A 53,259-nucleotide genomic window follows, 5' to 3' on the forward strand; every position below is an offset into this window, starting at 1 on the left:
GTCTTTCTAAGGGACCGCATAAAATAGTTATAGAGGGAAGGGGGAGCAACTTAACCGTTTTTAGGAGACACCCCGCCCGACACAGAAACACCCCGCTGCTTCAGCCCCACTTCCTGCACCCGCGCCCCCCCTCCTTCGAGGCGGGGAGTATCCCCCCTCGCGCGCGTCCTATAACTATTTCTATATTTTTGCAAAAGTTAATTCTTACCGAGGGTTGATCATACCTGCCTTCTATGGTAGCGTTTCGAAATTCAAATGCGCCGCGTTCATTGGCCTTTCTTCGTTTGTAGTTGTGGGTACGGCGGTTGTTTGTTCGAAATTTAAAATTCGCGTCGAGCGTTTTAATTTGGGTGATATTGGCTGGAATTTTTTTTTAGATGCGTTTTCAAAATGAAGTCTGTGTTTAAAAGAAAAATACTTTTTTATAGAATAGTTATCGAAATAATGTCTATGTGCTTAAAAGAAAAAATATTTTTTTTTAGAATAGTTCTCAAAATAATGTCTATGTTTTTAAACAAAAAAAAATTCTTAATAATCTTCTAAACATTATAGTTGTTCTTTTTGGCGGGAGCACGAGAAACATGGCTGTGTGAATCGTTTCATTTTGTTTATTTAGTGTCTCTTCGGATTTAAACGTGTAACAATGTTTAATTAACCATCTAGCATCTGTGAGAGTGCATGAGTGTGGGAAATTTACAAAGTCGCCGAATTTGACTTTTCGGATTCCACCAAAAAAAAACCACTGAAGTCTCAATCAATTCGCATCATTTTACTGAGACCGCATCTCATTTCGTTTGATTCCATTTCACTCAGTTTTAACCCGATGGATTACAATTTCAAATAAATCAATCATTGATCTCATTCCGCTCCGCTTTTCTCGACTCTAGCAACAATGGTATCGCAAGAAGCTAATTGCCATACTCAAAAAAGAAGAATGGAATTTATAAATATATTTACCAACTCTTTAGATATGTGTTCTCTTACTTGTTTTATTTTAAAGTAGGTACCAATTCCTACACCCACTTCAAATATATTTATGTATCCATTTTTTTTATTTTCAAATAACCTAAATGACTTTTAAAGTTATATTGAGCCTCAAATTTTTTACCGTTTTCTTGATAGCTGCTGAATATATTTTACAGTCAATAAAATCTCGACCATATTTAATAAATTCAAGCATAACGTAAGGAACTTAGATTTCGATCCAATCTCTGTTTTTATCGTTGTTACCCCAACTATGATTACCCAATTATGATATTAGGCAAAAGGCCATCGGCCATCGGCCAATAGTTTAAAAAACTAAAAAAATACGCTTTTATAGAAAATCACGCTTTTTTTTACAATAAAATATTTTTTCTTACACTTTTTTTTATTTATTTTTATTTTTTTATTGCTTAGATGAGTGGACGAGCTCACACCTGGTGTTAAGTGGTTACTGGAGCCCATAGACATCCACAACGCAAATGCGCCACTCACCCTGAGATATAAGTTCTAAGGTCTCAAGTTTAGTTACAATGGCTGCCCCACCCTTCAAACCGAAACGCATTACTGCTTCACGGCAGAAATAGGCAGGGTGGTGGTACCCATCCACACGGACTCACAAGAGGTCCTACCACCAGTAATTACGCCAATTATAATTTTGCGGGTTTCATTTTTATTACACGATGCTATTCCTTCACCGTGGAAGTCAATCGTGAACATTTGTTGAGTACGTATTTCATTAGAAAAATTAGTGCCCGCCTGAGATTCGAACACCGACCGGTGCATCGCTCAACACTAATGCACCGGACGTCTTATCCGTTAGGCCACGACGAATTCAAATTTATAATATTTTTTTTCTATTTTTTAGTTCGATTTTTTATAAAAGCGTATTTTTTTTTGTTTTCTTAAACTATTATTTATTTTTTAAATATTGGATATCCGTAACGCTACACCCAAAATTAAACCTCTCAAGCTCAATTAAGTCATTTCGATACCCCATCAAATGTTTCTTTGTAATTATCCGCTCAATACAATAGACGCTCAAGTTCTGTTAAAACAAAACACGCCCTATACGACGATATACGTTATAAACGGTAACAGCATAACTAATGTCTCCGTACATAAAGACGAGATATATATAAATAAGTGGTAGTGTTAGAACGCGCGCGGTATGGGTGAGGTAAAATTTAAGGGGGGACCGCGGTGTTGTCGGCTCCCCGTGGACAATGGGGTTAATGCAAATTCAAATTCAAATTCAAATTCAAATTCAAAATCATTTATTTCAACTTGGATGTCATCAAAAACACACTTGTTGAATGTCAAAATGTAAAAGAAAATGTTAACTCTACCACCGGTTCCAAAAAAGCCACAGTCCTGAGAAGAACCGGCGAAACAAACTCAGCGGGCTTTTTTTTTTTTTTTTTTTTTTTCTCAACTATTTTCTTCTTTTTTTTTTAATATGGTCTTCTTAAAAGGGTCCAACGTGGTATCCAATATCGATTTTCGTGTGTTCAGCTTTAGGGTCTACACGCGGACTTCAATATCCGAGTGTTTCTGTCACGCCTTAAAGTTCGAAGGAACAGCCTTGACCTGATACTTGGATTTCGTGTCTCTAGTCGGCAGTATTCATTCAGTAACATTAGCAGTATTCAACAAAAAATTAATACTAGCTCGTAAATGGCTGTCGGAGCCAAAAAGTCCTCGAGTGGTGGTAACAGTCTGTTAATACAGGAAGTGGAGAATCCTTGAAACTTTGGGGATAGGGTTTTGTCCTACGGAGGACGTCTATGCTATAGGCTTTCTAGAAGCCTTGTAATTTTTTGATTGTCTGCTCAGTTTAGAGCAGTAGGCAGCGGCTTGGAGCAGTAGGCAACGGCTTGGAGCAGTAGGCAGCGGCTTTTAGCAGTAGGCAGCGGCTTGGCTCTGCTCCTGGCATTGCTGAAGTCCATGGGCGACGGTAACCACTTACCATCAGGCAGGACGTACGCTCGTCTGCCAACACAGGCAAAAAAAAAAACTTTAAAACCTTGGCAACTGCTCCACAGACTAATTCTGTTTGTAATCTGTATTGTAATTATCACGGAGTATGTCTTATCCTGAGGAATTTTTCATGATGAGTCCGTCTTCTCCTTTCTTCCACAGCATCAGCCGTCACAAGGTCAGATCTCACTAACTACATAGACATATTGCGTCCCCTTCACAGTGTGTTTCTGAAAATCATATTTAAAATTCCCTCTTCTCCGTAGTTTTAAACGCTATCACATGTTTTTCAGCACATTGGGTCATACAAACGCTATCGTATTGATTTGGCTGTACCCTAATATTAGTGACATCCACGAATGACGATAAGCGCACATAAACTTGCAATTCCGTGGAATTATCTGCCTTAACTAGAACACAATAGAGATCACACAATAATATCGCTACACTAAACCATACTTTCAGTGAACAATTAAAATCGTTTAGAATAACAAAATCTTATTCGATTATTCTTAATTCAAAACAAAGATAGAATTATTACCGCCTTATTCGCTACGACGACTCGCGTCTTGATACAGCATATAAGTCGATCGCGGGGGTGGTTTTTACATTCGCCCCTCAAGTATACTCACACCACTACTAACTGCACCTGCGCAAGTCACAGCCCGCCGTATCTTCTAGCCCATAAAGTTCAAAATCATTCGCCTCTCAGTTCAGCCTCGGTCGTAATCTTAATATTAATATCGTCTTGGGTCTTCTTCCCTCGAACGAAGTTTTATGTCTCGTGTGTGTGTGCGTGTGTGCGGCGATGTGTGTGTGTCTAAGTCTTATCGTTACGTCGACGATAAATTCTGATGTGATTTCTGGTTTATTTGAATTCTTGTGCTCAAATTGGTTTAGCTTTGATTCGGAGTTTCCATTCGAGTAACACATAAGCTTTAATTACCAAATTCTGACTTGAAGCTTTAATTAGAGAAGCCGATTTCGTGCTTTCTTTACTCTGTTGTCGATTGATCGTGGAACAAAAGATGTGCTTTTAAAAGAAATTAAATTATCCATAAAAAATCATTCAACAGTATTAATTCAACTAGTAAGGGTAGTACTTCTGAAATTTGCGGCAGAATTAGTCAAGATTGTGGTGTTCAACCTTGTGGTCACAAAATACAGAACTAGATTGTAGACTGGTTTCCGCAAACTCAAAGACCATACGCTTTTTGTCTCTTGGTGGGAATTTCACTCTTACTACCCATGTTCCTCCAGAGAGTCGACTCGCCCTCTGATGCTGTCAGCGACCTCAGAGTGGCAAGCTATATTGTCCGGTATTCTGTAATTCCATCGCACTCTAGAACGTTCTGGGCTGCTGTCTCGCGTGTTGCCTTGTAGACTGTCCCAGAAGACTGTTAGTGAAGCTTGTAAGATATAAATTCTGTTGGAAAACCTTGATCGGTTAGGGAAATCGATCCGTTCTTGTAACATTACAGTACCAGTATGATTTAAATTATTATCGGATACTTTCATCGTCTTATTTTTGTGTTAGACTTATATTTATGATAACGATATAATTATCGTTCGATCGATCGTTACTGGTGGTAGGACCTCTTGCCTCCCTGCCTATTTCTGTCGTGAAGCAGTAATGCGTTTCGGTTTGAAGGGTGGGGCAGCCGTTATAACTATACTGAGACCCTAGAAATTATATCTCAAGGTGGGTGGCGCATTTACGTTGTAGATGTCTATGGGCTCCAGTAACCACTTAACACCAGGTGGGCTGTGAGCTCGTCCACACATCTAAGCAATAAAAAAAAATGTAATCTTTATAAATCACTAAAACATCAAAACAAAACCGAATAATAATATAATAATATAATAATATACGACTTTGTCTTCACTTTCCCGCTAAATACCAAGTTGCCAGAATAGAATATCTTTGCCAATCCAACAAACCCTAGTATTTAAGAAACAAACCGAAGAACATTTTCTGTCATAGTAATTGGCTGTCAAATTGAATAAAAACATCTTTTCATATGTATTTATGTATATTTATGTTTTAAATGTATGTTATCTTATTTATTATGGAACATTTTATTATATGCGTGTTATTGTTAACTTTCAATAAGTTGGGCTCGCCTTTCTGCAGGCTGTTTTAAAGCTATAATTATTTTTGTTTTCTTTCTCTACCAAAAAGTATATATCTTGTTTCTAATGTACGTCTTTCTTTTGATGGGAATAAAAAAAATACCTATGTAAAATTTCTTCTGTATAATTAAGATGAATATATCTATCTCGTTTTTGTTTAATACAGCTGTCTCTTTCCCTCGATAGATTTAAGACAATATCTATGAAGAATTCAGTCAGGGAAGTTATATGTACAATATAATGTGTATTTTGTTTGTCTATGCAATATCGAAGTATTTACTATCGGACTATCGGACTGGAAGTTAAAAAAACTGAGACAGCTTCGAAAATGCTGGGAGTCCTCAACGGTGTCTCAAGTTGAGTGGCGAATTTCAAGTTGTTGATATCTATGGGCTAATATTTTATTTTTTATTGGCCTTTTAGGCAGACGAGGATACCGCCCGCTTGATGGTTACCGTCGCCTACGGACATCAGCAATGTCAGAGCCAACCCGTCTGCTACCGATAAATATATAATTATATATCGCTCTAATATTCAGGATATTAACAGGGTAAACTATACTGACTATACTGAGACCTTAGAACTTATATTTCAAGCTGGGTGGCCCATTTACGTTGTACGTTAGTAACCACTTAACACCAGGTGGGCTGTGAGCTCGTCCACCCATCTCTCTTCTTAGTCGAATACTTCATTGCTGAAGGTCGTGTCCTTGAAAGCCCTTCGTGGCTCTTTGTACCCTCAGCTTCCATTTTCCACCCATCTATGCAATAAAAAAAAGAAGATAAAATCGATTCGTTAAAGAGTGTTATCTATATATTAATACGTGAAGCAAAAACTTTGTACCCCTTTTTACGAAAGTTACGCGGACGGAGGAGTATGAAATTTCCCACACTTATAAAGAATATAGAGAAGGAGTGCAGAAACTAACATTTTTTTTAAATTATGCATTACTAATATATTAAATCAATAAAAAAACATTACACAAATACACATACTACCATGTATTTGCAACACACATAATATACCTATATACTCTTTGTTTATTATCAAACTTTTGCTACTGCTTAAAATCTGTGGTCAATTTGAGAATAGGCTAATATTATTTATCTTTAATATCATTTGGCTATAGTGTAGTCTTGGCGAAATCTGTGACTAAAGAAATATATAGAACTATAATAATGTTCAAACTTATAATTTCAATTAATTATAATCGAATTTCGACTACTGCGGCACCACTAGTTTTATTTATTTTCAAACTGTTGGAGTGATCGTCTGGTTTTCTTATAATAAAGACGCAGATTTTTATGGATAGTATTTATTCTATCGGCGATACAATATTTTGTGTCCGTACTCATTGACGACGCAAGAACGAAAAGGGGCGCACACACAAACGACGTTGACATATATAACAAGAGTGACAGCTGTCAGTTGATATTGACATAAAGATGCGTTTAGGAACTTATACAATTCTAACACAAACTATATAAATGACATATATTCTTCTCTATAAATTGACTGAAGTTACATAACAAAAAACAAACTCAATTTCTAGCTCAGTGGATCACTGTAATTTCGGGTACAAGTAACAATAATAATTTGCTTTAAGGTACAATGTACATATAAATGTTTTCCGAATCGCGGAGCAAGTCCGACGATCGTTTGAACGGGACCGTACATAAATTTTATTGGTGTAATCTCAACCGCCACAAGACTCACTGGGTTCGAAATTTTAAGATATACGTTCATAGTGTAGCGACAGCAGAACAGTAATGGTTAAAGTTTTATGATATTTTTTTTTCTTTTTTCGCCGACAAACGAAAACTGGTATGAAGTTTGACAATTTCATTAGATCATATCGTGTTGTGCGTTCAAAGATTCCAGGAATCACGAGGTACAAATTAGACAATCAAATTTGAAGTCGTCGTGGCCTCGTCGTGGCCTAAAGGATAAGTGCTCTGAGGAATTGTTCGAGATGATACCATCATCTCGTTTTTACCATCGCACCGCCCACCACCGAAGTAAAGTTCACCCGTACTATCTGGAGCCACTGCGGTCATCCACAGTGCGTTTCCAGAGGTCTTTTTTGCCACGTACCATCCGGCTATGGAATAAGCTACCCTCCACGGTGTTTCCCGAGCTCTATGACATGTCCTTCTTCAAACGAGGCTTGTGGTATTAAGCGGTAGGCAGCGGCTTGGTTCTGCCCCTAGCATTGCTGAAGTTCACTCGCGTCGGTAACCACTCACCATCGTGTGGGCCGTATGCTCGTCTGCTTACAAGGGCAATAAAAAAAACGCCCGGTGCATTCGCATCCATCGATGCGACTGTGTCGGTGTTCGAATCAGGTACCGATTTCTTTAATGAAATACGTACTTAACAAATGTTGACTATTGACTACCACATACCGCAAAGAATAATGTCATATAAAAAAAAATCAAATCCGCAAAATTACTATTCGCCACCACCACCCTGCCTATTTCTGCCGTGAAGCAGTAATGCGTTTTGGTTTGAAGAGTCGGGCAGCCGTGGTGCTGTAAAAACTGACAGAACTCAAATCTCAGCAGTAACAGTATTGACATGGTTGATATCAATGGGCACCGGTGACCAATTAACTACGGATGTGCCGTGTGATATAAAAAATTAAAAAGTAATGCTTCGATCCACGTCTCTTGTGATGCTTATGGTCTCGTAAACAGAATAGACTTAATACCAAACGATCCGTGATCTCATTCACAAACCTAAATTTCTATAGTATAAGAAGATTATTACAGCAATGCAAGCTATAAGCAATTTAGGGTACTCTCAACATTCGTAACCTAATTTCAATTTGATAATATCGGACCCAAATGGAGTACCTATAACATTTTTCTAAAGTTATACACGCTGTTGACACGTGAAGTAAAAGTTTTAATTGTACGAGCTATTGTAGTAAGGTCGCGTTGTCAGGCGATCAGGCCAGATAACCAAGCCTATCCCATTACGTATGAATATACTGGCATCGATCGCGATGTGAATGCGCTTGGGACGCTACGCGGTTTTGCTGTTTTTACCACGAAGCACTCTTGAGTTCCGGCTTGAGGTCAGCCCTTATATAATATGCTTGAGGCTTCGACCTCATGTCTCAATCTGGGCAGTCGCATTCTGTTTATCAAGCTCATGAAGTCTCTCTAGGTCATGCGATGTGAATGCGCTCGGGACGTTACGCGGTTTTGCTGGTTTTGCCACGAAGCACTCTTGAGTTCCGGCTTGAGGTCAGCCCTTATATAATACACTTGAGACTTTGACCTCATGTCTCAATCTGGGCCGTTGCATTCTGTTTTTCAAGCTCGTGAAGTCTCTCTAGGTCATGCGATGTGAATGCGCTTGAGACGCTACGTGGTTTTCCTGTTTTTACCACGAAGCACTCTTGAGTTCCGGCTTGAGGTCAGCCCTTATATAATACACTTGAGACTTTGAGCTCATGTCTCAATCTGGGCAGTCGCATTCTGCTTATCAAGCTCGTGAAGACTCTGTAGGTCATGCGATGTGAATGCGCTTGAGACGCTACGCAGTTTTGCTGTTTTTACCACGAAGCACTCTTGAGTTCCGGCTTGAGGTTAGCTCTTATATAATACGCTTGAGGCTTCGACCTCATGTCTCAATCTGGGCAGTCGCATTCTGTTTATCAAGCTCATGAAGTCCCTCTAGGTCATGATTTCATCTGACAGTTTTGGTATATGCCTAAATACTTTTAAAAGTTTCCAGTAAAACTATTGACAATTAATACATATTAGTGGTCCCACATTAGTCGAAATTCGACTATAATTCATTGAAGTTATAAGTCTGAACATTATTATGATTGTATTGTCAAATACTATTCATTATACTTCGATAATTACAGATTTCGTCAAGACTTATGACTATAGACAAATAATATTAAAGAAAAACAATAATAACCTATTCTCAATTTGACCACAGACTTTTAGCAATAACAAAATTTGGACAATAAACAAAGAGTGTATATGTGTGTGTGTCAAATACATGGTAGTGTGTGTAATGTTTTTTTATTGATTTAATGTATTATTAATGCACAATTTAAAAAAAATATTAGTATTGTGCACTCCTCTGTATTCTCTATAAGTGTGGGAAATTTCATACTCCTCCACCGGCACAATTTTCGTAAAAAGGGGTACAAAATTTTTGCTTCACGAATTAATTTAAATACATATAAAATTCGTTGTTAATGATCTGCTGACCGTCCGTGTATCACTGGGTCAACTTCCAACAACGTCTTTGCGTTTAATCAAAGGAAATTTCCAATTAAATTGATTACGATCTGGACCCCCCTCTGGGTACCGCGAGCCCCCCGCGACCCCCGCCCTGCGCCCACCCATTATATTACTACAAGCTTATCTGTTATTAGAATGTTTGGTTACATATAAAATATATTAATAGATTTTTTTTCGTGTTTTTTTTAAAATGCAACTTAACTGGTGGTAGGACCGGTGGACTGGTGGAGTCCGCACGGGTAGGTACCACTGCCCTGCCTATTTCTGCCGTGAAGCACTAATGTGTTTCGGTTTGAAGGGTGGGGCAGCCGTTGTAACTATACTGAGACCTCACGTCTCGGGGTGGGTGGCGACATTTGCGTTTTAGATGTCTATGGGCTCCAGTAATCAAATCAAAATTTTTTTTTATTTGATTTGATTTGAGTAACCACTTAACACCAGGTGGGCTGTGAGTTCGTCCTCCTATCTAAGCAATAAAAAAAATATGCATTTAGTGGGGCTATTGTCTCTGGGACTAGAGCTATATGGACCAAAATTTTTTATAAACTTCATAAATACTGGCAGGTAGTACCATCACCTACACATTTCTGTCGTGTAGCAATAATGCGATTCGGCTTGAAGGGTGGCGCAGCCGTTGTAACTATACTTGAGACCTTAGAACTTATATTTCAAGGTGGGTGGCGCATTTACGTTGTAGATGACTATGGGCTCCAGTAACCACTTAACATCAGGTGGGCTGTGAGCTCGTCCACCCAACTAAGCAATAAAAAAAAAGAACTTTACCTAAAGAAAACAGGTTAATATGCCGATAAATCTATCGTTAAGAACTGCTTCGCGGCAGAAATAGACAAAGAATAACCAGGCGGATTCACGTTGCGCCCTCAATCAAAAATCTTAAATAACACACGACAAATTTTAAATTCAAAATGAGAACACGTCCCGGGCGTTTTGTAAATGTTAAAAATTCAATGTTGAACCCGCAATGTATGCAAATGAGGGATACGTTTCAAGGCTGGGGGTACAGTGAGACAGATTTTTCCGAGGAATTATAATGTTATACTTTTTTTGTCTAACTGAAATAAAGTATTGAAAATAATAATTGTAAAAAATAAAAATAAAAAATATTTGGAGTAGTGAAAGGCTCGAAGCGAAATTTCGCAAAATACGCGACATATTTCTTTGTAATTAAAAGTGCGATTACTTTGTTATTAGTTGTCATTACTTATTAGTAATTAGTAGTAATGTTGTTGTTAGTTATTACTAGTTTTAGGTTATTTTGTTAGTGTTTGTTATTAGTTTTTTTATTATTTAATTTGTTATCAGTATGTCAATAGTTCGACGGTTTTAATTGAAATTCAAATAAGTTTATTCCTTCGAATCATTGAAGAAGTTTTTTTTTCGTTATGATATGAATGGCTCGGCTCTCCTGTAAAGTTGCAAAAATGTTGCTTAAACCAAATAGCATTCACACCTCGATATAAAATATTTATGTCACACGATCTAAGTATGAAAAAACCACGTATTTAGAGCAATACAAATCATAGCTTTATAGGTGGCGGCTTTGCTCCGGCTCTAGCATTGGTGATGTCCAAGGGCGCAGTGACCACTCGGGCAATAAAACAAAAAAAATATTAAAATATCAGGTCATTAATTAGCGCACTCGTTGTGTCGCTAGCTCAATGTTTTTCCCGCGGGACGGGCCGGTCACGATCCGGGACCACGGACATCGCGAAGCTAAGCACCGCGTCAACCGTCGCTGTTTTAGGACGCACGTGATTTATTTACACCTTAAAAAAGAATACGCCCTTGGATAATCTTTGAGGCATGCGATGCGTGTGATAGCCGCCTAACATCAGATAGACGGGAAGGACATCTTAGATAATAAAATCTCTTCTAAAAATACCGGCGATTGATTAACAAACCATGTACTGGTAGCTGTGATTTCAAGTCGAGATTCTGTATAAATAACAGAGCAAAATACTCCTCTGGATAGCATTAAAACAATTTTAATTCCAATCTGAGAAGTTTTTTTTTTTATTGCTTAGATGGGTGGATGAGCCCCCAGGCTCACCTGGTGTTAAGTGGTTACTGGAGCCCATGGACATCTACAACGTAAATACGCCACCCACCTTGAGATATAAGTTCTAAGGTCTCAGTATAGTTACAAGGGCATAGTATAGTAGCATTGTGAGATGACATTTTTACAAGTGCTTATTTTCTATACACTATTCCATTACCGTATAAATAAGATATGAATAGAAAAGTTTTATAAATATATATATTCTTCAACAAAACTGCAACAGTCTGGGAATATCATCAATACAATTATAGTTAAGTAAACATGCATCATTAAGGGCAACTCCAAAAAAAATTATCACCAAAATCGATTAATCTAGTCTAAAAAAGTTCTAATGAAAATTTCTCCTTTATCTGAACCGAAAATCGATTTTTTTTAAATCCGAGAAATCACTAGTGCATTCTCGATCGAAATCTTCAAGTTTTTAAATCACCGCGTTCATTGGAAATCCCAAAGGAACCACAACTATTTAAATCAAAATATGTCATTAAAACGTCAAAAGATTTGACCGCCAAATTCTAACGCTGTCACTTCATTGCAACGCAAAACAAAACTCACCATTACCCCACTCGCGACACAGTGGCCCGTAATTTAGACCCTTCCCAGGACAAGTCACTTAAAAGGGCACTTGTTACTGAACCATATTTTTTTATCCGGTCGTTTTTCCTCCGGGTCCCAGCGACGGGAATACAAATGGCCGTTTAAGTGGCGCGAAAGCATTTTTCACCCGGACATCGGGGCCGGTTAACAGATTTTTTCCGGATATCCGGCGATTAACCCGCCCGGGGACGTGTTAACGTGTTTTTTTGCTTTTTTAAAGAGCGCGATGGGTGTAATTTGTCAGGCGATTCGCCGGCCCGTTTGAAGCTTGACTCCTGAAGGTTTTATTGGTTGTTTGCGGGTTTTTGTTGGAAGCGCTTTTTACATTGATGGCCTAACTTCTGACGGTTGTCGTTTTTGGCGTCGATTTAAAATAATTTCGTTGGGAAATTTTTATTCCAATTTTTTTTTACTTTTAGGGAATTTATTTTTATTTCCTGGTTATTTATGGTTCTGGATCGTAATGTGTGATCCGTTTTTTGTTGCAGAGTCTTTCGGAGTTGTAGTTAGTAGGTGGACTCTTGTCCTCCTTGCGTAATAAATCATTAATGCTGAGGGTTAAAATCTTTGTGGGATGTAAGAATCTTCCGGGTTATATCACGCCACGTCAATCTACCTGAGGGGGGGAATCTACGTGAACCGCCTCACATACGGTGGTGTTCAGTGCTGATTTGATCTGACCACCGCATGGAGGACCTGCCCTTCGGTCTTTTGCCCGACCTTCCAAGTCAACAACAATTTTTGAATGTTGTCGCCACTCTTGAAGTTGGATAGTCGCTGTGAATTATCGTTCTCACTTCGGCCGTGAAGTCGCACTTGTGGAAGTAGCATTTGGTGTATTAGTCTTATATAGAATAATACAGATAAGACAAGGCCCGCACGTGTTTGGAGCATACTATTTATCGATTAGTGAGCTTAGTGCGAGTTTTTTAACGTTCTCTATAGCGTAAAATTTAATTCAAATTTAAATATATAACTAGTCAGGTCATAAGTATTGTCACACAGTAAAAACTTTTCTTTTAGAATGCTGGCCACAAAAAAGTTTATTGAATTCGAAAATAAAAATGTATACTCTTAGAATTTTACTCATTTTTAAATATGGAGTGGACGCTTAAAGAAGACCGTGTTGCAGTTATTGCGTTGCATCGTTGCGGTTACGCGCCAATTCAAATTTTTAACATACTGAAAAATTTTAATATAACCAAAAGATTCGTTTATCGTACCATCAAACGATACAATGAAGACTCTAGTGTAGTTGACAGGTCAAGAAGTGGTCGCCCTCGGTCTGTTAGGACTCCAGCAGTGATAAAAGCTGTGAAGGCGCGAATTCAAAGAAATCCCAAACGTAAGCAGAAACTGTTGGCCCTTCAGATGGGGTTAAGCAGAACCACGGTGAAAAGGGTGTTAAATGAAGACTTAGGGCTTCGGGCATATCGAAGAAAAACAGGACATCGTTTGAATGCTCGTCTAATGGACCTGAGACTGAAGAGATGCCGCGCTTTGTTGAAGAGGTACGCGGGAAAAAAATATCGGGAAATTCTTTTTTCGGATGAAAAAATTTTTACCGTAGAAGAGAGCTACAACAAACAAAATGATAAGGTGTACGCACACAGTAGTGAAGAAGCGAGCAACCGTATTCCGCGTGTCCAACGAGGTCATTTTCCATCCTCGCTCATGGTATGGTTGGGGGGAGTTTCTTATTGGGGCTTAACAGAGGTACATTTTTGTGAGAAAGGTGTAAAAACGAATGCAGTTGTGTATCAAAATACAGTCCTGACGAACCTTGTGGAACCTGTTTCTCATACCATGTTCAATAACAGACACTGGGTATTCCAACAAGATTCGGCGCCAGCTCATAGAGCGAAGAGCACACAAGACTGGCTGGCGGCGAGTGAAATCGACTTCATCCGGCACGAAGACTGGCCCTCCTCCAGTCCAGATTTGAATCCGTTAGATTACATGATATGGCAACACTTGGAGGAAAAGGCGTGCTCAAAGCCTCATCCCAATTTGGAGTCACTCAAGACATCCTTGATTAAGGCAGCCGCCGATATTGACATGGACCTCGTTCGTGCTGCGATAGACGACTGGCCGCGCAGATTGAAGGCCTGTATTCAAAATCACGGAGGTCATTTTGAATAAACTTTAGTGTCATAAGAATCTATGTTTTGTTAAGTTCATTTTGGTATATGAATGGTTACATAATCAATAAACTTGTTTCAATTATTTTACATTAAACATGTGACAGAATTTATGACCTGACTAGGTAGATCATTAAGATTTATAAATATTAAAAAAAAAAACATTTTTCTTTTTATATAATGAATTATAAATACGTAAGCTATGTAATTCATTAATATATGAGCGGTAATTTTATATTCTATATTATTAGCTAAATTTAACAGTAAATCGGCTACGAGTTATATTTTGGAACAGACATTAGCATGCAACCGATATTTTACGTCTATCGCCATCTGTTGTCGAGTAGAAAAATAAAATAAAAAATATATTCTTTTAAGTACATAACTAGCAGATGTTTTTAAAACAAATTTATTATGCTCCATGCTAGATAAAAGCAAATTAATTTCAAAGGAAATGAAACATTTCGACAGATTAATTCTTAGTGAAATTGATATGCCAACTTTGGCAACTTAAGTCCTTGAAATTTCAACGCTTAGCTGCACAAGTATCATAAATTCTCGGATAACGACTTTAAATACTTAACTCTTAAATTTAAATACTCAGACACAACATTAAAAACAGAAATTTATTTCTAATAAAAAACCAAATGGTCGCAGATTACGCTTTTCCACAATAGATGGCGCACCAAAATGTAATCACACTCACTACTTGGCACCAGAGTTTTGGTTGAGAATCTTACCACTAGATGGCGTTTTCTACCTGACAAAAGATGGTGCTAGTGTCGAAGCCTATCTTCTTGGCACAAGATGGCGCTATTAATTTTGTACATTGTACATTGCTTTTGTACTTTTAGTCAATTCTAAGGTGTAGTGAAGGTGTTAGCGTTTATTGCAACACGCGTCTTACAGCTAATCCCGGAGCCTTTCTCTTGGAAAAACAAACAATGTGTTTTTGTTTTCTTTTTTACTTGTTGACAATAATTGATTATTTAAATATAATTTAACCAAATATTTTTAGTTCAAAATAGAACTAGGTTCAGTATCTATAAAGAATGTACCAAAAATTTTTTAAAGCCGTAATATTTTGTTATAAGGCATCTCAATATTATGCCTACAATACGCTGTACTATCTAAATTCGTTCGTAATCATTGACAACTCAAGATTTAGATTCAATTTATGTACATTTCCTTTTCTGCTTTGTCATTTTCGTTATGTCTTGAAGACGTCCAGAGACTTTTTACTGTTTGGTGATGAGTAATAATAATACTATGTAGCGGCTTAGATTCTATTACAGGTATACTTTTTCTGTTGAAACTTACAAATTTTAATGAAGTTATTTCCAAGAAGTAATAAAAATTTTAAGAAAGGGAGAGAGGGAGATATAGATAACTTTTTTATTTTTTATTGCTGAAATGGGAGGACGAGCTCACGGCCCACCTGGTGTTAAGTGGAGCCCATAGACATCTACAACGTAAATGCGCCACTCACCTGGAGATATAAGTTCTAAGGTCTCAGTATAGTTCCAACGGCTGCCCCGCCCTTTAAACCGAAACGCATTACTGCTTCACGGCAGAAATAGGCAGGGTGATGGTACCTACCCGGGCGGACTCACAAGATGTCCTACCATCAGTAAATAATCCAGGCCTAAGATTATAATCTTAAATCCACCATCTTGTGTTAAATATGATAATCCTATTTTCATTCTATTATTAAAGGAAAATATTACTAGCCGACACACTTTTTGGTTTGAAGGTTAAGATAGCCTTCATACAATACGATTGATGCTTGCAATTCGTGTAACACTATTATCACAAGGTAGCCTTTTTAATTACCCTTATAAGCAGACAAGCCTACGGCCCACCTGATGGTGAGTGGTTACCGTCGCCCATGGACTTCAGCGATACCAGGGCCAGAGCCAAGCCGCTGCCTACTAATATTAATCTATAACTTAACTCAAAAGATTCAAATATTTTGTTACAGACATTATTCGTTACGATTTTCGGTAACAAGATATTTTCTGTAACATTAATTTAATAAATTTTATTTGGAGTTTCAACAGGGCTGACTACGGGCACGTTGTTACACCGAGGGAGTTTTTCCATTACAACGTCAAATTCAGTTTGATCAATACAGATTGCTCGATTATATTAACTGTCACTTGGTTTTATGTAATAACTTTTAATACTTTGGTAGGCAGCGGCTTGGCTCTGCCCCTGGCATCGCTGAAGTACATGGGCGACGGTGACCACTCACCATCAGGTGGGCCGTATGTTTGTCTGCCTGCAAGGGCAATAAAAATAATAATAATAATAATATTTTTTACATTATTTATTAACATCATCTTATAAATTATGTTTTAGTTTTTTTACTAAACAAAAATAGATTGGTCCTGGCTCCATAGACTGACATAGCTTCTCTAAGTTCCGCATTAAAAATGATCAAAAATCAATGATAAAAATGAATTTTACTGGTGGTTTTTTGAATTTTTTACTGGTGGTAGGACCTCTTGTGAGTCCGCCCGGGTGGGTACCGCCACCCTGCCTATTTCTGCCGTTAAGCAGTAATGCGTTTCGGTTTGAAGAGTGGGGCAGCCGTTGTAACTATACTTGAGACCTTAGAACTTATATCTCAAGGTGGGTGGCGCATTTACGTTGTGGATGTCTATGGGCTCCAGTAACCACTTAACACCAGGTGGGCTGTGAGCTCGTCCACCCATCTAAGTAATAAAAAAAAAAGAATAATGAGGATAAAAAAATAGAGTCAGCGTGAAGAGATTGTGTAAGTTAGCGATTTCTTACCCTTAGTCAAACTGCGACTTATTTATTTTCCACAAAGATCCCGCTCCAGCTTATATGAAGTATCGGTGCAATTTTTGTAATTTATTTGGATTTGATTTTGAAGCTTTAACGCAAACGGAAACCGACTAAATCAAAATAATGACAGTATCTCGTCGAAGCCATTAAATTTGCATTATCTATACCTATATATTAATACGTGAAGCAAAAACTTTGTATCCCTTTTTACGAAAATTGCGCGGACGGAGGAGTATGAAATTTTCCACACTTATAGAGAATATAGAGAAGAAGTGCACAATGCTAATATTTTTTTGAATAATGCATAAAAGATACATTAAATCAATAAAGAAAACATTACACACACTACATACCATGTATTTGACGCACACACGCATTCATACTATTTATTGTCAAACTTTTGTTCTTGACGTCTGTGCTCAAACTAAGAATAGATTAAATTATAATAAAGAAATATAGTCGAAGAATTATAGTCGAATTTCGACTACTGCGGGACCACTAGTTTAAAATAATTAAATAATAACTGTTCAAATTTAGATCAATGGGAATACATGAGATGCAGCTTTGAACTTAAAAAATAAACAAGGTCCGAGGTAGTAAAAAAACAGTCGAATTAAAAACCTCCTACGTTTTTGAAGTAGGTTAAAAATAGTAAAAAAAGACTGGATGAAATCCATTCGCAAATTATTTGATTGAGCGAGTCTCTCACGAACCCCTGGTCTCACGTTTTGCCCGACCGCGGACAAGATAAAGACGTGACCCCAATATTGAGGCAAAAATCTTCGTCCGAAAACTTATTCTTATTCAAATTAATTGGTAACAGGGTGAGCTTAGAATAATGTTTAGCTTTCTTTAGACAATAGCCGTGGAGACGAAGGGTGAATTCAGGTACAAAAAAATACGTAATTTATTTTGGCGAGATAGCCATTTGATTGAGCCAACAGTCGGCATGGCAGTAGGACTATCGAATGTATTGTAACAAAAATCATAAAAAGATTTTTAGATACAGTTCGTTTGTAAGTTTATTTGTCACTGAACTATATACAGCTAAAGCTCTTGCCTGTGTCTCTGGCATCGGTGACGTCACTAGCGACGGTAACCACTTACCAGAAGCGTTTGCAACTCCAAAGGAAAGTACTGTAACAAATACAGGGAAAACATGCAGCTTAATCGATTTTGAGGTATTTTGTGTGTGTTTGAGATTGCTGACTTCCGGAAAGGGAGACAACAACTTAGAAAATATGCTCTTAATAGGAAAGGTCTGTGGAAGAAGTCTAATGCACTGATCCGACCAGAGATGCTCACCACCTCGGTCCACGACAAGAGGCATGTCAGCATGCAGCATGACAAGAGGATAAGCGCTTACCCCACATAATATGAGATGAGAGAATAAGTTTTTAAGAAGTATTTTAGAACATAAGAACCAATTTTAAAGTGAATAAAGACTGGTAAAAAACGTAAAATGTATAACCTAAGCCTTGTTATAACCCATACTAGATTCTCTCGGAACCAGGTCTGATGAAAGACGTGTCGTAGCCTTCACGAAAAACTTTATAGGGGAATTCATTTCACAGTCGTATGATAAGTACATACTAAATCCTAATCTCTGGAAACGCATCATGGATGAAGGAGGGCTTCCAATTACTGCTTCTGCATTTTGTTTATTTTTATTGCTCTTGTAGCCAGACGAGCATACCTTATGGTGCGTGGTTACCATCACCCATAGACTTCAGCAATGCCAGGGGCAGAGCCGAACCGCTGCCTACCGCTTAATACTCTCCACAAGCCTCGTTTGAAGAAGGACATGTCATAGCGCTCAGGAAACACCGTGGAGGGAAGCGTTCTTCGTTTTTTTTTTAAATCATGAATGTTCCAAAAAGTTTTGTAATGTCGTTTCCGGGGCGCGTGAAATATCGTCGTTGTTCGTATAGCAAAAGGGTGATACCAGAACAATTGGTGTTCGCAGGCCAGTCCGCGTTACCGTGCGGCGAAGACACATGTCTGGGCCGGGTGCGCCCGTGAGAACCGGTCAGGCCGGAATGCAAATCAGCGCCATTGTCCGTCAGGACGATACCGGCCTTTTAATTGTCGCTCTTTGACACCCCAGTCCGGCGGGATAGAGCTGGGAACACAGCTCTGTCGATAGTCTTAGCTGATAGTGTTGTCATTTACACTCATCGCCAATTTTAATAGGCTGTGTAGGCAATTGCTATGTTATCAATATGTTTTGTTTAATAACTAAATGTTGGCGTATTTTTAGTAATAGATAACGCTGTCAATAGTCTTAACTGATAGTGCTGTCATTTACACACGTCACCAACACTTATATTATAGGCTGTGTAGGCAATTTTTACTATGTAATAAATATGTTTTGCTTCTTAACTAAATGTTCAGATGGAGAGAGAGAGTATTTTTTATTGTACACCAAAAAAAACAATGCGACACATTAAATAAATACAATTATCGGTCTTATCGCTAAGAGCGATCTCTTCCAGACAACTATCAATTGAACAAGAATCATTTGGAAACGTTCGTGTTCACGTTGTAGTCTAGTCCTAGGGTAATCTGCTGGTACATAGAATCCTCACAAGTTGTCTCCACCTCACCCTGTCTTGTGCTTGCCCGGTCGACGGTTCGACGGTCGTTATCTCACTATCCACATTCGTCGCTAAGTGTGTACAGGGCGACCAGTGTGCTTAGAGCGAGTTTTTTAACGTTCAATGTTCACGTTCAAAACTGAGAAGAAAGTTTGTTTGACTACAATTGGCGCTAGGGGCGCTGTTCCAACATACAAATTCGAGTTAACTTTAACGCTGTCGAGAACGTTAAAAAACTCGCTCTAAGCACACTAAATTACTGGCTATAAAAAAACTTGTGTTTTTTTCTTCCAATTAAACGTAAAGATAAATTGTTGGAAAAAAATCACATAAACACACTTTTTTTCCCCAAAGATACATTCATTAAAAAACAAAAACTCATTCTCACTTGCTCAACACGTGTTTCAAATTTAAAGGAAATTCAATTATAAGCCTAACAACACTCAACAGAAAAATCAACAATAACTTGTTCTATCGACAGTGTCCCATCACTAGCAAATAACCGCCGAAAACCGGTCAGGCCAGTTTCGAATCACAATAGACGAACCATCGGATACTTAAATAGGTCCAAATATTATAATGGGTTATTATTAACTCTTTTTTTTTTTTTATAAATCATTTGTCCGGCTCCCTTCGTCCTTTTTAGCTTTCAAGGGGTAAGATAACCGGTAAGACAGCTTTTTGACCGACCTTTAAATGTTCAGTTGTTCTATTACAGTCGTTGTGTTCAGGTGAGCTTTTCTGAGCCTCTAAGTGCGAAAGTTTAGTTAAACAAGCTTACAGGTATGTAGAAAAATATTTAGAAATTTCAATAGTATTCTTAATCGGCAATCATATCAGAAAAAGTTACTCTCTATATAAAAAATAATGTTCCCGGTAAAATTAGTATTAGTGTCAATATAAAATAATTAAAACTAAACAGGAAACCGTTATAACAGTTCATTTCCAATATAAAACAGTGAAATAAGCTACATAAAAATGAAAAAAACTTTCACATAGATAAGTAACAAATAAAATAAAAAAATTCACTATTATATTATATTCGAATTTTAAAAACTTATTAATTCTCAAAATAAATAATCCCTTAGGCATTTATCCTAAATTTCAAAATAAGAATCATTTAAATTCTTCCAAAAAAAAACGAACTAAATCATTCTAACCGGCCTGTAGTAAGGCACCCGTATTTTTTCACCACCCTCGCGACCCTATTTTATCGATTATATTTTTATCCGTCACGGGAGACCGCTCATTGGTGGAAGCAGACATTTTTGTTCGAAATTCAAAAGCTTTTTCTGTTGTAGGCGTCTTGGGGCCGCTCCGTGGGTGGGGGAGGCGAAAATGGCGCCCGTCTTCTTAAAAATTATTGACGGATTACTTTTTAGGAGTTTTTATTGATGTTCCGAATTTGAATGTGTTTTTGTTGTTTTGTATTTTAAATTTAGATTATTAAGTTTAAATATTAACTTATAACGAGGGTTCATCGACCCGATAGAATTCGATTTAAGAGGTATTATTAATCGCAGAGCTAGTAGGTATATTGAATTAAGAAAAGTAAATTTTAATAAATAATTATCTAGAAAAAGTGACGGTTGTTTAAAAAATATTCTTTAGTTTACTTTAGTTAGTTTTCAACGTACAAGTAAATTCTAAAGTTTTCAAAACGTATTATAACAAATTAAACCTGAACTTAACCTAGCTTATTTCTACCGCGGAGCCGTTCTACTGTAGACACTGTAGACCTTTGTATTCACATGTCAAGGTCGACGACATTTTGTTGATGTCTATGGACTCCACAAGCCATTCAACACCGCATTTCAGCGTCCACTAAAGCAAGCGACAATAAAATAAAATCGAATTTCGTAAAATCTTTCTGAATACAAAACCGAAATAAAACGACCGTCTTTATTTGAGATACCTACTCCATTTTATTCCGGCGGTCCTCTCTCAAAACACTTGTTAAGATGGAGGGGCGCTAATCAAAAAATCGTGTCTTCTCACAAATAAAATCAATTCCGCCTCTACTTCTCCCCCAGTCGAGTTATCAGTTCGGTTTTTCTCTCTTTACATCAAAGTAATAATTATATTTGTGCGTTCGTCGGAAGTTTTGATGGACTTTCTTGAGAAATTACGAGCGAGCGATTTTTCGTTTCTTAATTTGAATTTAAAAATGGAAGGGAATAATCTAAAATATGTTTCAAATTAATTGGCATTGACTCTTGCGTATTCGCGCGACATAATATCGAAGTACTTTTTTTTAAACTAAAATCTGTATATACAAAAATGAATTGCTGTTCGTTAGTCTCGCTAAAACTCGAGAACGGCTGGACCGATTTGGCTAATTTAGGTCTTGAATTATTTGTGGAAGTCCAGATAAGGTTTAAAAGGTAGACAAATATGAAAATGCTCGGAATTAAATAAAAATAACAATTTTGTTTTTCCTGTGATGTGTCCCCCGTCGGACGGATACCTTTTGTTTGTTTTAAGTTATTTTATTTATCGATTGAGGCACTACGAAGTCTGCCGGGTCAGCTAGTTTATAATAATTACTTATTTCGTACTAAGTTATCGTTGTAGTGTAGTGTGAAGTGACTGCTGGTAGGACCTCTTGAGAGTCCGCACGGGTAGGTACCACCACCCTGCCTATTTCTGCGAAGCTGCAATGCGTTTCGCTTTGAAGGGTGGGGCGGCCGTTGTAACTATACTGAGACCTAAGAACTTATATCTCAAGGTGGGTGGCGCATTTACGCTGTAGATGTCTACGGGCTCCAGTAACCATTTAACACCAGGTGGACTGTGAGCTCGTCCACCCATCTAAGCTATTAAAAGAAAAAGTTAAGCGGCATCCATCGACGCGAAACACAAAGTCCTTAAATCCTATAAAATCTACGTAACGTAAAAGCGTAGCGGTGTTTAGTTTTGAGCAAGTTTCCAGAGGCAAATTTTTCAAGGTGTCAGAGCGATGGGCGCTCCGGCGAACTTTTCCAAAGCAATTTACTCTTTAACGACCCCCATTTGTTCAGTTAAAAACATAGCTCAATACAAGACACGTAAATAAGGACGATAATCGGATAAACGCTGTTGTTTTTCATTTTTTATATTCAATTATAAAGGCTAATCCTTCGGTGTGCAATTGAAATGTTAAGTGGTGGATAGCAGATGCGAATATTTTTTATATCGAAGTAGTGAAACTGTAAAAACATAAACAGTAAGATACCATTAATATGTGTAAAGATTACTACGAGTATTAGTTCATTCTGTGTGAAATGAAACGAAAAAATCGAGATATTTTTACTATTTTTACTTTATTTTTTTATTACTAGATAAATAGTAGCATATTTGGGGAGATATACGACGAAAGGAAGATCTTCCACCGAGCGGGTGATATTGCTCGGCAGACCGACGGTCCCAATGTTGTTTTCGGAACTTGTATATATGCGCTTTATCTTGAAAATGCTGTAAGCGAGATTCAGGCATCTATCAATTATCTTGCGTTGTATGATGGCTACCCGCCACACATATATAGCTCATGATTCAAGTGTCGACGCAAAACACGTTAGTAAAACGCTACCGTGTAAACTGCATAATAATAAAAACATCAAAAAGAACAAATAAATAAACAAATAAATACAAGGGAAATTAAATCGTAAAAACAGTTTTAATTTCAAATAATGTTCATAGTAAAGACGCAGTAGATAATACAAAAACACATTAGAAACAATTGAACATTGGAACTTCTTCGAAAGTTGAAATATTAACGAGAGAGTTCTAGAAGGTTCGATGAAGAAACGTTCGATAAAAATAAAAGGGCGGCAAACGGTAATTTAGTATTGCTGTGTTTAAAAAAAAAAAAAAAAAATTCACGCTTCACTGTCATACAGTCGTGCTGTAATAGTAAAGTGATAAATTATTACTTTATAATAGTTGTACTTCGTGGAAACCGATCTAAATAAAATAGTTCTCCAAATTGTAATCCAAATCTGTTTAAGTTAAAACAATGACATGAGTAAAAGTTCTTTGTTTTAAACATTCACATATTATTTTTATTTTAATTACGGCTCTATGTTGAGTACTCTACGTGTAGTAGCCATCTAAAAAACGTAACTACTATTTGTAATGTATGTACACTCAAATTTCCCTATAAATTGGAATACATCTTTTTAATTACTGGCAACACCTCCACCCTCCATCTCGAGATGTTAGCGTACTTTTTAGTTAGCGTTTTTTTTTTCTTTCGAAGAGGAAGCGTCGTTTTGCAATTTAAATTTTATCTCTCCGTAACGAGCGACAGAGTAGATTTTAGAAGATTTAAATGCGAAGCTTCGAAGCTTAAAACTCGCGAAGTTGTTTTGGATATTATCTCATTTTTAATTGGATTTTTGTTCAATAATATCTGTCTTGTGTAGGGTCGGGGCGTTGTGTTACTGAGATTTAGATTGTTTACGAAGTTATTATGATCCGTGGAGGTGATCGGAAGGACTTTTATGGTTTTTACGTAATTACGTTATTTCGATTAAGATTCGAATAAATAGTAGAGAAATATTCCAGTGGTATTCTTTTTTAATGCCAAATTATGATGTACTAGAGGTACCGCAGTAGTCGAAATTCAACTATAATTAATTGGAATTGTAATTTTATTATGATTGTATTTTATACTTCTATAATCACAAATTTCGCCAAGACTACGCTATAAAAAATATTAACAAAGATAAACAATATTTAATCTATTCTCAATTTGACAACAGACGTCAAAACAAACAAAAGTTTGACAATAAATATTATGCATGCGTGTGTGCGTCAAATACATGGTATGTAGTGTGTGTAATGTTTTCTTTATTGATTTAATGTATCTTTTATGCATTATTTTAAAAAAATATTAGCATTGTGCACTTCTTCTCTATATCCTCTATAAGTGTGGAAAATTTCATACTCCTCCGTCCGCGCAATTTTCGTAAAAAGGGATACAAAGTTTTTGCTTCACGTATTAATATAATAATATAGATAATAGAGTGGTGTCTGGTTTTGAAGGGTAGGCCAAAGCCAAAAGCGATGAGATTTTAACCTTATGTTTCAAGAAAGATTGGAAGACTTTTTTGATGTGTCTACCAATTCAGAATACGTATAAGCAACAGATATTCATTTATACAATTAAAAAGAAAAAGGAGAAACTAAAAAGTTACACGAGCGAAAGTGTTACCAACTTTTTAATTTACGTAGTGTCTGGGGAGAAATTTTTCAAGTCGAACTTTAAGTTGGCGCGATCCGTTAAAACAGTCCAAGTACGGTTTTAAGTTGTTTTTAAGTGAAAAAAAACTACGAAAAAGTTCACCGCGACCGTAATGGATGATGCGCTTTCAAAATTACTTAGAATTTTTTTTAAGCTTTCAATTTGTTTTCGTTTCTGTTTTGATTTAAATCATAATTCGTTTTTTTTTTTATTGCTTAGATGGGTGGACGAGCTCACAGCCCACCTGGTGTTAAGTGGTTACTGGAGCCCATAGACACCTACAACGTAAATGCGCCACCCACCTTGAGATATAAGTTCTAAGGTCTCAGTATAGTTACATCGGCTACCCCACCCTTCAAACCGAAACGCATTACTGCTTCACGGCAGAAATAGGCGGGGTGGTGGTACCTACCCGTGCGGACTCACAAGAGGTCCTACCACCAGTGATTACGCAAATTATAATTCGTCTGTTAGACTTACTTAGATTTTTCTATGTTCAGAAGACTCTAGATTGTTTTATAAGCTAACTAGATGTACCCGTCCGCTTCGCTGGGCATTTAAAATTAACATTATAATTTCTCACCCCTACAAAGATTCTCATCATCAACGGCCCCGCAACTGGTGAAGGGAGTCCAACACTCATATAAATATTAGCCTATCGATTAAGTACGTGTATTTTCTACATGGATAGCAAGTTTCAAGTCAATCGGATGCATGGTTCAGTAGTTATAACGGAACATCCGTAAAAACCACTGTAGATTTATGTATTAGTATAGATTATTCTCTGCAAGTATTAATTATGAGACTACAGTCAAAACCGTTTACTGCGACATCGTTTAGAACAACATGCCGGTTATAACAACCTAGAACAAAGGTCCCGGCTGAATGCTATACGACCGCTTTATTAAAAATATTGCTTTATCCGACATTGCTAATAACGACATACCTCATAAAACGACTACATTTAACTAATACATATTATTATATGGGTTTGGCGTTCGTATAAGTCGACACTACATGGATTTCAGTGTGCTCGTAGTGCAAATGATAATTCAAATATGTATGGCTGAAAAAAGAATTGAGACGAACCGCCTTGTAGAGTAGTTGCTGTAAAACAATATTAAACAGAAAAAGAAAAACTCAATCAATCAAATTCACCAAAAATTAAGTAACTTAATTTACAAATTATTCCGATAAGTTACATGAGATTATGTGATTGCGGATCGGTATATTATTATTTTCAATTTGCGCTATAAAGTTTTTTAAACTATTTCTCACAAAGATCATTTTAGATACACAAGATAAGATGGACAAGGGTTCTAAGGTTTCAGTTTTAGCAGTACAACGGCTGCCTTCAAGTTGAAACGTATTACTGCTTCACGGCAGAAATAGGCATCGCGGTGGTACCTAGCCGTGCAGATTCCCAGGACGTCCTAACACCAGTAATTACGCTAATTACAATTTTTCGTGTTTAATTTTTATTACACAACGTTATTCCTTGACCGTGGAAGTCAATCGTGAACATTTGGCGAGTACGTATTTCATTAGAAAAATTGGTACCCGGTTGCGGGATTTGAACACCGGCACAGTCGCATTGCTCGATACGAATGTACCGGGCGTCTTATCCTTTAGGCCAAGATGAGTTCTTTTTTTTTATCCTACCTATGCTGATAGCCTTGAGAGGCCATTTCAGCTTCACCCTAACATGTAAGTGAGCTCACGGGGCTCAAACCGGAGTGTTGCTAACACTGGGCCTAGCAAGAGCAGTGCTTCGCAGAATCTACCACCGGATCGGAAACGTGACCCACTGAGAAGATCCGGCGAGAAACTCAGTGGGCTGTGTCTATGGGTTAAAAGATGACTTCAATGAATGAGACGTTAATTAAGGGCTGAAAGATTAGTCACAGAGATTGATAGCAGCGCGTCCGATGTCTTTTATTGACGGTATGCAACTAAAATAATTTTCTGAAATCTGTTTAGTTCTCTGAACCTCACATAGCAGAGCATCCGGTCGCACGCATCCTGTCTTTGCAGGAACCCGTCCATTACGTCACTTCCGGGCGAGAGAACGCGCGGAAACTTTCTGATTGAACTAATTTTTCAGTTAACTACTACATATTATATATCCCGATACTTTGTGATTAGCTCCTAGGAGAACTGATGGACGTATATGGCCTTGATATAAAATGTACCAGCTTATAGTTTCATTGGGATTTTGACTGCACTAGGTGGATTAGCGTAGCGTAGAAATCAAGCCCGCAAAATTATGATTTACGTAATTACGGGTGGTAGGACCTCTTGTGAATCCGCATGGGTAGGTACCACTGCCTTACCTATTTCTGCCATGAAGCAGTAATGCGTTTCGGTTTGGGGCAGTCATTGTACTGTAAAACCGGATTTCAAACGAATGTCGCAAGATGACGGCATTTACGTTGTTGAGGCCCATGGGCTCCGGTTACCACTTAACATCGAGCGTGTTGTGAGTTCGTCCATCCAACTAAGTAATAAAAAGAAAACATAAAGTACTTAATGACAACATAAAGTAATATAGCACCTGACGTCAAACATTTCCCATTACAATGTCTTAAAACACGACTTAAAAATAAATTACTTTAAATTTTCCGAATTTCTTTCACTGTTGGTCTGTCAATAAAAACTCTTAATTACGAGATAGAGAAATTAGATTAAATCAACTACTAATTTAATGTAAATATTAAAACAAAAACCAAAATTGTGTGTTTTGTGATTGTAACGGACGATATGAGAGAGAGAGAGAGAGGAGTGAGTGTTGAGATGACGGCTGGTAGAAGAGAATGGAATAGAAAAATTCGCTGTGCCGACCCCACCTAATAGGATAAGGTGGAGAAAAAGATAATAATAATAATAATATTTATTCAAGCCTCTTAAAATGCAAACACGTACAAGAATTCTTAACACTAGTATAATAATAGACATGTTTTTTTTATGAGGTATACAATAAAGATGAGTGATTGTAAAGGTATATCATTTCAAACTTGCTATGGAAAAAAAAGCAGAAATTTTACCTAAACCACTATCACACTCACAACTAAACACAGCACATACTTAATAGCAAAACCATCATTTCCCTTGCCTTGAAAGGCAAACGTGACTAAGCGACAATGCGTGAACTTTACAGTAGACTAATTTAAAGTTGAAATACCTGAAAACAAAATTTATTTTAAGGAATCCAGCTGTAGTAGAATCTAGCTAGTAGCTGTAGGATTGAAATGATTTTAATAGACCTAGAAATATATTTTTTTTGCGCATCGAATATGGTTATTGCCTATCATTTATGTACAAATCAGTTATTGTCGCTTAGTCACTTTTTCCTTTCAAGCGTCGATATAAAGAAAACAAAAAAAAAATCCCTCATAAAAGAATTGCTTCCAAAAATTTATCATGGAACTGATTTCACTCAAGCGTTAACCGTATAAATTAGTCTATAAAACGAACTTTAACTTGAAATACATCGGGAGAAATTAACATTTTTCAATATGAAAACCGAACTCATTGCGAATACGACCTCATCGCCAATTGAAATAGTGTTGAATTTCCAAAACCGAGATAATCCCAACGAGGATACTTCTTAAGTTGGTCGGCAATTATTCTTGAAAATGGCGCCAGAAAAAGTAAGGGATTTCAAAGGATTGGGCCAATTTAGATTTATTTTTCTCCCTGTTCGAAAGGGGCGCGAAAACTTTGTTACCACCTCGGGAGGCGCGGGGGGTTGCCGGTATATAAAAAAGGAATATTTGAAGCATTATTTGGTTCCTCTATACATCTTTAGCTGGAATCTTTGAATGGAGTTTGAATTGAATTGAATCTTTGAATTGAAAATTTGTTTGTGTTTGAGATATAAACCGATCGGCAGTAATTACTAATATGTGCGTATTTATTAAAAGTTGTGGCGTTTAAGAATGCACCTTTTTATGATGCGTAAGCCGGAACGCACGAGAGGTGGGAAAAAGAATATAGTCTGTGCCACGAGACCTTTTTACCGCCAAATATTTAAAACGTAAAAATAATTTATAATGTGTTAAACAACTAATATAATATAATTAGCTAGAATTGTTTATGCCGCTACATCAATAAAATTTATATTGTTTTAACTGTGGTGCTAATTACATAAAACACGACTTTACGGCGAAATAAAGATGGGACTCTATATGAACTCCCTCAAAGTATTTCCTTTAACTAGTGGTCCCCCCGTAGTCGAAATTCAACTATAATTAAATGAAATTATAAGTTTGTACACTATTATGATTCTATTGTCTAGACTATTATTATTCTTCTACGAGTATAATCACAGATTTCGCCAAGACTAAACTTTAGACAAATACTAATAAAGACAAACAATTCTCAATTTGACCACAGACTATAAGCAATAATAAAAGTTTGACAATAAACAAATAGTAGGTATGCATGCGTGTGTGTGTCAAATATATGGTAATGTTTTTTTTTATTGATGTAATGTTTTTTTTTACGCATTATTTTAAAAAAATATTAGCATTGTGCACTTCTTCTCTATATTCTCTATAAGTGTGGAAATTTTCATACTCCTCCGTCCGCGCAATTTTTATAAAAAGGGGTACAAAGTTTTTGCTTTACGTATTAATATTATTATATAGATTATGCGAATCGTAGTCAGTTGACAGTTTGTTGATTGGCAGTTTTCGTGATCACGAGCGATTCAGGTGTTTTATTTATTTATTGTTAAAATGGATATGCGAACTCATCTAGTGTTATGTTGTTACAGGAGGCCATAAGCATCAGCTATGTTAATGCCGCCACCCATATTCAGACATGGGTTCTAAGTCTCAGATTTATAGTCCAACGGCTTCACCCTTCAAACCGAAAAGCTTTACTGCTTGTAACGCTAATTATATTTTTAGAGGGTTTGGTTTTTATTACACGATGTTATTCCTTAACAGTGGAAGTCGTTCGTGAGTATGTAAAACACGTATTCCATTGGAAAAAATTGGTAACTGCTTGCGGGATTCGAACACCGGTACATTCGCATCACTACGAATGTACCGGACGTCTTATCCTTAAGGCCACAACGACTTCGATATTCCTCGACAAGTGAATATTGCACTAATCAAGCTAATCGTCTAATTGTCTTTGAAAATAATAAATATTTCGCGAGAATCTAAAAAAAACCCAACTGGCTATTGTTTTAGATCTTAACTATTTTTTAATAATTAATATTATAAAGATTTCCATTCTCATTTGTCCAGACAACACGCTTAATTTAGTTGTTTTAGTGAAAATGGAGTCATCGATTATTTTAATGTTCTCAGCAGAATCAATAAGCAAAAATCAACCTTCATCACCTATTAGACCCTGTATTAATTTTCTAACGAGACTTCAACAATCAATTAGCTTCTCAGATTACAGATTAGAATATATATAACTGAAAATCTTCTTGGATCACTTTAAAAAACAAAAAAGAATAGATTAGTTCTGATGGTAGACTCAGCGAAGCACTGCTTTTACTAGGATCACTATTACCAATTCTCTCAAGTTAAGCCCGTGAGCTCAGTTATCGGTCCGTGATTAGTTGGAATTTCCCCAAGATTACCAAAGATAAGGTAGGGAAAATAATATGGATTAAAGTTTTTAATGATTAACAATAATTCAAGCAAAGGCGATTGTACGCAGCAGAGATGCGAATGTTGCGATGGATGTGTGGAGTAACGAGAATGGATAGAATACGGAATGAATATGTTAGAGGAAGTCTGAAAGTGGCACCTGTGACAGAGAAACTGAGAAGTGAGCGTTTGGGATGGTATGGACATGTGATGAGACGAAATGAAAATGAGGTTGTTAAGAAAGTGTTAACTATGAATGTGGAAGGATATAGAGGAAGAGGTAGACCTAAGAAGAAATGGATGGATTGTGTGAAAGACGATATGGGAAAGAGGGGAGTGAGCGAAGAAATGGTGTATGATAGAAGAGTATGGAAGGAGAAAATATGTTGCACCGACCCCAGGTGACTGGGAGAAGGGCAGGATAATGATGAAATGAATTCAAACAATCATTTACAGTCCAGGATGTGTGCAAATAATGATTGTTATTCCATATTTTAAATTCCTTATCAGTTTTATACTTATTAGAGTTAGAAACGGCTATATGTTCTCAAAATAATCTTATAAGAAGTCGAGGACAGCAATTTCCAGCTGCCGCACCAACAATAATTGCGCTACAGCGAAAAAAATAAATATAGGGTGTCTACCCCTTCGTAAAAATTCGAGTCTCACTTTGCAACCCTTAGGTAACGTGTTTTAATATCCCCTATATATCTAAATTCCTGTTGCCTCTAAAAATATATTATTCGCGCAATTTTAATTGTATCGGAAAATGTTAGTGATAGTTTTTTCAGTTTGAGAATTGTGTTTCATTGCATTAAATTCTATGCCACGTTCTATATATATAACATGTTATGTTTTATGTTATATTCTGTCTTAAGTAAGTGGTATACTAGAACAATGAGACTAAAACTAAAAACCTTAAAAAATATAATATAATATTAAAAGGAGTCCCTTTAAGCAAGGTTCCGAAGATACAGTTTTTTTTACTGGTGGTAGGACCTCTTGTGAGTCCGCGCGGTTAGGTACCACCACCCTGCCTATGTCTGCTATGAAGTAGTAATGAGTTTCGCTTTGAAGGATGGGGCAGCCGTTGTAACTATACTGAGATCTTAGAACTTATATCTCAAGGTAGGTGGCGCATTTACATTGTAGATATCTATGGGCTCCGGCAACCACTTAACACCAGGTGGGCTGTAAGCTCGTCCACCCATCGAAGCAATAAAAAAATAATATGAAAATAATAAATACAGTTATATTAGGATGTAATATATACCAACTTGTTTTATGTTACAGATTTAAATCTCATACAAAGAAATATTCGTACCGTATTAGACTGTATTAAGTTCAATGACCCGTGTGGAAGCAAAAGCAAAGAAATATAAACGTACAACTAGAACATATTTCTTAGGGTTGAAACCGGAAACGGATGGCAGCAGCCTGTCTTCTGGAACGAAGCCAGACTAAGACATCTTAATACTAAAATTTATGAGGTCCGTAACTTTTATTTATTTTAAGTCAAACATTATTCGCATACTCAATCCTTGATCACTATTCTCAAAGTGCAATAAAAAAAAACAATTGTTCCAATTAATTTAAAATCTATATATTAATACGTGAAGCAAAAACTTTGTATCCCTTTTTACGAAAATTGCGCGGACGGAGAAGTATGAAATTTTCCACACTTATAGAGAATATAGAGAAGAAGTGCACAATGCTAATATTTTTTTTAAAATAATGCATAACAGATACATTAAATCAATAAAGAAAACATTACACACACTACATACCATGTATTTGACGCACACACGCATGCATACTATTTATTGTCAAACTTTTGTTCTTGACGTCAGTTGTCAAATTGAGAATAGATTAAATATTGTTTGTCTTTGTTAATATTTTTTATAGTGTAGTCTTGGCGAAATTTGTGATTATAGAAGTATAAAATACAATCATAATAGTGTACAAAACTCACAATTCCAATTAATTATAGTCGAATTTCGACTGCTGCGGGAGCTCTAGTACTAAATAAATAGTCATTTTGTTACAAGACGCCATTTGACGTTTGAAATATCTATGTAGGTAGAGGTAAATGACATTTCGTGTACTTAAGCTAAAGGAATATTAAGAATCTTCGTTAAAGAATATTATACCTAGTGGAGATTTGTAAAAACAATAGTAAGTGGAAATTACGAAGGTACTTAATACTAAAAATCGTTATATCCAATTATCTCACATACATGCATGAAAACCTTCAAGCGCCAATATGGCATAGTTTTCCGTGTTTAAATTCTAAATATTCCCGTTTTACTTTTTTTTAATTGCTTATATGGCTGGACAAGCTCACGGACCACCCGGTGTTAAGTGGTTAACGGAGCCCATAGACATCTACAACGTAAACGCCGCCACCCACCTTGAGATATGAGTTCTAAGATCTCAGTATAGTTACAACGGCTGCCCCGCCCTTCAAACCAAAACGCTTTACTGCTTCACGGCTGAAATAGGCAGGGCGGTGGTACCTACCCTACCTAACCTACCTACCTAAATGAATTCCCAAATTAAACGCCAAATAGAATCATCGTTCAATCCAAATTTTATGATCGCATTAAAGAAAAACAAAAGCGCTACCAAAACATTTCCGTGAAACAAACTAGGTAGGTTTTAGCGGACATCGTCAGGGTTCGTTTAGATTGTCTTAATTTTTCATCTCGTCCGCCCCCCCGCCTCCCTCGTCGGCCATAATTGTTTTTAATTTAAGGAGCGCAGCTACGGAGCTTGTTACAAGAAAAATAATGTTCCCCCGGACAGGTACAGGCCTTGGATTACCTTAAAATTTTCTGCTTTTATATTTAAACGCTCTGTAATTGCGAATGTTTTGGAGCAAATGCGAATGATTAATGCAGTTAGAAGATTCCTCGGTAAAGTACGCATCGTGTATAAATACATGTGATTTACTTACTGTAATTAACATTACTGGTGGTAGGACGTCTTGTGAGTCCGCACGGGTAGGTACCACCACCCTGCCTATTTCTGCCGTGAAGCAGTAATGCGTTTCGGTTTGAAGGGTGGGGCAGCCGTTGTAACTGAGACCGTAGAGCTCATATCTCAAGGTGGGTGGCAGTATTTACGTTGTAGATGTCTATGGGCTCCGGTAACCACTTAACATCAGGTGGGCCGTGAGCTAGTCCTCCCATCTAGCAATAAAAAAAATAATGTCAAAATGGATTTAAAATTTACAAATATATTTTTGTATGAGTGTATTTGAAAATATATTTTTGGCGGTAAACGACAGCGGGAAGATCTGCTACCAATCGGATGAAATTGCTCGGCAGACCAGTGGTCCGATTGTTCATTGATGTTCAAACATCTTTTCTTCTATGATGGCTACCGTGACATGCGGTTTCGAATTTTTAATAAAATACAAATAAATACCGCACCTCACTAAGTAAGCCCCGTTTTTTGTGATTTGTGATATTTAACGTTTTGGTGAACATATTGTAAACAGAAACACACAAATCTATATCTTTATTTGATTCTAATATTACATTATTATTGCATTTTTTTTCTTTTTAGCTATTAAATTATTAGTATTTGTATCTATAAATATTATGTATGTTATATATACACATATGTTTAAGTAATATCACCTTCGCACTACACCTACCAAGCTTCATCTCTGCACTCCCCTAAGGTAGACTGTTAGAGAATGATAGGCATTAAGTCCGCCTTTATACTTTCTAGTATAAAAAGTTATAAATAAATAAATAAATTAGGAAGTATCATTGACTCTCCAAAAGTCTGTGAAGCGTCCGCCAGTTACAGATGTTGATTGGCATTGGCATTGACATATCTTTAGTTGATGGTAATATGACACAAACCTCCCCAGAACTGGTAGCAAATTTATAAAAATCCTTAAAAATCCATCAAACGGACAAAGCGCGTTTAGAAACTTCGATCGTGTGGCCTAAAATACCATCACGCTGTTTCTTCCCATGGTTATCTTTAGAGACAGATTTGGTAGGCAGCGGCTTGGCCCTGCCCCTGGCATTGCTGAAGTCCATGGGCGACGGTAACCACTCACCATCAGGTGGGCCATGTGCTCGTCTGCCTACAAGGGCAATAAAAAAAAAGCCAACAAATGTACCTACTCATCGGAGAATCAATAGCAGTTTTCTCTGAGTGTTTATCGCCAACCGGCTTTTACTTGGGATCAGGACTATTCACCAGATCTCGGTTCAAAATTCTTTCTACCCTCTAAGCAATAAGAAAACATGCTCTCGGAATAACTTAATTACTATACCGCCTCATTGACTTAAGTATTAGTGATACTTCCAATAATATAGCGGATTTCCTTTGATTCCCACACGAATTCAGCCTTTACGTTAAAGACATTTGTCTCTATCGTGTATGTGTTGAGTCACCATATAAAAATTCTAATTACGGAAGTACCAAAGAAGTATTGAAGGTTTGCACTGACCCTTTTTGTTTTCGGATCTAAATAAAAACATTTAGATCCTGCGCACTTTTGTCCCTTTGTTGTTCTCTATAATCTGGTGGGTCCTTGTAAGGCGAATATTCTCTATTTCAAATTCCGAAACGGCTATAAACGAAGACGATTTGACGCAAAAGAAAATAGCTTTCTTCTCGTTTAAGAAGAAAACAAAACGAAACAAGACATCTCCAAGTCAAAGAAACGCATTAACATCAATCCACCCCGAGCCACCCCGCGCCCCTAAAAAAAAACCCAATAGAAAGAAACAGCTTCGCACCCCTCATAAGTCAGACAAAGACAAAATATAAGTCCCGCGAAAAATTAAGATTCAAATGGTAAGAAAATTAAAATTCGACGAGCGGTCAGCTTGGCGTCCCCTTCTTGCTCGTTGTAATCGTATATGTCCGTCTCTTTCGTTCGAGTAAAAAAAGGGAGCCGATTCGAGTTTCATTACCCGGGAACTGAAATTGGTGCGGCAGTAGACAAGCAACTTTTGTTGCTTCAAATAGTTAAATTAAAAGATAAACTTCAAACAATGAAAAAGATATATGTAACAAAATTAACCAATTTTATAGAAAAATTAGGAGTTTCTATTAATTAGATTGGCAGTCGACTCGGCAGCCCATCTGATGTGAAGTGACCACCAGAGCTTATAACCAGGGTGATTGCCTCTCCAGCTTTTAAGTTGGAGCACACGATTGCTACGGGGCAGAAATAAGCGTTGCGCACACATCTGTCACTATACTATATTGAGACTTCGAACTCATGCCTGAATCTGGGTGTTGAGTTGACATTCATGTTGCTTTTAACAATAAACATATGTATAACCTTCAGTTTAGGTGAGTCGGTCCCGCTCATCTGAAGTCATAAAACCAAGTCACCTATTTCGCCTATTTCTGCCGTGAAGCAGTAATGCGTTTCGGTTTGAAGGGTGGGGTAGCCGTTGTAACTATACTGAGACCTAAAAACTTATATATCAAGGTGGGTGGCGCATTTACGTTGTATATGTCTATGGGCCCCAGTAACCACTTAACACCAGGTGGGCTGTGAGCTCGTCTACCCATCTAAACAATAAAAAATAAAAACTTTACCGTTCGAATCACATTAATTCCGGTAAAAGTTACCCATTTTTAATTATATTTTGTTTCTCGTCTGCAACGCCCCTAACAAGAACCCGTCCTTATTGGAATGGTAATGACGGACTTCGAAACGACCGGCGTCTTACCAATACAACTATTTTAAAATCTTTTATAGTCAGATGTTAGTTACTTTGATTTTATTCGCAAGTTCACTATGCGGGCTTCGGGGTAGTGTTTCAGAGATTCTTAAATTCGGAATAACAATAATCGATTAAGTTGAATGAATCCAACAAAAAAAATCGATACCGACAAAAAAGGAAGATCGATATTGCGTTACGAAAACGGAACTCACAAATTTTTTAAGTTTAATTTTTGATCGCATGAATGAATGATTAGCGAATTTACGATCCAACTGTTATTAATATTGTTACCGGGGTCCCATTACACTTTGTTTCATTACACAATGATTCTCTTCCGTCAAATTGGTAAGTACGATGCGGCCAAAATATTTTATTTTTAATTGCCGTATAGGCATACGGGCCACCTGAGGGTGAGCGTTTACCGTCGCCCATGGACGTCAGCAATGCCAGGGGCAGAGCCAAACCGCTGCCTACCGTTTAATACTCTCCACAAGCCTCGTTTGAAGAAGGACATGTCATAGCGCTCGGGAAACTACGTAGAGGGGAGCTCATTCCAAAGCCGGATGGTACGTTCCAAAAAAGATCTCTGGAAACGCATTGTGGATGACCGCAATGGCTCCAGGTAGTATGGATGAACTCTACTCCGGTGACGGGCGGTGCGATGGCAAAAACGAGATGATGGAATCATCTCAAACAATTCCTCAGAGCACTCCCCCACGCAACGAGTGAATGAGAAAACAAACTATTTTAGAACGTTTTATTTCCAAACGTTTTTTTTCTGAGAGAATAAAAGAGGGTTCCAACAAAATTTTGCCTGATCAAAGAGGGACTGGAGACGTTAAAAATGTCCCCCTCCGAGGGGGCAAGGGGGCGAGGGAGGCTTTCTTTGTCCCCCGTTATCTATACAATTATTTTGAAGACGCAAAAAGATAGGAAGGCCGGCCGTCGTCCGAATTTATTCGCGCCATTTTTATTATATATACGTTTACTTTTTTTAAATATGCTTTTTTACTATCACACTTACATTTTAATACGGTATAGTTATGAGTTATATACATCGATAAGAAGTGACGAAATTGGTGTTTCAAAACTGTTAATGCTTTCTATCTATATATATAAATAAAATTGGAGTGTCTGTTTGTAATATTTAAATAACCACTTTTTACTACATGCATATGCATATTATTATATACATACACCAAAATAGCATTTTTTACAATTTTTGTTTGTCTGTCTGTTTGTTCCGGCTAATCTCTGGAACGGCTGGACCGATTTTGACGGGACTTTTACTGATAGGTAGCTAATGATATAAGGAGTAGGCTTTACTTTGTTTAGAGTAGCTTCGCCCCGCGGCGTCACCCGCGGTACGACGGGACATAACATCGCGGGACTCAGCTATCAATAATAAAATTTAATGTTTCCGAAGCGAAGCGAGGGCGGGTCGCTAGTCATCAATAAGATCAACCGAAAGAGTTACACTGATGCATAATACTTCTCAAGGGCTACTCCGATATCGCCATCGCGCCTTTATACGGCATCAATCAAACACGCCATCCGTTTTAAAGTAAAATAGTCGTAATTACAATGCGATTGAGTTTAATATCTCGTATTTCAAAATGATGCATCGGATGTACGGTTTGGCATAAATCTCAGATATGTTTGTTTTTGGATGTTGCCAGCGACGTTAATTGTCAAATAAACAAAATAGGTATTGAAATGTTAATGTATTATTATCTATATTACGTCAATACCTTGTAATACTCGTGTAATATTTAAAACCTTATTGAATCTAACATCATAGTACATAATAGATACTACGTACAATCAAGAGAGGAGTAAGATAATTTTCTACTTAATTATCGTAAGATTATACATTTGTAACAAAACAAGGCTAAGTACATTCAAATCCCAATAACTTAAATATAATAATCTGAAACACTCAAAGACCATAGGTTTCGAGAATGTAGCATCCTTTGAATATTAATTAAGGTCCCGTATAATTGAATACGAACAAAAACAACACAAAAGTACCTTAGTTGGTTTACTACTTAAGCATATATACATATATCGTCTTTTCGCATTAAAAGTGTACAATTTCCAAAAATATTCGAAATTGAGTTAATATGCGGAATCATTTGGTATTACCAGCATTTTTCCCATAAATACTGTCAAAAGAGCGTAGTTTAGTTTTAGTTTTCATTTTTTAGTTTACCTACATTTTGACTAGATACTATTAACAAAATGAATACATAATATTATCTTACTTTAAAAGACAGATAATTTATCTGGTAATAACTAAAAAAAAAAATGTTGCAATGATGATTAATATTAAAAATATCATATGTCAAACCTTTAAAACACTCTCCTGTAAAATTTAGTAAGTTGTGAGATTATACAGTTTTAGTGCGAGAAGACGATATGTTATTTATGAATACCGATTTAGTTTTTTGCTTACTTGGTGGTCAAGCTCACGGCTAACATCTTGAGACATGAGTTCTATAGTCTCAGTTTTTACGGTACAACGGCTGCCCCGCTCTTCAAGCCGAAACGCATTACTGCTTCACGGCCGAAATAGGGTGGTGGTACTCACTCGTAATCACAAGACGTCCTACCATCAGTAAAGAATGTGCGATGTTTTTTTTTTAATAAGTTTTTGTTTGTAATGAAATTACGTAATGAAACTAAATGCTAAAATAAAATAAACCTTATTATTGAAGTATAAAAGAGGCAAGTCACGGAGTTCCAGGGACTCGCAATTTCCTATCTGACTGACAATTTCCTTGGCTCGCCCGATTTTAATATAAAACGAGAAAAAACATTGCTCGCCGACTTCTGTATCGGCGGCGACCTTAATGTGGATAGCGACATTATTCTTAAGAATTTCAATTTATAAAAAAATATTTTATAATAATTACATTGATGGATTAGAAAATAGTTTTTTGTTGTGATATATTATGACCGCGGCTGCCAAATCTGGAATTCTGGTCTATTTTTTTTTGTAAATTACATAATTAATAAAAATAAAATATTCAACGTCATTGCAAACTGTCTAAGTCGGTTATTTTTTTTAAATATGCATATAGGCAAATACGTTATTTTCATAATTTAAATACATTATAATACATGAACTTCGATTTGCCTTCACTCGATAAAATGAATCGCTAAACGAATAAACTTACCCAACACTTGGGCCAGTGCTCAAAATTTAGCTAAGGCTAATAATTAGCAGAATAATGGCAAAGAGCGGTACTTGTACTAATCTAGTACTAATACATACATTAGTACCACTACTAATTAATACAACACTAATCTATTTCAGAACCATACTTTTACATTCTTTCCTATATACACGTATGATATACTCGTAATATATAATCCAACGCTTGAAGTGTTTACGGAATGTTATTTCAACATTTCCGTTGCTTATAAAATAATTCCGTTGCTTATAATTTTGGTACTGGTGGTAGGACGTCTTGTGAGTTCGCGCGGGTAGGTACCACCGCCCTGCCTATTTCAGCCGTGAAGCAGTAATGCGTTTCGGTTTGAAGGGTGGGGCAGCCGTTGTAACTATACTGAGACCTTAGAACTTGTCTCAAGGTGGGTGGCGCATTTACGTTGTAGATGTCTATGGGCTTCAGTAACCAATTAACACCAGGTGGGCTGTGAGCTCGTCCACCCATCTAAGCAATAAAAAAAAAGAAAATTTGATATAAGTCTCATTAAAATTCCCCTTTGCCGATAATTTCATTAAGCCGATATAACATAAGCTAATTTTCATCAAAATTTTAAATGAGATCAATAAAATAATAATATGTCAAATAAATAAGAATATATTTTAAAAAGATTATCCACAATATTGTCTACGGCATTCTGAAATGGCTTTGGCGAGAGAAAGAAAAGTGGTTCGCGATGGCCGTCTCCCTTCCCCGCCCTCCCTGCCAGCACTCCCGCCCCCTCTCTCGTCCACTGTTATTTTATAACTCTCTGTTTTATTTTCCTTAGCCATTGTATTTTTGTTTGTGCTTCTTTAGACTCAAATCCCTTTGTAGCACGTTACGAAGTATTAAATTATTTTTCTCTTTAGAGAACATTGCATATTGAATTTATTATTGGACGGCTTTGTTGAGTTTAATTTTTATTATATGTAATATACAGAGTAATATTTTTTTTATATTTTATTAAAAAAAATTATTTATTTGGGAAACCAGTAGTACAAACATAAAATATAGTAAAAACAGCTAAATAAAAACCAAACAATGCTAACCTAACATCACACACAAGTAAAAAATGAACAAAGAAAAAAGTTTTTTATTTATTTATTGAAAACGGTAAAAGTATTAGGGCCTATAATAGTTTTTTTCGGTTTTCGCTCCGAGTCGCTAGTTCAAACAAAATTTATATAAGTCAGCACAATATTCAGATGTCGACGGATACGAGAGCATGTAAGCTGTAAACTATTCGAAACGACGGAATTAACGTAATTGAGTCGACTATTATCAAAGCCGGCAATCTGACTTTTGGATAATTATTGGTAAATCAGAAAAACGAATTATTGACTTGGTATTCCATTGGCAATCACAAAACTCTTCGGAACGACATCTTAGATAAATAACAGGTTAACTATTAACCTTTATTTAATGCAGATTTTGAACCGTATTCTTTGAAGGAGACGATTATATTCAAATCAATCTGTATTGACATATCAATAACATTTTTTTGTCCAAATGCACAGATTGCCACCTTTGATAATAGACGACTCAATTGTAACAATAAAAAACTCGAGATTAAATGGTAAAAACAGTTTTGAATTATAACGTGGTCATAGATAGCCATCTTAGAAGACAAGATATTTGACAGATACCTGAATTTCGCTTACGACATTTTCAAGTTAAGCTTGCATATATACAAGTTCTGAATAACAACATTGGGACCGTCGGTCTACCGAGCAATATCGTCCGCTCGGTGGAAGATCTTCCCTTTGTCATATATCTATCTCCACATTAGTGACCCCTACGTGATCTGAACACGCAACCTTCTGATTCCGTCCGTTCTATTGTCCGTGTAAATTAAAACTGCTTCTACTGCCTACCACTGCCGCATTCCACCTTCTCCTGACCAGTCCGTAATGCTATAGACAGAGTGGTCATGGTCATCAATTCTGGGGCTGGTGGCCCATCACAATACGCCGCCACTTCTCTCTGACAGCTGTTTGTTCATATGTTTTATTTCATTTTATCATTTATATATAGCATATACATATATTATCATTCCTCTTCCACCAGGTGCCATAAAAACATGTTTCGTATTGATATGAATACTATTGTTTTTTAATCATCTAAACGCAGACAATCTTAGGGCCCACATGTTAATAAACAACAGCCGTAATCATAAGACATCATAAAACATGTTTACGAACATAATATCTTTTAATTAATAAGGACAAGATAAAAGGTATGTATTAACTGTTGTTGGCAGTTTTACAGTAGTTGTGAATCTCAAACTAGGCAAAAGACTTTTGTCGTAGGTCAATGTTAAGATGGACGATTGTCGACTAGCGCTTTTGTAGTTTAGGAATAATTACAATACTAAATGTTGAAATGACAATTCAGATAGGCTTAATTTAGTTTAAATCAAAGGTGGTGGGGGATTCATGGGCTCACAGATAGGTGCTACCCTACCTATTTCTGTAGTGAAGCAGTAATGCGTTTCAGTTTGAAGGGTAGGGCAACCGTTGTACTGTAAAAACTGAAACTTAGCACTCATCTCAAGGTGGGTAGCGGCATTTACGCTATTAATGCCTATGGACTCAGGTAACCACTTAGAACCAGGTGGACCGCGAGTTTATTTTTTATTTTTTTTATTGCTTAGATGGATGGACGATCTCACAGCCCACCTGGTGTTAAGTGGTTACTGGAGCCCATAATCATCTACAACGTAAATGCGCCACCCACCTTAAGATATAAGTTCTAAAGTCTCAAGTATAGTTACAACGGCTGCCCACCTTTCAAACCGAAATGCATTACTGCTTCACGGCAGAAATAGTCTGGGTGGTGGTACCTACCCGCGCGGACTCACCAGAGGTCCTACCACCAGTAAAGTTCGTCTATCCATCTAAGCAAAAAAATAAATTCTAAGAAAAAAAAAATTCACTGAGTAAAATCTTATCAATTTAGTAGTACAAGAGTATGTGTGGCAAACATAATGTAACTAACCTTATGATATTTCCTAAGCCCTGTGGTCTATCTTTTATATGAGTCTCAATTGACCGTCGCAGTAATTTTGGCTATGCACTGATAACATCTTTGATGTACTATGATCATTATAAGCCCAACGCTATTTACTGTAAAAAAGGTGTGATTGTCAATAGCATTTAAAGTAGGAGCTAAATACGAATTCGTAAACAATTTTTTCTTTGACCAGCATAGCAGGATATAAGTGTTTCTTCTTAGGAAGCAGCTTTTAAGCCTTTGTAAAGATTTCGATTTGTTATGCCTAGTAACAAAACATTCACCGGCTTTTCGACACGCTTTTATTAACATACTCAGTACGAGTATAATAATTAATAATAGTCATACTAATACCAATACTTAGTGTGTAAAGTAATCAATCTTTTAATTTATTTTTCATCGACATAAAAACATCGGATTAACTTGAAAATTTTGGGCATGTTTCAAAGATGAATGATATAGTCATTTTGTTATTTTCGGACCAATATTTTGACCACAATAAACAGGACTAAAAGTTTTTTTTTTTTTAATTATGATATATATTATTACAACTTTTTTTCGTTGGTGTACTCCCAATCATGTTATTAACGTATTATAATACACATATATACCTTTTATATATCCAGCCTTTTTTTCCTCCATCGATGGAGACATCGTAGAGGGAAGCTTATTTCAAAATCGTATGGTGCGTGATACGTGATACCAGGTAGGAAGATGCTACGCCCCGTAGAAGTCTCTACGGACGTAGCATCAGCTACGTAAGAAAGGACTACGAAATTTGCATAACAAAAATAAGTTTCAACAAGTCTCATCATTCGTTTTGTTCACACGTGTAATTTAGGATTTATTTCGATTATAGCCCGTTTAGCCGAAATCACACTATATATGATCTTAAGAGTCTGCCAGAGCTTACAGATATCTCAACAAGAATAAAGGCGGTAATGGTGGTAGGACCGCTTGTGAGTCCGCACGGGTAGGTACCACCGCCCCGCCTATTTCTGCCGAGAAGCAGTAATGCGTTTCGGTTTGAAGGGTGGGACAGCCGTTGTGACTATACTGAGACCTTAGAACTATATCTCAAGGTGTGTGGCGCATTTACGTTGTAGATGTCTATGGGCTCCAGTAACCACTTAACACCAGGTGGGCTGTGAGCTCGTCCACACATTTAATAAATAAATAAAAAAGACAGCTTTGGGCAGTCGAAGTTCCAACTAAATTGTACGACCAAAGCTCGAAGGCTTACGATGAGCCACCTATTAATGTTAAAATAATTCGTAAAACATGTTCTAGATTATCTCACTCGTTATTAAAAAAGAGGGAGAATAGTAAATAGGCGAAGCGAATAATAAACTATAATTCAAAAATACATGATACAAATTATCTTTTAAGAAACCCTTATCTTCTTTACCGATTTCTCACCATTCATTTTTATGAGTAGCTTTAGAATGTTCTCGAACTTCCCATTCGAATAATTCCTAACAGGTAATTGTAAGGGTGTAGCCGGCTCTGAAACTGTAAACCAAATCAGTCGAGTACGTAAGCACATACTATTCCAAACGAAAAGGATATTAATTTTGAAATCACTTATGGATGAGAACCGTTCTCCAAACACAAGCGGAGTGAGTTCACCACTTAACGATAATACATTTGTAAAACAAACCAAAGTACGGTCGCGTACTATTGCCTCTGTGTACAATTTTCATCAAAATTTATTTCAATCCTTTCTAGGGTCGATTGATTTGTATTCTAAAAGATAAGTAATTACGCGCCCACTTGAGGCAGATCCATAAATCCGGGGGGTGGGGGGAGAGGGCATCTCTCCCTTGAAAAAAGGGGGTGTTCTTCTTATATTTAAATATCGAACCCCTTCCGGGTAGGTGCCACGGTTTTTCCAGTAAAAGGGGTAAGTGACAGAACCAGGGAAAAGAAAAAACGTTGAGACGAATTTGTTTGCTAATTTTTTTTTTCATAATTTTTAAACCTTTATAATGAAAGTATATTCCTAAGTATGCAAATATGTTTATTTTTTTTATAAATTACGATCCCAATTATTATTTTTTAGATTTGTTGAAGTAAAAAATTTATTCATCGTATTTATTGACGAAATAAAATTGGGTTATTTAAAAAAAATGTAGAGTATAACCTGAAATTATTAATGTAACGTTTCGAGGTGATTCAGTCCTTAAAAAATATATACAGCTTTTTGTGAAACAAATTTGTTATGTCCAAAATGCAGTGAAGGTTTTCTAACTGATTCATTATATAAGTTTTAATGTTTCAAATGTTTATTTTGGAAACAGTTTTTCTGTAATTTCACGTTTTTTGTGGTTGCAAGCGACAACGACGAAACTAAACAAATAGGTTGTTAGAATAATATTAATAGTATTTAATTATAGAGGGACATATTGTGAGCGCAAAAGGCTAGCCCTCATGTTGAGGGCTTACTTGAGGTTTACTTGAGACCTTAGAACTTATATCTCAAGGTGGATGGCGCATTTACGTTGTGGATGTCTATGAGCTCCAGTAACCACTTAACACCAGGTGTGCTGTGAGCTCGTCCACCCATCTACGCCATAAAAAAAATGTATATTTGTAACCTGAGAATTTCATGCACTTCGCTTCGAAAATCAGGATCGCTTTTATTATAATGCATGATTTTTTTTATTGCATACTTGGGGAGACGAGCTCATAGTCCACCTGGTGTTAAGTGGTTACCGGAGCCCATAGACATCTACAACGTAAATGCCGCCACCCACCTTGAGATATGAGCTCTAAGGTCTCACTATAGTTACATGAGAGGCGTTTCATAAATCTATGAGAGAGCAATTCATTACTTCCTCTTGTGGCGGTAGCCATCATACAACACAAGATATTTGACAGATACCTGAATCTCGCTTACGACATTTTCAAGATAAGCTTGCATATATACAAGTTCCGTACAACAACATTGGGACCGTCGGTCTACCGAGCAATATCACCCAATCGGTGGAAGATCTCTCTGTCGTAAAAATACCGTACGCTAAAAAAAAGGCCTTTTGGATAAAACCTGATTAAAAACTGATTACAAATATATAATATTATTTATGAACTATAAAATAATTTTAGTTCTAACATCTATTCCAGGTTCGCCCCTGTGCTGTCTCAAGATGGACTTAAGAAGCAAAAAGGAAAGAGTCCAAGGGGCGGCGCCACCCCGGGCCCATTGGAATACAGAATAATAATCGCCAAAAGAAACGACGGGGTGGAAAAATATAAATAGCTCAGCGTACCCCCGGACGGCGATATTAAAATTTGTACAAGAAAATACTCGAAAAGCCGTCTTGAAATTTTGTTAAAATAAAATTATATTCATCGTGATTATTCCGGCCGCTTTGTTTAGGTATATACTAAAAGGCTCTTGCCTCTGTTTGGATGTTTGAATTGCCTTTTTCAAAAGCCTCACTACGTCTTTTGAGCTTTTACAAAAATACTTTCGGATCGACAAAAGTTTTGACAAAGACTGAAAAGGTGTAGGTACATTAAGGAGACAGTATTGTTAATTTTAAAATGGCAATGATGAGAACTATAGACAAGAAGAGTCACAAGTCGGAGATACAGTTAAAATTACTATTAAGGCTTTAAACCTTTGAGGTCCAGAGTCTACACGTACTGGACATACATTATGTAGTGTACTCTTACATTAGTCATATAATTGCAAAGTTTATAATCTCAAGTTTTTTATTGTTTTATATTATTCTCGGCATTTCGAATACATTAAAGTTTTAGTTTAATGATCGTAATGAAGTACTTTTAATAACATATATTCAATGAGTTTTTTTTTTAAATAAAACAAACAATCATTTTTTTTTATTGCTAGATGGATGGACGAGCTCATAGCCCACCTGGTGTTAAGTGGTTACTGGAGCCCATAGACATCTACAACGTAAATGCGCCACCCACCTTGAGATATAAGTTCTAAAGTCCATGTATAGTTACAACGGCTGCCACACCCTTCAAACCGAAACTCATTACTGCTTCACGGCAGAAATAGGCAGGGCGGTGGTACCTACCCGCGCGGACTCACAAGAGGTCCTACCACCAGTAAAAAGTATTTATTCATAACGTAATGAAAATGTAAACTTATCAATGCTTACACGTTCGAGGGTTCCTTTTTTTAAAGACATTATTAATGTTTTTAGGTAACAAAAAAATACTCTCATCCTTTTCAATATATTTCGATAAACGATAATATTTACAAAAGTAACAAACACACAAACATTCATGTCACACAAAAAACTCTCTTAAATCTGTTCAAAAAGTACAAGTGATGCATGAAGTCAAGTGAAAGTAAAGTAGCGCGAACCGTAAGAGAAAATCGGCCAAGTTAACACTTTGAACAACTTAAATCGCGTTAAACTTTAGCTTAGCTCTATTGTAGCGTTAGCAGAGAAAATTCATTGGCATAAAATAATATTAATGATTACAATCGAAAGAAAAACAACACGATTGTTGTTACATGAGTTCTGATAGCCCTGTCGAGGATACTAGGCACAATTACTTTAATTATTGTTCCTTTTAAAGGTTGGTAAAATTTGTTAAAATCATTCAGACATTCGAATGTTGAATGAAACTGAATTAAAAGAATCAGTTGCATTCATATGACGTGCAGTATATGCTCCACCCGATGAAAGTAGCTTTCATTGGTTATGGACATCGGCAATGTCAGGGCACAATCGTTTATCGAATCCTACATCCAGCGCGCTCTCTAGGCACGAGAATCTCGCAGAAGGTTTGGCTCTATCCCGAAAAAAAGGGCGCAACAATTGCTGTCGCACTGTGTGTGATATAATTATTAATTTTCAATAAAATTCACGGTAAATTTACATTTATGCACAAAACATATAGTTAGATATAATAAGTAGCACTGACTTCTTTATGTTATCAAAACTTTGCAAACGATAAATTTTCATTACCTATTATATCATAATTTATTTATTTATTTATTTAGACACACCAATAGCAATACACACAAAACATTCAAGCTTAAAATTAACATGTATAAATAATATAATAATAATATATATTAATCACTTCTTCTTAAACTTATTTTGATGGCTGTAATGCTTACGACTTGATATAGAAGATCATTATACATTATTAAAGATTAACTAAACTGTTTGTCCGACGGTACGTAACATCCTATACAAAAATTCAACCACCTGTTGAATCACGTTTGCAATGAATACACATAAGATAATTTTTTTGTTGGAAATCTTTACCACATATTGGATTAAAAAAACATGCGTGAATGCTCTGTATGATCTATAAGTATCTATATATTAATACGTGAAGCAAAAACTTTGTATACCTTTTTAAGAAAATTGCGCGGACGGAGGAGTATGAAATTTTCCACACTTATAGAGAATATAGAGAAGAAGTGCACAATGCTAATTTTTTTTTTAAATAATTCATAAAAGATACATTAAATCAATAAAAAAAACATTACACACACTACATGTAATGTATTTGACGCACACACGCATGCATACCTACTATTTATTGTCAAACTTATGTTCTTGACGTCTGTTGTCAAATTGAGAATAGATTAAATATTGTTTGTCTTTGTTAATATTTTTTATAATGTAGTCTTGGCGAAATTTGTGATTATAGAAGTATAAAATACAATCATAATAGTGTACAAACTTACAATTCCAATTAATTATAGTCGAATTTCGACTACTGCGGGACCTCAAGTATTTATAATTATGTAGCATTCTATGCGAATTAAAATTCAAATATGACTACTTATTATTGTTATAACTTAGTCATTTATTAATAATTATTATTACTTGTTTACTACTATTTGGTTATTTTAAATGATTACTATTTGATGTTAGTTCCACCAATATATATTTTAAAGTTATACTACGCCTTTGCGTAGTACCTACGATCAAAGTTAACACATCTATAAATATACATGCATATATGTAAACTTGTACAATTCTAATAGAAGATAATAGTTTAAAATTCAAAATTCTTGTCTATTACCTTATGTAGTCTGAATGGGACGACTTTTGGCAATGACGTCACAAATTCATTAACTTTCGTGAAATGATTTTTAGATTGCACTGTTAAATCGTTAAATAAATATGATACTGTGCTTTCGCTCATTAGAACGTTACCGTTTTCGTGTTAGCATTTAGGAAAACATGCGAGAATCAATCTATTTTCAATGAAGACGAATAAACAAATTAAACTTGTACAGTTATTTTTATTGATGCAAAAATTCAAGAAAATATGACGTTTAAACACTCATGCTACATGGTGTATTATTTTCACAAAAAATAGTTTTTGTATTCTACTCTGAAGCTGTATGCAATACAAAAAAAAACCAACTAGAAAAAACAACCCCTTAACAACCGACCAATGACAGAGTGCGAAAGAGACAAAAAATTGGCTGGGAGGGTGGTAATTTTTGCCAATACTTAAATGAAGATAGATAGGGCCACCCCGCCCTCGGGGTGTTTTAAGAAAATTTTAACTTTTCTTTATTCAGAACGCCGTAGGACGGGGTAGGGACTAGCCATTTTTCTCTCCGTTCTATTTCGCCGAGCTCAAACAAAAATTTTACTAGGTACTTAGGAATTTATTGAATCCATTATTCAAAATGAATTGCTTTTATGTTTTACTTTAATTATTCTTTTTGCGGCATTACAAATTCATTTTCTAAGGGACGATAACATTTTGTTCTTCAAATATGGTGAAGTTTTTTTTAATTTATTGCTTAGGTGGGCAGACGAGCTCACGGCCCACCCGGTTTTAGGTGGTTACCGGAGCCCATAGACATCTACAACGTAAATGTCGCCACCTACCTTGACATATAACTTCCAAGGTCTCAGTAAAGTTACAACGGCTGCCGGCTTCAAACCGAAACGCATTACTGCTTCACGGCAGGGTGGTGGTGCCTACCCGTGCAGACTCACAAGAGGTCCTACCACCAGTAATTGCGCAAATTATTATTCAAGTTAAGAAAGATGTATATATATTTTTTTTTACTCCATGGGTACATACATATTGCCTTTTCGCATTAAAAGTGTACAATTTCCAAAAATATTCGAAATCGAGTTAATATGCGTAAACATTTGGTATCACCTGTATTTTTCTCATAAATACTGACAAAGAGGGTAATTTAGTTTTAGTTTTTATAGCTTACCTATGTTTTGACTACTATTAACAAAATTAATACATCATTTTATCTTACTTTAAAAGACAGATAACGTAACTGGTAAAAAATAAAAAATAAAAGTTGCAAATATGATCAATATTAAAAATATTACATGTTAAATCTTTAAAACACTCTTTTGTAAAATTAGTAAGTTTTGAGATAATACAGTTTTAATGCGATAAGATGATATTATTATGTGCTCACGCTGCCTCTAGTGCTAAGCGATTACAAGATACCCTACACTTTACAATATAAATGTCGTCACCCACCTTTATCATACGGCATGTCTGATGGTGAGCTGTCACTGGTGCTTATGGTTAACTGCGATGCCGGGAGCACAGCCAAGCCACTGTCTGAGAACTCGCTCCGGGGTTTGAAGAATGCTATGCCATTAAGCTGTGCAAAACCTGTGGAGCTCACTCTGAATCCGGATGGTACGTGGCAAAGAATACGCGTGGAGGACTGTTCGTGATCTTTACCTTAATCTTTTTGATAATGCATTATTGATTCCTTTTAGACTATGTCATGTTCTAAGCAGTAAAATAGAAGTCCTTAAAAGCGGTTTAAATTTCCATTCGTTTGCTATTGAAGAATTTTGTGCAGAAATTAAATGTTACCATTTACGCCCAATTCAACCAATCAATGTGCTTATCATGTTTTAATGAAAAAAAAATTGCTGTTTTTTACGGTAGGCGGCGCGGCGGCGGCTTGGCTCTGCTCCTGGAGTTACTGAAGTCCATGGGCGACGGTAACCACTTACCGTCAGGTGGGCCGTATGCTCGTCTGCTTACAAGGGCAACAAAAAAAAGTTTATATGCTTCTGTAATATATTTTTTTCAATCGACAACTGAGATATTATTTTATTCCCATCACTAATTACTACACCTATTGAACTATTTTCGGTAGCGGTACGAGATACAATCGATGTCTACTTGTTGTTTCGTAGGGATTTGTAGTTTATTCTAATGTCATAACTGCCCGCGAACCTAGCAAATTATAGAGCAATAGGCTATCTTTGACCCACAAAATTTAAAATTATATGTGATTTGTTTTTTGGAAGGTTTACATTATTTTCAAAACTATATTTTTAGGAGACTGATTAGGATCTCAAACGCACCAAAAGGTAGGTTGATCACGGGATCATTTAGGACTACAAAAAGCACCAGCTGAAAGTTCTTTGAAAATGATGGCACAGGGAATGTGTTAAAATATTTGCATGTTTGTTGTGTGATCTCTTCCCGTGGGTGTCGTAAAAGGTGACTAAGCGTTTCACCGTAGAATTGGCAGCACACTGCGATCACCATCTGGGATTTACTTGTGTAAGCACGTGTAGGTACCACCACCCTGCCTATTTCTACCGCGAGGTATTAATGCGTTCCTGTTTGCAATGCAGACAATCGTTAAATTATACTATACAATCGAAACTTGGACCTTGTTCTGTTTTCGAAGCAATCACGTATGCTACCTATACGCACGTGCTCATAATACGACCTACCAAGAAGATCGTCACGCCATTTGAATGGCTATAGCAGTTGTTACGTTAGAAAAATAACTTTGACTTCCTATTCTACGATAAGTTTACACATTCATGATATAATTTATATGGGCTCTGGCAACTCCTGACACCCTGTGGGGCGTGAGCTTAACGTGCGAACTATTGGAAGTCAAACAGGGTTCAAACTATATCAGTCGTCATTTCAAAGCAATAAAGAATTCTTCCCATTGACTCAAGTTCGTAGGTAGGTACTCTTTGTACTTTGCGACAAATTAACCTTTTTTTACCGTAGCCTATTTTTTTATTGCCTTTGCAGGCAGACATTCATACGGCCCACCTGATGGTAATCGGTTACCATCGCTCATGGACATCAGCAATGCCAGGGGAAGAGCCAAGCCGCCGCCTACCACTAGGAGGGGCTATTCCCGCCTCCCTAAATAGGTAGGTTCACAAGGCTTTACCGAAGAGAATTTGCTAATACTAGCCCTAGCAGGAGCAGTGCTTCGCTAAATCTACCACCGGATCGGAATCGCGACTCACTGAGCAGATCCGGCGAGAAAATAAGTGGGTCAAATTTTATATAGGACATCATGGATCGCCTCTGTATTCGAAGCTATCATGCTATCATATTTAACCCACAGACACAGCCTACTGAGTTTCTCGCCGGATCTCCTCAGTGGGTCGCGTTTCCGATCCGGTGGTATATTCAGCGAAGCACTGTTCTTGCTAGGGCCAGTATTAGTAACACTCCGGTTTGAGCCCGGTGAGCTCACCTACATGTTAGGACGAAGCTGAAATAGTCTCTCAAGGCTATCAGCATAGGTAGGAAAAAAAAGCTATCATACAACAGCAGATTTTAAAACATGCCTGAATCTCGCTAACGACTTTTTAAAGATAAGTTTGCATATATATAAGTTCCTAAAAAGAACATTCGGAACGTCGGTCTGCCGAACCATTTCACCCGGTCGGTGGAAGATCTTCACGACACTGTTTCATCCAAAGCCCACCCATCTAAGATATAAACAAACAGAGCACCCAAGAAATAAAACAAACACATCAGTTCGTATGTATTTTATAATGAAATTCGATTTATATTACAATTTCATTGTTAAATTTATGACTAGCTCAGATCGCATATTTAAATACTAGACATTCGCACAATATTCTCGACGCTTAACAATTACTTACTTCTTTTTTTATACATTCATAACTTAAGTACAAGTTTACGATCAATCACGCTTATTACAAACAATACTGATATTTGTTTGGATGCATTCAAACGCATTCAAATTACGGCCTTCAAATGACAGGAATGAACCATTAAATTGAAATGTTTTGTTATCTTTTTCATTGGCGTTCAAATTGTAGGACGATCAATAGAGACAGAAGACAAATTGTGTGGTCTGTGAATGATATCGTGAGAATATGGAGGGTAGAGGTAAGGAGAACCGTCTCATATGGGAGGAAGCTTGAAAAAGAGTCCCACTTTCAGCACTAAACAGTTCAACAATCCTCCAGAATGGCGCTAGCCTAAGCAGAGGGTATGATATGAATCGAGCAGTTGTTAACTGATTGAAGTATGCTGAGTTAGGAAATTTAATATATTTAATGACTAGAGTAGTTAGTGACAGTGTAATATACAAGACCTCACATGTTTACGTAGTCCAAACTAATTTCGTCAATATAACCTAAAATTATTGCTGTAGTAAAACGTGGAGACATCGATTGCATTTTATTATCAGCTTTAAATAAAATACTTTTTGTGATTTTGTAGTGTTTACAGTTCTTTCGTCCTTTTTTATTTCTCTATCTTATTCTAATAACTTTCAGCGCCTTTTTCAAAATTTACTCGGTTGCTACTGTAGCGCCACCTTATTTAGCAAATTGTAACGGACACTTTTTACAAACCCTCTACATGTGAGAATTAAGTAGTATACTGATTAAAAACTTCGGAAGTGTGGTTGGGTCATGGTGGGTGTCATAACAGGGGATTCACAGGAGCTTTCTCCGAATATCGTATCAGCGTACTGAGATAACCAATCGGCATTTACTGGTGGCATAAAGTAAGCCTGCAAAGGTTGGTCCATATTGCCTATATCTGTAACAAAGCAGACACGCGTTCCATTTTGAGGGATGGAACAACAGTTATGTGTTTCTTTATTTTTATTGCTTAGATGGGTGGACGAGCTCACGGCCCG

The 53,259-nt window shown here is 36.6% G+C and overlaps 1 long non-coding RNA gene across 1 annotated transcript; it reads left to right on the top strand.

Annotated features, from left to right (window-relative positions):
- The first annotated feature begins 20,293 nt into the window (after positions 1 to 20,293).
- LOC110384771 (uncharacterized) lies at positions 20,294 to 48,603 on the top strand. The gene is made up of 2 exons (XR_002430174.3): positions 20,294 to 20,374; positions 45,486 to 48,603. It is a non-coding gene; the product is annotated as an uncharacterized LOC110384771 (long non-coding RNA).
- Positions 48,604 to 53,259: the final 4,656 nt, after the last annotated feature.

Source organism: Bombyx mori, chromosome 27 (assembly GCF_030269925.1).
Source record: "Bombyx mori chromosome 27, ASM3026992v2".
Lineage (NCBI taxonomy): Eukaryota > Metazoa > Arthropoda > Insecta > Lepidoptera > Bombycidae > Bombyx > Bombyx mori.